This window comes from Equus quagga, chromosome 13 (genome assembly GCF_021613505.1).
Source record: "Equus quagga isolate Etosha38 chromosome 13, UCLA_HA_Equagga_1.0, whole genome shotgun sequence".
NCBI classification, from domain to species: domain Eukaryota; kingdom Metazoa; phylum Chordata; class Mammalia; order Perissodactyla; family Equidae; genus Equus; species Equus quagga.
Window position 1 is genome coordinate 31,364,747 of NC_060279.1, and position 72,089 is coordinate 31,436,835.

Consider the following 72,089-nt stretch of genomic DNA (forward strand, 5'->3'; position numbering starts at 1 on the left):
ATAGATTGTCCTAGGGTATGAAGGGAACTGCTGGAAGATCCTCATTTTTATATTCCCCTGAGTTATTATTTTCCTTTTCCCTCATGCTTCCCAATTCCCATAATAGAACAACCTTGTGTTTTGACTATATGAGACAAGTATGATAAAATAGTACATTAAAAACTTTTATTTTAGCCCTTCCTGGCCAATGTTTACCCTCATGTCCAGATTACTAAAAACATGTATCTAGAAACATGGTAAAACAAAACAGATCTCTCGTTGTAGATGAAATAGCTAAAATTTTGGCCTCTTTATTGATTTTGGGTCATATATTTGGCTTGAAGAAAAACACACAACAAATAGTTCCAATTAAGAGTTACATAAACAAATTTTTCCTCCAGATCTCTAAATACTCATGGAGAACCAACTTCCACGGTACATGGCACACAGCAAACTTGAGAGTCAGTCCCACAGAAAATATTCATGTAAGCAAAGCAAGAAAGATGCTATTTGTTTCTCATTACATAAATATCAGCTGAACTTATCTAATCAAGACACTTATTTAATAAAAATTAATCTGTGACCCAAAGCACTGTCATGTTTGTTGGGTACCATCCTTATTTGAATCATACCAAAAAAGTCTAGAAATAACTCAAAATTAGAAGGTTGCCCATGTGCTAAGGCTGCCTATGGCTCTTGCTACCAAATAGTTGCCAGTCTGATTTGAATGTCTAAAAAGAATGACAAGAATTATACGGTTCTTCTTGATTTCAAGAGAACTTTCCAGAAGGTGGTGGTGGACCAAGAAATCCACCTGCCTGCTTGGTGGCTGCTCGTGAAGGGGCAAGGCCAAGAATCTTCTGGATATTCTGTGAAATAAACAGAATAAGAGTTGGGTTTTAATATGAGATATAGGGAAGAGTATTTTAGAGCAATCTCATATGAAGAAAAGCCATACAAATTAAAATGAACAAAACAGAATGATTACTACTGTGTTATTTTTTAAAAGGCCTAAAACATTACAGAGACCACAGAGCAGTAGAATCCCTCTTGCTGTCCTCTGATGGGACATTGGTCTATTAACCAAAGAAGCTAATTTTGTACAGTGGAGAATCATAATAACAAAAACATATAAAGTACATTCAGCAGCTATTTCTTGTAGCAGGGCCTTTTCTTTGAGTATGGGTCTTCTGGCTGGACTTAGTCATTACGGAACCATCTAAAGCTGAAACTGAAATATTCAGTTTCAATGTCTTCAAAGTGGTGAGAGAACTTAGGCTCTTACAAAGCAATCTGAGTCCAAAATCCTAGATTTTTAATACGTCTCCTCATCTTTTTCAATTGTCTCACATCTAATTCAATAGTTTTTTTTTTTAGAAACTTACTTTTATTAAACTAGTTTTCAGAAAACTATTTTTATAGTCAGATTTCATCAGTAACTATAAATTAAATTAAATTACATAAATACAACAACAAATAGAACTAGCATAAACATTTTAGGGATAAACACAAGCGGCTCTTGGAAGGCAATGACTCAACTGGCGGAAGCAGACAGGTGTAGGCGTACTAAAGAACAGTCATGAGGGGACAGTGTGATGTAGGGATTCATTGGCATCCTTTAAAGAGGGAAGGGAAAGGTTTATGAACGTGGAGAGGTTAAGTAAAGGTCAGTTGTTAAGATTTTGTACAGCATTTACAAGAGGGAAAACCCTTAAAGATCATCTAATTAGTCTTGCTCAATTCTTCCATTTTATATTTGAGAATTCCAATTAAAACTTGGAAAAGTATGATGGCTTGTCCGAAATTAAACAGTTAAATGGAAAGCAGAGTTAGAATTAAAACCTATGTGTTTTGATTCTTAATCTAATGGGTTGTCTTACACAGTACTTCCTACATTAAAGTTATGGTCTTCAGAACAAACTCCCCCCCCACAGTAGGAAGATGAGCATGCATGCATTCATTCATTCAATAGTTATTGAGTACCTATTGTACCTAAAGCACTATGAAAATACTCATATTCAGGCTTCTCTGAAGTATACACTCCCCCGATCCTTCATCATTAAGAATGATGAGTGTTATAGATGTGAGTGTTCATACTTCTGAGATATACTCTGTCAGAATACAACCAAATATTTAAATATGAAGATACAACTTTAAGAACTCATTTAAATTATATTTATTTACATTTATTTATTCATTCAATGAATAATATGAGCTACAATACTATAGCTCATGCCTTACATTAAAAAGAAATCTGAAAACAAGGTAAGAAGGCAAATCAATCATTAGTAGATCAGGCTACTTCTCCTTAGTAAAGCTGAAGATGTCTGTATTACTTTTATAATAAAAATAGCTCCTTTATGCTCACCTCTAAAAATCCATTGCACAAAGAAAGCAAAAAGAAGACCAAATAATATAATGTCACTGATTTCCAATTTCTTTTATATAATCAGTACATATTTACCAACCACATACAATGGTATCCAGCATTAAGCAAGGCATTATGGGAAATTGCTTTAAAGATAACATTTTAAATAATAAGACATTACAGATAGCTGCTGATAAATACATTTGTCTAGTTAACAAACACAATAACACAGTCTAGACAAAATATACAAGGGATCATTGCTCCATTATTCTGTAGAGACGGGGTCAATTAAATGAGCCCTTATCATTTTAGAGATAAAGACCCGTGTAAAAACCTCTGATGCCCTTTAAATTACAGGTTTACTGTGATTTAAAGACAACTGAAAGAAAAACAGGAAATGTTTTGAAGGGCAGACTGAAAGGGCAGACTGTTGCTAGTCTGAGTTATGAATTAAAAACAGATAAATGACTACTGAACACTAGCCACTGCTCTAGATGGGAAACAGCTCTAACAGCAACAACCACAGCAGCAACATAAATGTTAAAACGAAGGCATTTTAGTTAGCCGAGGCCGAATTTCATGGAAATTCAAGCAGCTCTATACTTTGTTCTCCTTGTCACAGGCTCCCTTTGGAAACACTAAATTAAGTTTAACAAAGTTACATCACTCAAGTATTTGTACTTTAATACAAATGCTCTGCCTTTGCTGCATGCAATCTTATCCTTTAGTGAAATTCTAAACAGTTTAAATTCCTATAGTATCACAAATAAACCTAGGTCTTATGATAGTTTTTCTTAGATAAAATTTCCCCTGCTTCTCTGTCAGTGAAGTCTTTTCCTCTAAAATACATGGAGGAACTAACTGATGGTCTCAAGATGCAAAAGACCTAGGTAAAAGCCTGGAGGTCACTATTCTGTCCACAGTAGTAATAACATCATACATTTCTATGCACTTTAAAGTTTGCAAATAGGACTAGATATCTCCTTAGTTATCCTTGCTTTTGAGATGAGAAGGTTGAGGCAGAGAGAGGTTACAAGGCAGAACGTGAACCGACATAAGTCAAAGTACAGTTTCCCTCTGTTAAACCCCCTCTCTCACAGATCTTTATCTCAGGAGTAAAAAATCTTGTAGCAGGTCTGGCTTATAAAAAGAATTACTATTATGAAGACTGTGTGTGAGTACACCATAGAAAAATACACAAGTTATATTGTTAAGTGAATAAATGTATATAAATCAAAACCCATAGAATGTACAACCCCAAGAGCGAACCCTAATGTAAATTACGGACTTTGGATGATAATGATGTGTCAAGGTAGGTCCACTGACTGTAAAAAACGTACCACTCTGGTGCAGGGTGTTGATAGTTGGGGAGGCTGTGGATATCTAGGGCATAGGGGATAGGTGGGTGATAGGAGGTAAGTGGAGGATAGGGGATATGTGGCAAAGCTCTGTACCTCCATTCAACTTTGCTGTGAACCTAAAACTGCTCTAAAAAATAAAGTAGACAAAAAGTGCTTATAAAGACTGTAAGAATATATGGAAAAATAATAGTTGTATTAATAATAGTTGTATACTCCTTTCTCATTCCCTGTCTCTAACTTTTTGAAATACTGCTAAACAGGATAATTCAAAATAAAGACAAATATTTTTGCCAGTGGTATCTCAAGTGCTAGGCATTGTTCTAAGCACTTTACATGTATGTTCTCATTTAATCCTCACAACAACTCAATGAAGCAAGTTTATTATTATTCTTATATGCAGAAAAGGAAAAGGAGATCCAACTGTCAGGCTGTAATTCAATAAATACTTGCTGAGCATCGCACCGTGTAGCAAGTACTTTTATATATATTATCTCCTTTATCGCCTTCAACAACCTCATCCATTGAACCTGACCTGACTACTTTCCAATACTCTCTTAATTCTCCTCCAATTTTCCAGTCCTAATTAATTAGCAAGATTTAGTTTATTGTGCTTCATAGATACTGTGTTTTTTTACAAAAGACCCTCCACCAGCAAAAAGACTAGGACTCACTGAAGGCTCAGGTGACGGTTAGCATTTTTTAGCAATAAATCATTTTTTAATTAAGGTGTGCACATTGTATTTTTAGACATAATGCCATTGCACACTTAATAGACTTACAGTATAGTGCAAATGTAACTTTTATATGCACTGGGAAACCAAAAAATTCATGTGACTTGCTTTAAGGCAATATTTACTTTATTGCAGTGGTCTGGAACTGAACCCACAATATCTCCAAGGTATGCCTGTGTGTATTTTGCTAAAAGACAGGAGTTTTAATATATTATAAAGATGATATGGAAGAACACAATATAAATGCAAAATATAGTAAGATGTGTAAGGTTTTGGAAAAATATAAAACACTGATTTTAAATTTCTGTTCAGTCCTGTCTAATAGGGTAAAAACTGAAGAGTGTATGTCAGAAGGGAAAAACAAAGGAAAACCATTTTCCCGTAATCATGCCTTCTATTGGCAGGAAACCCAGAAAAATACCACTACAGGATTTGCGTTCCTTCCTCTTTGTGAAGGTTAAGAACCGGTGATCAAGAAAAGGAAGTTGTTGGTTGCTAACTAGATATTTTGGGAAGACCCAGGTCACTGGTAATAAATACATTCTACTAAATTTTATTTCTTAGTCATTTAGCTGAAATAACTCAGCCATGGCAATCCTCAGTTCACTCTGTTAGTTTCTCTGGCATCTGGCAGCCAGCCCTTGCTTCCAATTGATTACAACTTCTCATCAAGTTCTCAAAACATAATCTTTACTGTATCCATAAAGCTGTGTACAAAATCCAATCGCCTCAAATGGCCCCATCCAGGAGCCCCAGAGTTTTCACATTATATCTCAACAGGCTGTTTGGCAGAATGACGTAGATATTAAATATTTACTGAAAAAAAAAAACGATAGTGCAACACTGGTGTAGCTGAAATATGACTGGATTAGCAGTCAGAAGACTTGAGTTCCAGTACAAGTAGGCAAAAGAACAACAGGCAATGTTTCACTTTGCCAAATCTCACTTTCCTTACACTTAAAAGGGGGCTGATTAGATCATTTTCAGACCTTTAAGCCAAAGAATCCTTTCTTTAAACAAAATCTCATGTAAAAACCCAATATAGAAAACAGATAAAATAGAGTTGGGGTCCTGAAGTCCCCTGCTGGCCCCTTCAAGTTTCCCCACCAAACGCCTTCAAGGGGCCACAGTGTCCTGTGGCTCTAACATTTTAGAATGTGTCTAGGTTGTAACAAATTATATTGCAGACTTCAACACATATCTCCAAAGTGGAAATCAAGGATGAGCATATCAAATCTACACCAGAGTAATGTCATTTTTTTCTGCCCTAGGTTGTCCAAAGGCCTCTTTTGTAATGAAGGTGTATTTTTGGGGGGGGGGGGGGGGGGAAATGTCAGGGGATCAAGAGACAATCTCAATATCTCTGTCTCTGTCTCAACCACCTTTCCAAAGAAAATTTCCCTAGATCTCTTGTTTAGCCCCTTATCTGACTATTAGTCAAGGAGAATGTTCTGAATTTTAGTTTAGCGTAGGAAGACAAAAAGTCTTATTTTATTTTTTAAATCTCATAATGGATCATAGGACCCATTTGGCACTGTGTGGCGTATCTAAAACTCAGAATAAAACTGTAGTCTTATGGGTTTTAAGAACCAAAGAACAAGGTTTAGGGCAATCAAAGCAGCTGAAAATTGAGGGAAAGATTCCTGGAAAAAAATAGAGAGCTAACAGAAGGGGATTTCAAAATTCTACATCTAAACTCTGCCCAAATTTCTGGCTGATTCAAACTATACTTCAAGCAGCCCAGCTAAGACTAAAATAACAAGATTTCAAGTGCTGTGCACTATAAAGGAACAGAGTTTAGAGTTGAGGCCCAAGTTAATTGCCTGCTTAGACCAAAAAAATCAATATTCTTCCAAAGAATAACAGAACCCAGAGTCTCTACAGCTTATCATTAACAATGTCCAAGATACAATCCAAAATTACTAGACATACCAAGACCAGGAAAATATGACCCTTGTTTAAGAAAACAGGCAAAAGATAGAGTCCATCCTTGAGATAATCCAAATGTTGGAAGTAGTCGACAAGGAAGGTTTTTAAAGCAGCTAAATAAGTATGTCTAAGGACATAAAAGAAAATGTGTTTATAATAAACAAACAAAGGAAATCTCAGCAGGAAAAAAAGGATAGCCCAAAAAAAAAAAAAAAAAAGAACCAAATGGTAATTCTGAAACTAAAAAATATTATATCAAAATTTAAAAATCATTGGATGGGCTTAAGCTTAACTCAGATTAGAGACAACAGAGGAGTTGGTGAACTTGATGACAGATTGACAGAAATTATCCTCTCTAAAGCACAGAGAGAAAAAGATTTTAAAAAATCGAACAGAGCCTCAGGGTCCTACTGGACAATACTGAAAAGACTAATGTATAAGTAAGTGAAATCACAAAAGAGAAAGAGAGGAAGAACGAGGAAAAAAACAAAGTTTGAAGAAATAATTGCTGAGGGCTGACCTGGTGATGTAGTGGTTAAGTTTGGGCACTCTGCTTCAGTGGCCCAGGGTTCATGGGTTTGGATCCCAGCATGAACCTACACACCACTCATCAAGCCATGCTGTGGCAGCATCCCACATAAAAAGTAGAGGAAGATGGGCACATATGTTAGCTCAGGGCCACTCTTCCTCACCAATAGAAAAAAATTGCTGGGGCCGGCTCCGTGGCCAAGTGGTTAAGTTCGTGCACTCCGCTGCGGTGGCCCAGGGTTTGGATCCTGGGCGCGGACATGGCACCACTTGTCAGGCCACATTGAGGCGGCGTCCTACATCCCACAACTAGAAGGACCTGCAACTAAGATATACAACTATGTACGGGGGGGGTTGGGGAGATAAAGCAGGAAAAAAAAAAAAAAAAGATTGGCAACAGTTGTTAGCCCAACTGCGAATCTTTGAAAAAAAAAAAGAAAAAGAAAAAAATTGCTGAAATTTCTCAGATTTAATGAAAACCGCAAAGTCTAGCAGGATAATTTTTTTTTTTTAATTCCCTAGCCACATCATAGTCAAATTGCTGAAAATGAAATTTAAAAGAGAAAATCTAAAAGAGGCTAGAGAAAAGTGACACATTATCTACAGGGATACAAAGAGATGGAGAACTTCTCATCAGAAACAACGGAGGCTAGAGATAGTGGAAAGGCATTTTAAAATGATAAAAGGATTAAAACAAACAAAAACAGCCAACCCATAATTCTGTACCCAGTGAAAATATCTTTTAAGAATAAAGACAAGTAAAGATGTTTTCAGATAAAGATTAAAGAGAGTATGTCACCAGCAGACTTGCGTGAAGAAACACACAAGAAAAGAAAAAGAAAAAGAAATCACTTAATGCTGTACTGCGCGGTACCCACCTTAAGCAGTGACATGCTTCATCTCCTGTTACATCCCATCGACAACTCTGGACCCAGTGCTCTCTATATTCACTATACACTTTCAGGCCTCTATGTTTTCAAGCCTCCAAGTTTCCTATGCCAAGAACACTCTGATAAGATTGGAAAACCCTACTCATTCTTCAAGATACAACTCAAATGCCCTCTCGTATAAATCTTAGTTTCATAGAACCCATCCCTGTAGCCATTATGCTTCCAAAGCATGTTTTTTTTTCCTCCTATAGCATTTTGTACATGCACACAGATACACACAAAGAGAATCAATCATATTCTACCGATTCTTACGGGTTTGTCTTTCCAAGTAGACTGTGCGTTCCACAACGGCAGAGATCATCACTTTTACCCTTATATTCTCAGCATCAGAGATGAATTCTGGGCATACTAAAAGGATTTGAATCAATCTTCAGCAATGACAGGGATTATTCTAACTAAAGTCTTGAATTTATGCACTGAAACAATTCACAAAGGGAACAGATTAAGATGATGCCTCAATAATCTGTTCTTCTCAATTAGTAGTTAGCTGTCATTTTCTGAACCACAAGCACTCTCTTAACTGATCTGAAATTAAATACTACAATACCTTGCTTGTGGATACCCTGATTGTAGATGAGCTATACTGACATTAATGAATTAGGTTCTAAACCTTAAATAAAGTGACATAAATTAATGATGAGGCGCAGGAGATGGCAGGCATCTAATTCTTTTATCATTCTGATGACTTTAAGATATACTGACATGACATAATTAGAAGCTATTTTGATACATATACAAGGCATATCAAAATACTTTGCCCTCAGAAAGCTGAAAGTGTGAGAGAAAATAAAATTTACCTATTTTTATCACTGTCCTGAGCACATATACCTGTTGAAGGAGACAATGACAAATTCTCACTGATACTTTTTCAGACTTTGGTCATACATACATGAAGTTATATATTAAGATGTAGGTGATGAAAGAAAAAAAGATAAGAAACTCTGTCTTCCACTTTTCCTCAGAATCACTAATCGATTTGCTGTCAAAGAAAGGAAAATTCTGTTCATAGCTTTTACACGCATATAAATTTCTAAGAATAGACCATTTTTCACTTAGCTTTAGAGCACTTTATATAGAGGAGACTATCATTTACTCAATCTACCGACTCATAATAATAAGAAGAAAAAAAAGAAAAAAACCTTAATTTTAGGAGTTAAAGAAATTTCCTTTTATTCTTGAATTCCATCACTACTGGACTAGCTTAATGCCTCCAATGGAAGCTGGCAGATCTGCCATTTCCGTTGCTACAAATTCATACAAAGGAAACAGTTGTGATGTGAAGGTCAAGGCAGCTAATCATTTATCACTAAACATTAAGGAAGTAAACAAAAGGAGAAAGATAAAAATAAGAAAAGGTAATTAGATTTATTTTCAGTTGATATGACATATCATCATGTGCTAATCTGTAAAAAGAAACTTTGTTCTATCTTGGGTTGGGAAACGAATATTAATTTTAAAAAATACTCCAAAGAGGCAGGGTTAACAGATTTTTTAAAAAGTGTCACCTGAAGAACAACTGCTAACATTCTATATTATTGTCATCTGATTATCATAAGATGGTGAGGTTGTACACTAAACCCCATTTCACCTTTGTGAAAACTGAGACTCAGAGGTTATATGATTTTCCCAAGGACACTAATCCAGTAAGTGGCAACAAGATTCAAACGTCAATGTTTTACCTCCTAATACTATATTTGCTCAATCTTACTATGCCTTCCTTCTCTATCCCCAACATTTAAAGTTTCTGAAGGAGGAATGTCTTCAAATCTATAATATGATCAGTATAGTACTATTTCTGCTTTTCCTTGAAAGCTCTTAGTCAACAGTGAATCAAATAATCAATAACATCCTAGAATGGAAAAAAAATGTGTAATAGTTGAAAACCAGACTCACAAATACTTATGTGAATTAGTAATATGTCATAAAACTGCCTTAGTTTACATTTAATTCTTGTTTGATATGCTTCTACTCTGAATGATCAGTACAATAGAAATAATTTTAAATGCACTTCTACACCTTCATATTTGATAACGAGTTTTTTTAAAGTGAAGCTAAAGGTGGGAAATTTTAACCTTTTTATTTCAAAAGAAACAAGTTTCATGAGGGCAAGGACCATTAGATGTCAGTTTTGTTTAGAACTGTATATAAACCCACAGCACAGAGCCTGATACATATACTTGCTCAATTTTGTTGAATGAAGAAATGAATGAACAAATGAGTCTATCAAGGAATTATTAATAATGTGATAATCAGTTCTCTTAAGGATGGGGAAACAAATGGCTGGAACAGATACCCTTAACTCAATCTAATATTAAATCTCCATCATAATAAGGGGGTTATCATTGTCATGAAAGGACTAGAGCTAGTTGGTTTAATTACACCATCACTCACATTTAGTAAAAGAAATGGATTATGGTAAATACTATAGAAATGTTTTTATTAACACTCACATATGTACATGTAGTCATAATCTTTCACAAATAAAAGACTGTAAAAACATAAACTCAGGAAACCAGGTGGTAAAATACCTAACCACTGCAGCAATTCACTGGTGAGACTTTAAAGACATCAATAACAGAAATGTTTCTCTTTCTCCTAGACGCTATATTCTGGTTTACTATATGAAGACTTCCCCAATAAAACAAACAAGGCCACCCTCATTGCTAGAGGTAAACTGCATAAAATGTACATTCCTTTTATACATCTAGTGTAAACAGTAACCCCCCAGTGAATGAAATAATGATTTTTAGTCACTGAAACAAAAATATAAGAAATTACTTGGATCCTTTAAAAAATGATCTCAAGCTGGTAGTGAATTGAAGCCTCAAGGTTAACAGTATTGGGTAAAGCGGTGCAGTTGTTGTGGAAAATGGTATGGTGATTCCTCAAAAAATTAAGCACAGAATTACCATATGATCCAGCAATTCTACTTCTGGGTATACAATCCAAAAAAGTGAAAACAGGAACTCGAACAGATATTTATACACTCATGTTCACAGCAGCATTATTCACAATAGCCAAAACGTGAAGGCAACCCAAGTGTCCATCAATGGATGAATGTATAAAAGAATGTGGCATATACATATGTTGAAATATTATTCGGTCTTAAAAAAGGAAGGAAATTCAGACACATGCTACAACCTGGATGAACCTTGAAGACATTATGCTAAGTAAAACGGGTCAGTCACAGAAGAACAAATATTATATGATTCTTCTTATATGAGGTCAAATTCACAAACATGAATAGTCAAATTCATAGATACAGAAAGTAGAATGGTTGTCAGGGACTAAGGGGAGGGGAAAATAGAGAGTTAGTATTTAATGGGTACAGATGTTCAGTTTGGGAATATAAAAAAGTTCTAGAGATGGACAGTGGTGATAGATGCACAACAATGTGAATGTACTTAATGTCGCAGAACTGTACTGTTAAAAATAGTTAAAATAGTAAATTCTATGTTATGTCTATTTTACTATAATAATAATTAAAAAAAAGATTAACAGCACTGGAATTACTGAATATAGGAAACCAGAAAGTAGCCTTTGGATATAAGAGAGGATTGACTTGAGAGCACCTCAGGAGAATTCCTGCTACAATGGGCAGTCACACTGACAAGTTTAAACCTTTGAGACTGTCTAGGTACAACATATATGTTTTGACCCACTCCTCCATATTCTTTTACGCTAGGGCTTCAGATCACACTGCTTAGCCCATACTACAACACCAGCACATGCCAAAACACCTGATTATCTAAACAAGGCGTAAAGAAAGGAGAAGTCGCACCCTATGAAACCTTTGTCACTGGGATCTGAACAGACTTGCAAATTTCAAAGATGAATTTAGGTAGGCACTCCAGAGAAAATAGTAATACTAGGTTTCTGACAGGGTTTCATCATATTCAAACACACACCAGACTCAAGAATAATCATTCAGCTCACTGCATTCTTTCAACTCTCTCGAAAGAATGGCTTCTTAGTCTTTGAAAATAGTGGTAGGCAACCTGTGATCTCAAATGAATCCATGTTTTCTCTGAAAAAATGACATAATAGTTGGCAAAGTACAGGAAGGCAAAAAATGAGTAAATAAGGTACACAGTAATAAACTCCAAGTGAACTGACCTGTGATTAAAATATAAAGAATGAAACCACAAAAGTACTAGAAGAAAGCAAGGATGAATCTCTTCATAATTTAGGAGTGGAGAAGATACTTCTCATCATAATTCAAAATCCAAAAACCATAAAAGGCTGCTAAATTTGAGGGGAAAAGAATCCCCAGTAAATAAATAAAATTTTGCACAGCAAAAACCATTGTAAGTAAATCTGAAACACAAATGACAAGTTGGAAAAATTATTTGAAACTTATAGCCCACAAAGAGGGCTAATCTCCCTACATAAGGGCTAAAAAATAAGAAAAAGACTAACAACCCAATAGAAAAATAGGCAAAAGTGTACACAATCTCTCATTTACCAACAAAAGAAAAAGATATATAAATAGCTCTTAGACAAATAGAGATGCCCAATCTAAATGCAAATCAAAATCTTACTTATCAGATTGATAAACATTCAAAAGACTGACAATTTCTACTGGTGAGGCTGGGAGAAACATGCACTTTCATACATTGCTCTTAGGAGCAAAAAATGGTATAACCCTGGAGTGAAGTCAGCATCACAGTGGAGTGAGCTCTTCCCTTAGACTCTCCTCCCTAAGATACAACATAAAAGATGCTCATAAACCAACAGAGGACATTCACACAACACAAGAGACGTCTGAGAGATCCACACAGCGGAGGGTGTGGAGGTGCTGGACCCCTCAGGAGGCAGGGAAGGAGGTAAGGGTATCTCCCCTCCCTCCCCAAATGGCAGTGATCCAGGGCATGGGACCACATGCAGCTCTGAGCAGCCCTCTGCAGGGATGCCTTCACTCTCAGAGTTGCCTCCCAGTCCATGGCAAAGCTCTACACCAAGGAGGCTAAGAAATCATGGGAGAGTATTCACCAAGCCAAACAGCCCAGGAGGGCAGACAGTGAGGGCAGAGTAGGAGCACCCGTGGGATTGTACACACGAAAGAAAGAACCCCCCCCATCACCACGTGGTGCACCAGCTCAGTTGGTCAGACACAGCAAAGGACCCCTGACAGAGTGCCTGTGCATACGTGTGTAAAGCAGTGGCTGCCAACAGGCAAAAGGAGATGGGCCCTGTCAACACTGCTTCCCAAGAACAGGCACAGCTGCCAGTGATTGTGGTGGGCTCAGAATACACAGCTCCTGACCCACTGCCAGTGGCAGCAGATGGAATCTGCAAGCAGATACTACCACTGCACGATGGCACAATTCCACCCAATCAAATAGTATGAAGAGGTATATTAACACTCCAGATCAGAAGGAAAATGACAAGCACTCAGATATCAATCCTGAAGTCATACAATTTTACAATATAAATGACAGAGAATTCAAAATAGCTTTCATAAAACGTTACAAAAAACTCAGAAAGACAGTTCAATGAAATCAGGCATAAAATTAATGAACAGAGCATATTCTTCACAAAAGAGCTTGAAACTACAAAAAAATCAGAAATGTTGGAGATTAAAAACACAATGAATGAGGTGAAGAAAAATCTGGAGTCCTTAAATAGAGCTGATTTATGGAGGATAGAATCCGCAATTTAGATGACAGAAATATAGAAATGCTTCAGGTGGAGGAGGAAAGAGAAGACTAAAAAGAAATGAAGAAATTCTCCTAGAAATATCCTATTCAATTAGGAAATGCAACATAAGGATTATAGGTATTGCAAGAGGGAGGAGAGAAGGGGAAAGGAGCAAAGAGCTTGTTCAAAGAAATAATAGATGAGAACTGCTAAAAGAACTCATTACTACGTCAATGTAAAATAAAACCTTCTCCGAGGCATATATTAGTAAAACTGGCAAAAGTCAATGAGAAAGAAAAGATATTAAGGGCAGCAAGGCAGAAGAAAATAACCTACAAAGGAACTCCTATTGGGCTGTCAGCAGATTTCTCAGCAGAGAGTTTACAGGCTAGAAGAGTGTGGAATGATAGATTTAAAATTCTAGGGTCTGGCCCCGTAGCCAAGTGGTTAAGTTCACACTCTCCGCTGCAGGCGGCCCAGTGTTTCATTGGTTCGAATCCTGGGTGCAGACATGGCACTGCTCATCAAACCTCACTGAGGCAGCGTCCCACATGCCACAACTAGAAGTACCCACAACGAAGAATATACAACTATGTACTGGGGGGCTTTAGGGAGAAAAAGGAAAAAAATACAATCTTTAAAAATAAAAAATAAATAAAATTCTAAAAGATAAACACTTTCAGCCAAGAATACTCTATCCAGCAAAAATATCCTTCAGATATGATGGAGAAATAAAAACTTTCCCAGATAAACAAAAGCTGAGGGAGTTCATTGACACAAAACACCTCCCACAGGAAATGATCAAGGTCCTTATACCTGAAAAAAAAGAAAGCGTTTACAAAGCCTTGAGCAAGGAGATAAATAGGCAGACAAAATCAGAAAACTGCAGTTCTCTATCAGAACAGGTTAGCAAACACATACTTATGACATTAAAGATAAAAGGAAGAAAAACATCAAAAATAACTATAATCACTTCATTTTAACAACAAACTCACAACACAAAATGGAATAAGTTGTAACAACAACTCAGACGGAGAAGAGGAAAGGGATGGAACCTGCCAACTAAGGAAATGAGTTCATCAGAAAATAGACTACCTCATCTATGAGATCTTTTATACAAACCTCATGATAACGACTAAACAAAAAACTGGAACAGAGACACAAATGTTAAACAATGAGAAAACCATCATAGAGAACCACCAAACTGAATTGGCAGTTGGGGAAACACACAGGATGAGAAAGAAGGGAAATACAGAACAACTGGAAAACAAGTGATAAAATGGCAGTAGTAAACCCTCATATATCAATAATCACTCTAAATGTAAATGGATTGTTCAATCAAAAGACACAGAATGGCTGGATGAATTAAAAAACAAGACCCAAAAATATGCCACCTCCACGAAACATATCTCAGCTCTAAAGACAAACACAGGCTCAGAGTGAAGGGATGGAAGATGATACTCCAAGCTAATGGCAAACAAAAGAAAGTAGGCGTTGCCATACTTATATCACAAAAAGTAGACTTCAAGACAAAAAAAGCAAAGAGAGACAAAGAGGGGCAGTATATAATGACAAAGGGGACACTCCACCAACGGGACATAACTCTTATAAACATATATGCACCTAACACAGGAGCACCAAAGTACACAAAGCAACTATTAATAGGCCTAAAAGGAGATATTAACAGCAACATAATAACAGTAGGAGATCTCAACACCCCATTTACATGAACGGATAGATCATCCAGAGGAAAGTCAACAAGGAAATAGTGAAATTAAGAGAAAAGCTAGACCAGATAGATGTAATAGATATATATAGAATACTCCATGCAAAAACAGTAAAACACACCTTCTTCTCACATGCACATGGAACATTCTCAAAGACAGACCATATGTTGGGAAATAACACAAGCCTCAATAAATTTACAAAGACTGAAATCACCTCAAGGATCTTTTCCAACCATAATGCTATGGAACTAGAAATTAACTACAAGAGGGGCTGGCCCAGTGGTGCAGCAGTTAAGTTCGCACGTTCTGCTTTGGTGGCCTGGGGTTGGCAGGTTTGGATCCCAGGTGCGTACCTACCCCTTGCTTATCAAGCCATGCCATGGCAGGCATCCCACATATAAAGTAGAGGAAGATGGGCATGCATGTTAGCTCAGGGCTGATCTTCCTCAGCAAAAAAAGGAGGATTGGCAGCAGATGTTAGCTCAGGGCTGATCTTCCTCAAAACAAAACAAAACAAAACAAAACAAAACAAAAGAAACAAAGAAATTAACTACAAGAAGAAAGCTAGGAAAGTGACAAATATGTGAAGACTAAACAACATGCTCCTGAACAACCAATGGACCACTGAAGAAATTAAAAAAGAAATCTGACTAAAAAAGAAAGACAAATGAAGATGAAAACACACCGTATCAACTCATATGGGATGCAGCAAAAGTGGTCCTGAGAGGGAAATTCATAACAATACAGGCTCACCTTAACAAATGAGAAAAATCTCAAATAAGCAATCTCAAACTACACCAAACAGAAATAGAAAGAGAAGAACAAACAAAGCCCAAAGTCAGCAGAAGGAGGGAAATAATAAAAATTAGAACAGAAATAAATGAAATTGAAAGAAAAAGAAAAGACAGTAGAAAGGACCAATGAAACTAAGAGCTGGTTCTTCTAGAAGATAAACAAAATTGACAAACCCTTAGCCAGACTCACTGAGAAAAAAAGAAAAGACTCAAATAAATAAAATGAGAAATGAAAGAGGAGAAATTACAATGGATACCAAAGAAATACAAAGGATTATAAGAGAACACTATGAAAAACTATATGCCAAGAAATTGGACAATCTAGAAGAAAAGAAATGGACAAATTCTTAGACTCATACAACCTCCCACAACTAAATCAAGAAGAAATAGAGAATCTGAATAGACCAATCACAAGCAAGGAGATTGAAAACAGTAATCAAAAACCAACCAAAAAATAAAAGTCCAGGACCAGACGGCTTCTCTGGAGAATTCTGCCAAACACTCAAAGATTTAATACCCATTCTTCTCAACCTATTCCAAAAAATTGAAGAAGACAGAACACTTTCTAACACATTCTATGAGGCCAACATCACTGATTCCAAGGCTAGACAAGGACAACACAAAGAAGGAAAATTACAGGCCAATATCGCTGTTGAACATAGTGACATATTTGTTGTTCAACAAAATACTGGAACTGAATACAGCAATACATTAAAAGGATTATACACCATGAGAAAGTGGGACTTATACCAGGGATGCAGGGATGGTTCAAGATCTGCAAATCTATCAATGTGATACACCACATTAACAAAATGAGGAACAAAAACCACATGATCATCTCAAAAGATGCAGAGAAAGCATATGACAAGATCCTACATCCATTTATGATAAAAACTCTGAATAAAATGGGCATAGAAGGAAGGTACATCAACATAATAAAGGCCATATATGACAAACCCACTGCCAACATCATACCCAATGGAAAAAAACTGAAAGCCATCCATCTGAGAACTGGAACAAGACAAAGGTGCCCACTCTCACCACTCTTACTCAACATAGTCCTGGAAGTTTTGGCCAGAGCAATTAGGCAAGAAAAAGAAATGAAAGGTATCCAAATTGGCAATGAAGAAATGAAGCTCTCATTATTTGCAGATGACATGATTTTATATACAGAAAACCCTAGAGAATCCATCAGAAAACTATTAGAAATAATCAACAACTACAGCAAAGTTGCAGGGTACAAAATCAACTTACGAAACTCAGTTGCATTTCTATACTCTAATAACAAACTAACAAAAAGAGAACTCAAGAATACAATCCAGGGGTCCGGCCTGGTGGCACAGCGGTTAAGTGTACACGTTCTGCTTCGGCAGCCCGGGGTTTGCTAGTTCAGATCCCAGGAGCAGACATGGCACCACCTGGCACACCATGCTGTGGTAGGCAGCCCACATATAAAGTAGAGGAAGATGGGCATGGATGTTAGCTCAGGGCCAGTCTTCCTCAGCAAAAAGAGGAGGATTGGCGGCAGTTGTTAGCTCAGGGCTAGTCTTCCTCAAAAAAAAAAAAAAAAAAAGAATACAATCCAACTTACAATCTCAACACAAAGAATAAAATATCTAGGAATAAACCTAAGTAAGGAGGTGAAAGACCTATACAATGAAAACTATAAGACATTGTTGAAAGAAATTGATGATGACATAAAGAAATGGAATGATATTCCATGCACATGGATTGGAAGAATAAACATAGTTAAAATGTCCAAACTACCTAAACCAACCCACAGATTCAATGCAATCCCAATCAGAATCCCAATGACATTCTTCATGGGAATAGAACAAAGAATCCTAAAATTCATGTGGGGCCAAAAAAGACCCCAAATAGCTAAAGCAATCCTGAGAAAAAAGAACAAAGCTGGAGGCATCACAATCCCTGACTTCAAAATATACTGCAAAGCTATAGTAATCAAAACAGCATGCTACTGGTACAAAAACAGACATACAGATCAATCGAACAGAATTGAAAGCCCAGAAATAAAACCACACATCTACAGACAGCTAATCTTCAACAAAGGAGCTAAGAACATACAATGCAGAAAGGAAAAACCTCTTTAATAAATGGTGTTGGGAAAACCGGACAGCCACATGCAAAAGAATGAAAGTAGACCATTATCTTTTGCCATACACAAAGATGAACTCAAAACGGATTAAAGACTTGAAGCTAAGACACGAAACTGCAAAACTCCTAGAAGAAAATATAGGCAAGCTACTCTTTGACATCAGTCTTAGAAGGATCTTTTTGAATATTAAGTCTAGCTGGGCAAGTGAAACAAAAGGAAAAAATAAACAAATGGGACTTGAGCAGAGTAAAGAGATTCTGCAATGTGAACAAAACCAGCAACAGAATATTAAGACAACCCACTAACTTGGAGAAAAGATTTCCAAATCATATATCCAACAAGGGGTTAGTCTCCAAAATATATAAAGAACTCATACAACTTAACAAGAAAAAGCAAACAACCTGATCACAAAGTGGGCAGAAGATATGAATGGACATTTTTCCAAAGAAAATATACAGATGGCCAATAGGCACATGAAAACATGCTTGACATCACTAATCATTAGGGAAATGAAAATCAAAACTGTAATGAGATATCACCTTATACCTGTTAGAATGGCTATACCTACCAAGACGAAAAACAATAAATGTTGGAGAGGTTGTGGAGGAAAGGGAACCCTCATACACCGCTGGTGGGAATGCAAACTGGTACAGCCACTATGGAAAACAGTATGGATATTTCTCAAAAAATTAAAAATAGAAATACCATACGACCCAGCTATCCCACTACTGGGTATTTATTCAAAGAACTTGAAATTAACAATTCAAAAAAGACTTATGCACCCCTATGTTCATTGCAGCATTATTCACAACAGCCAAGATGTGGAAGCAACCCAAGTGCCCACCGACTGATGAACGGATAAAGAAGAGATGGTTTATATATACAATGGAATACTACTCAGACATAAAAAAAGACAAAACTGTCCCATTCACAACAACACGGATGGATCTTGAGGGTATTAGGTTAAGTGAAATATGCCAGACAGAGAAAGACAAACACTATATGATTTCACTCATATGTGGAAGATAAAAAAAACACATGGACAAAGACAACAGATTAGTGGTTACCAGAGGGGAAAGGAGCTGGCGGTAGGCATAAGGGGTCAAGGGGCATATATATATGGTGACTGACCAATAATAATGTACAACTGAAACTTAATGTTATAAACTATTATGACTTCAATAAAAAAATGATATAACCCCAATTTGCCAAGTTTATAAGTTTATATTTCAGTCTATCATCTACCACTTGTGTAACATATAGCTTTCAGGTGCATAGTATATACTAATACAAAGGTACTTTAAAGTATACAAAGACAAGCCCGGTGGAGCAGTGGTTAAGTTCCCACGTGCCACTTTGGTGGTCCAGGGTTCACCGGTTCGGATCCCAGGTGCAGACATGGCACCGCTTGGCAAGCCATGCTGTGATAGGCATCCTACATATAAAGTAGAGGAAGATAGGCACGGATGTTAGCTCAGGGCCAGTCTTCCTCAGCAAAGAGAGGAGGATTGGCAACAGATGTTAGCTCAGGGCTAATCTTCCTCTAAAAAAAAAAAGATAAGGCTGGCTTTATGGCATACTGGTTAAGTTTACAACCCTTAGCTCTCACTCTTTTTTACTGTGAATGTCTGATTATCATGTTGGTCAAATGTAAATCCTATAACCCAGATTTTATCTCAGTTGTGAATAACTTAAAATCACCAAATTATTACGCCTATTTGTTTTCCTTAAGTGCCACAAAGGCACAGATGTGTAATAAAGAAGAAATGATACTTGGAAAATCAAACTCACTCTTTACTTTAGTACCTTTAGATAGCTGTAATGAAAAAGGAACCTGAGAGCTCTAAGAATGGGATGTGGAAACCATGTTTGGTTTTATGGCTATTTCCATCCCCAAGGATTAGTAATCTAGATCTTTACACATTTGAAACAGCTTTAGATGATATAAGGGAATTCTAAAACAACCAACTGAAAGATCTCAGTAGCAACAGCAGACACAGTATTACAGAAGTCAATGCTAATTTAGGGTATGAGAGTAAGGAAGGACATACATATTCAATAGCAGATGTGGTCACTCACCTGTCGAATCGACATGGTGCAGAGAATATACAGGAAGATGAAGGAACAGTCTGTGGTGTCATCCCCCAACAGATTTCGATGAGACAGCCCTTGGATGTAGGAAAGGGGGGTGAAAGGAAGCTTTGCCACCACTCTACCATCAAATCTACAAAGGAAAAAACAAAGAATTGTTATTTTTGGAAGATTGACAAGCTACTTAGTTCCCGAGATGAATCTGGGACAGAAATAGAACATTAAGTCCCTTGATCTCTAAAAAACAAAGAAAGGGTGATATTCTAAAAAGAGACCTGAAGTACAAGGATGTACGGAAAGGCCTAGATTTTTCCCATCAATCTTTTTCTAAACAGGTGATTTTTAATTTTTTCAGTATCAGGACCCCTTAACACTCTGAAAAATTACTGAGGAACCCAGTAAGGTTTTATTTAGAGGTCATATCTATCAATATTTACTGTTTTATAAACTAAAACTGAGAAATGTTAAAATATTTGTTAAATCATTTAAAAGGTAAAATCATAAAAAGGTAAATAATCATTATAGTTAACATAAATATTTTATGAAAAATAAGTATATTTTCTAAAACAAAAAAGAAATTAGTGAGAAGAAAGGCTTTTTTTTTCTTTTAAATCTCTTTAATGTTTTATTTAACAGAATACTGCTGGATTCCCATAGCTCCTTCAGCATTCAAGCTGTTGCAATATTACACATCATGGAGCCTCTGGAAAATTCCACTGTTCATTCATGAGAGAATGAGAGTGAAAAAGGCAAATGATGTCCTAGAACTATTACGACAATAATTTTGACCTCAAGGACCTCCTCAGAGTCTCAGAGAGCCCCCCACTGTCCTAAACCATGACACCAATAATATATTATAAACCCTCTTTTCCAAGACTCAAAGATTCCCAATATACACACTAACAGGACAAACATTTCTGAACAGAAATTCATGGAAAACATAGTAGTGAATGAAAAAAGTAGATTATTAAATTGTATATACAGTATACTGAGATAACTTTTAACATACTTTGTGTCTGAAAGTAATTCCTTTTTTTCCAAAATAAAAAAGAGAAATATTTCTAAAAGAGAAAAGCTTAGAAAAAAGCTAGAAAAAAATACCTACCAGTATATATACATTGAGATGCTGGGGATATAACCTTCTTTCATACTTTTCTATGAATAAGTTGTATAATCAGACAACAATAAAAATTATAAAAATTAATGTGATTATGGACAGTGATAAATTATCCAAATAAAGTATTTGGTTCCAGTTAAAGTGGGTAGAAAATTCCCTCTTAGAAAAACACTTGGTGTTTAGAATGTTTCTATGGAAAGAGAGGAAAAAGAGAGGTAGCAATACCATCTTTGTCTTTGGGAAAAAAATTCCTAAATATTCAAACTATTATGGTTCTAAAGAGCTTCTTACACAACTGTACTCCAAAGAATACAGAATAGAATGAACTATCTTCTACATGTATGATTACCCACTTACTACTTCCAATTGCCTTCCTAGTTTATATTTATACAGGAAAAGTGCTCAATCATGAAGTGACTTTACCTGTATATGACAAAAATATTTAAAGATCTGCTTGAAGTAATCATTGTCATTCTTTTCTACTACGCTAACAAAAGCAAAACAAAAGTAGTAATGTTTCCAGGAGAAGATACTTCCATTGACTCATAAGAAGTATTAAATGCAGTTGTTCCAATATTTTCTGGTTATATGCCCTATACAGCATGCTGCTCTGGTATGCCACTCTGACTATCCTTCTGTGGAGTTAAGCTGTGAGAAGAAGGGATGGAACAGATACAGTCCAAGATGAGGTAGCATTACACATGCCACAACTAGAAGGACCCACAACTAAAATATACAACTATGTTCTGGGGGATTTGAGGAGGAAAAAGCCAAAAAAAGATTGGAGACAGTTGTTAGCTCAAGTGCCAATCTTTAAAAAAAAAGAAATGAATACAGCACTAGAATACATACTAAAACACTTATATTATGTGAACCTCCACCAGTACTGTAAAACAAAACAAGCAAAAATCTGCTGATTGCCAGTGTTCTGAATAAGAAGAAAATAGTCTACTTAAGAACAAGAACAGCCTTCCTTTTTGCCAACAGCAACCTTTTACAAGAAGAATGATTATAACGAAGCTTTTCAAATCATTTCCTCCTGAAGATAGTGTATTTGATTTCTTCGATTTCTATAGCTTGGAAAACCTATACTATAAGAAAAAGCATCTAATACCATTTCATCTTGTACTGATGAACTGCATAAATAGTCAGGCATTTCAATATTGGTCTACGGCCGAATAACTTAATCACCAAATATTTGCTGAGTACTTAATTATATGGTACATGCTTTTAAGAAAATGGCCCTTGACTCGAGAGCTTTAAGAATTGAAAAATAAATGAAAATACATAAGACATTCAATGCTAGATGGTTTATGTAAGTGACAATGCTACGAAAACTCAGCAGAGAAAACATTTGGGGGCTCTGCTGACTAGGAAAGTAATTCTGTTCCTCATATTTTCTTGTATATATTTTTGAAAACCTCAGTCCTCTAAAAATTTCATAAATATCAAAGTAGCAATATAGGCATTCTCTTCATCTTGTTCCCATCTTTATTAGATTATCTTTAGTATTTCAATATTAAGTACTTAGCCCTCTTCTGATTGTTCTAATTCAATTCAGGTTAGAACTAGAGGCAAGTGGGAGAAGAAGGGAGGGAGACAGGGAGGAAGGGTGGAAATTTGGAAAGAATGAGACAAATTATTTGTCTCATCACATGATTATCTAGAAAACCAGAGAATCAACTTAAAACCCACTACAAAGGTGCCAAGAACATACGATGGAGAAAAGATAGTCTCTTCAATAAATGGTGTTGGGAAAACTGGACAGCATATGCAAAAGAATGAAGGTAGACCACTATCTCACACCATACACAAAAATAAACTCAAAATTGATCAAAGACTTGAAGATACATCCTGAAACCATAAAACTCCTGGAAAGTAATATTGGTAGTACACTCTTTGACATCTAACGAAAAAGGATCTTTTCAAACACCATGTCCTCTCAGACAAGGGAAACAAGAGAAAAAATAAACAAGTGGGAATTCATCAGGCTAAAGAGCTTCTGCAACACAAAAGAAACTAGGATCAAAACAAAGAGACAATCCACCAACTGGGAGAAAATATTTGCAAATCATATATCTGACAAGAGGTTAATCTCCATCATATATAAGGAACTCACACAAATGAACAATAAGAAAGCAAACAACCTGATCAAAAAGTGGGCAGAAGAGATGAACAGACATTTTTCCAAAGAAGATATACAGATGGCCAATAAACACATGAAAAGATGTTCAACATCACTAATCATCAGGGAAATGCAAATCAAAACTACACTAAGATACTACCTTACGCCTGTTAAAATGGCTATAATCACTAAGACTAAAAATAACAAACGTTGGAGAGGGTGTGGAGAGAAGGGAACCTTCACACACTGCTGGTGGGAATGCCAACTGGTGCAACCACTATAGAAAACTGTATGGAGAGTCCTCAAAAAACTAAAGATAGAACTACCATATGACCCAGCTATACCACTACTGGGTATCTACCCAAACAATTTGAAATCAACAATCCAAAGTAACATATGCATCCCTATGTTCATTGCACCACTATTCACAATAGCCAAGACATGGAAGCAACCCAAGCACCCATCGACTGATGATTGGATAAAGAAGATGCAGTATATATATACAATGGAATACTACTCAGCCAGAAAAAAAGCCAAATTCATCCCTTTTGCAATAACATGGAAGGACCCAGAGGGAATTATGCTAAGCTAAATAAGCCAGTCTGAGAAAGACAAACACCAGATTATTTCCCTCATATGTGGAATATAAATAAGCACTGGGACAATGAAAACAGTTCAGTGGTTACCAGGTGGAGGGGGGCACAGTGGGTGAAGAGGAGCACTTATGTGGTGGCAGTCAAGAAATAATGTACAATCGAAATCTCACACTGATGTAAACTATTATGAACTCAATAAAAAAACCCAAAAAAACCAAAAAACACCCACTATAACCTCTTAGAGTTCGGGAAGATGATCACTTAGAAAACAAAATCACAAAATTTGGTAACCTATTTATATACCAGTAGCAATGAGCTAGAAAATATAAGATCTATGCAACACTTATTTGAAAGGAAACTACAAACAGTAGGTAAAATAGACTAGCAGAAATATCATATTCCCAGATGGGAATATTAAAAATTATAAAGGTGTCTAATATTTCAAAATTAATGTATAAATTTAGTAAAATTTCAATCAAAACTTGAAAGGACTTATTTTAGAGGAACTTGACAAATGAGTGATACCAAAATTCATTTGAAAGAATAAGTATCTCAGGAACAGTGAACAGTGCAGTTAGAACAGAACAACCCGTAGACAGCAATACAAAATAAAGTTTAAAAAACAGGCTGGGCCAAAGCATGGAGTGCCATGAAAGCCAAGTTAAGGGGTTTGGACTTCAATCAGTAGTCAGAGTGGCACGATGAGAAGTATGGACTTTAGAGTTAGACAAGGGTTAAATCCCAGCTGAAAATTTACTAGCTTTCAGACTTTGGGCAAGTTAAGTAACTTGGAGTCTCATAGCCTCATCAGTAAAATAAAGATTATAATCCTTATCTCAGAAGGCTAAGACTAAAAGAGTAACATATGTAAAGCGTTTAGTGTAGCGCCCAACACACAGTTACTAGTCAATCAGTAGCAGACATTGTTATTAGGCAATGAATAACATGCTTTTGAGGCTGGTTAACTTAACCATGTTGTTGTGACAGGAGATGCCTGAAGGAGGGAGAGCTGTTAGGAAGCTACTGTGATACCCAAGGTTAAGAAGCAATAGAAGAGGGGAAAAAAGGAAATAAGCTGAAACTAGAATGGAAGCTGGTGCTAGGATGGATGACAAGAGGAGAGGGAAGAGGTGGGAAGAGAGGCAAGGCAGCCAGGCAGGCAGGCTGGCTGGGTGACTAGACAAAGAGAGGTAAACAGGAACTGTTTACTGATGGAACAGAGTGTTGATAGCATTAGAGATAACTCAGTCTCTAGCATTAAATGTGGGACACAGTGGATATACTATAAATGTCTGCTGAGAGGAAGAAAGGAGGGTGGGATTTCAATTCCAGATGACAAGAATTGAGTACCACTGAAAGACACACAAATATCAGGAGGAGTGCTGCTCTGGCAGAGAACACAATGGGTTCCAAGTAAGTCTCAAAAGTACTGTAAAGAGAAATAAGCCTCTCCAAGGTCCAAAGACAGGCTGCTCTATAACCCAAGAAAAAGGCAAAATATAGCTGGGGTACAGTGTTATTGTTACAGAATGTCTCCCTTTCTCTCTCTCCTTTTTAAGAAATCTCTAGAATGGCCCCTATATAGAAAAGAACAGTAAAATTTTAACTGGTAAATCAATACTTCCTATATAGATATCTATTCTATTCTAAGGCAGCTTGAAGGCTTAGACTGGGCGATTTTCTTTTACCTCCCACACAGTGTGAGGCACCAAATAATGGCATACAGCTTTTTGAACTGAATAAATATTTTTAAAAAATATTCACAGAAAATTAAAAACTGGAGGGAGAAAATCAAAGAAAGGCAAATCAGAATTATTAACTCAAGGGGTAAAAAAATACATGAGATATATTATACTTTGTGGTTGTGTGATTCCATGATTATAATCAAATATATTAGTTTTGTTTAGTAATTAAACCAACTAGGAATTCAAATCAAAATTATATGCCAAGGTCTAGTTTTAACCACAGAAAAGTATCAAAGAGCTGGCAAATTCTTCTAAAAAGATGACCTAACTACCTCCTAGTATAAATAATGAACATAAGCCAAGATGATTCACTTCCATGTTTCACAACTTAGTTTACAAGTCAAGACCTCTCCTTACTTAAAGGTAATGTCAGCACTCTCTTATATTAAGGACATCATAGTCTTTGAAAATTAGATTCACATCACTGACCTGTCAAAAGGATATATGTAATTTTGCATTATTTTTTCCAAATAATGTCAATAGGTTAACACTGAAATATCCAGACTCTCAATATTTATTTCTGGGATGAGCCTGTCTTTAAGACTCTCTGAGCTATCATGGGCTAAAATAAATAAACTACAACTTAAGAGTCTTTAGAAGACATTTTCATCAATAACACTCAGACTCTCATAGTTTGAAACTTTGGTTTCACTGCAAATGATTCACTAGTATTTTCATAAATGAACCATTGGCATTTTAGAAATCAGTAATTATCATTTTAAATTTTTTCATTCATGTTTAAACTTGATCAAATTCTTACTTCAGAATAGTACAGATATCACAACAGAAGGAAGAGGGTCGTGTGTTTACAAGTATTTTTTATTTACTCAATAAATTTCTGTATAAGTGCTGAACCCTAAGGATATAAAAACTATTACATGTAAGTACTATGAGGAATCTATAGTGTATTAGAGGGAGACAGACATAAGTTTGGCAAAAGAAGAATTGGGAAAAGTTTCATAAGGAAGTAACCTTTGACTTGAGTTTTGGAAGATAATCAAGTATTTGCAAGGTGTGGGGAGAAACACACATTTTGTGTCACAGATAAAAAAGTGTGAAATAACTTGGGCTTGGAGTCAAAAAGGACTTTTCAGCAAGAAATAAACCAGAAAATATAGATAGGACAAAAACAGGTAAAGTTGAGACTTACTCCTATTGGTCACTGGTTTTCAAATAGATTTGGGCATCAGAATGAACTGTGAGGGTTTTATTAAAAAGCAGAAGCCTTGGCCACAACCTAATCTTACAGAGTCAGAATCTTTAAGCATGGGGTCTGGGCCTTAATATTACGTTCTTAATTGTGGTAAAAAGAAAACTAACACAAACTTTTCAATTTTAACCATTTTTAAGTGTACAGTACAGTAGTGTTAACTATACGCACACCTTGTTGTGCAACAGATCTCTAGAACTTTCATCTTGCAAAAATGAAACTCTATACCCATTGAGCAACAACTCCCCTTGTGCCCCTGAGTTCTTTTTTAAAGCTACAGAATGGTGGGAAAAAATAAATAAATAAAAGAAATCTATATATTCATCAATAGGAAAACAGTTAAATAAAATATGGTAATCCATACCATGGGACACTATACACCAGCTAAAAACAACGGAAGAGATCTGGAAGTACTGATAAAGATTTCTAAACCCAAAGTTAAGTAAAAAGCAAGATGCAGAACAAGACATGGAGTATGAAACTGTTTAGGTAAAAAAAATAAAACTTAGAAGAAGGACACACTATCTATTAACATTTGTTTCTTTTTTTATAAAAAGAGGAATATTAGAGTTTGGAGAAAGGCAAAAGGTCACTATCACTTTTTTTTCTTTTTATATGCATCTTTAATTGATCAAAATTGTTGGGTAATAAGATTCCCATTTTACAGCTGAGAAATTAGGTTATGCTTTAAATAATTTGTAGAAGGTTATACATTTAGTAAATGGGAAAGAAGCCTGAATTTTAACCCTTGTCATCTTAAGGTCCATTCTTTCTTTTTTAATAGATTTTACATTTTAGAGTAGTTTTAGGGTTACAGCAAAATTGAACTGAAAGTACAGAGTTCTCATACACCCCACACTCCTAAACAGTCTCCTAAACAATCAATATCCCCCACCAGAGAGGTACTTCAATCACAACTGACGAACCTACATTGACAAATCAATATTACCCGAAGTCCCTGGTTTACATTAGGGTTCACACTTGGTGTTGTACATTCTGTGGGTTTTAATAAATGTATGACATGTATCACCATGAAGTATCATACAGAATAGTTTTACACCTCTAAAAATTCTTTGTGCTCTGCTTATTCCCTTCTCCCTCACCCCTCTCCCTAACCCTGACAACCGCTGATCTTTTTACTCTCTCTCCAGTTTTGCCTTTTCCAGAATGTTACCTAGTTTGAATGATACAGTATGTAGCCTTTCCAGATTGGCTTCTTTCACTCAGTAATATGCATTTAAGGTTCTTCAATGTCTTTTCATGGCCAATAGCCCAATTCTTCTTTTTTCCTTTTTTTTTTTAGGAAGATTAGCCCTTAGCTAACATCTGCTGCCAATCCTCCTCTTTTTCTGGCTGAGGAAGACTGGCCCTGAGCTAACATCCGTGCCCATCTTCCTCTACTTTATATGTGGAACGCCTGCCACAGCACGGCTTATCAAGCTGTGCGTAGGTCCACACCTGGGATCCAAACTGGTGAACCTGGGCCACCGAAGTGGAATGTGCAAACTTAACTGCTGCGCCACCTGGCCGGCCCCAATAGCCCACTTCTTTTAGCACTGAATAACATTTTATTGTCTGGATGTACCGCAGTTTATTTATCCATTTACATCTCAGTTGCTTCCAAATTTTGGCAATTATGAATAAAGCTGCTACAAACATGTGTGTGCAGGTTTTTGTGTGAACATACGTCTTCAACCCATTTGGGTTTACTTTCACTTTTTATTCTCTAGTATTCTATATTGTTTGAATTTTTTAGAAGCCTTTGTGTATTACTAGTATAACAAAACTATTCTTAAAAGCTCCATATTTGGTTCTGATACACACTCGGTTGAGATTTACTGCATAAACTTTGGGAAGCTACCGACATATGATAAACAGGTCATTTCAAATCATCAGGGAAAATACGGTTTATTCACTATCTGGTATTGACAATGGCTAAGAACTTGATAAAATTGGAAACTAAACACCAAAATAATTATAGATGAAATGATCTAAATATAAAAAGCAGAAAATAGAAAAAAATCTATAATCTGGTATGAGGAAGGCATTGTTTATATAACAGAAAAGAAAAAATGTTAACAGATTTGACATAAAAATTTATATTTTCCATATATTTCCAAAAAGAGAGTTTAATAGCCTCAACAGATAAAGAATTCTTGAAAATAAGAAAATAAAAACGGAGGGAGAAGGAAGACATTAATTAGAAATTTAGAAATGGAAAAACATAATAAGTGTATGAAAAGATGCTAAACCACACAAGTAATCAAAGAAATGCAAATTTTAAAAAGAAATAGTCTCCAACTATTAGACTGGCAAATACTAAAGATACATAATTACTAGTGAGGACAAATACATGGAGAAGACCACTCGTAAGTACTGATGGCAATAACATAAAAATATAAACTAATGACACCGTTCTAGAGAACAATTTGTATCAAAATTTTACCCAAGCCATACTTCTGGATATACTCTGAGGAAAAAACAAGTATACGCTGGTGTACATACTATCTGTGAATATTCTATACGAAGATTAATAGAAGATTGGTTAAAAAATTAGGGTACATTCATTCAATGGAATACTTACAGACATTAAAAAAGAACATGTTAGAGCTATATGTACTGTATTTTAAAAATTATCGCAGGGAAATATAGCAGGTTACAAAACAACTGTCATTGTGTATAAAGATTTATATTTACAAAAATCTAAATGTTCATATACATATAGAAAAAGTACAAATCTTGAAGAATATGCACTATACTTGAGGAAAGTAGAGTGATTTTTACTTTACATTTTATACATTTAAGTATTTTTGGAATTTTCCAGTGAGAACGTATTACTTTAATAATTAGAGAAGAAAATATAATAAAGGAGGTTCCACCTTGGGGGAAAAAGATGACATTGGGAGAAAAATTATATGTGAAGCAGATACTCTTCCACTAGAGCAGCCTTTCAGACCTACTGTGTGTGTGTGTGGGGGGGGGGGGTGGTTGTGTGTATGCTGGAGGAGATTAGAAGATTATTTACCCTAATATGTTCATAAACAATATTAAGAAAGAGAATCACATGAATATAAAGCAGAATTACTACTGCCAAAAACAGCCAGTTATTTCTTAGGCTATTTCATTAGAACTCATTTGTACATAAGACTAAGTAATAAAATAAAATGCTGAACTTTAGGCAAAGCAGGACTCAAATCTGTCACAGTAATCACACAATAAAGCCAAAGCCAATCAGAACAGCCACACACACACTCACACACACACACATACACACACACACACAGAGGACTAACCTATAAAATATAATTTAAAAAATAAGAAGTATGAGAAAAGTAAGTAGAAGTTAAGTACCAAACTAAAAAAGTAAAGAGGAGTACTCAGACAGCTCTATACTGTCCAGAATGTGACAATTTTAAGAATACTTCAGTATTTGAGTTGTAGCAAGGAAGCTTACGAGTTAATTATAAAACCTTTCAGTGTTTGGTTTGCCTGGTAATTCATAGTGATATGTACCCCAAAAATGAGAGAAGTCATGGTAGAAGTAAAAAGAGTATTGAGTTTAAAATTATAAGACAGAAATCATGAGACGTCTAGAAAACTTGAGCAAGTTATTTAATCCTCCAAAAGTCCCTGTAGTAATCGTTAGTTAGGTGGAAATTTTATGTTAAAACCATTTTGGACATGTCCTCCAGTCCCTCACCTAAGTAAAAATAATCACTCACTTCTTTCCCCCATTGTACCTCATATACACAGATTTCTATTATAACACCCATCAATGCATTTATTTATCTGTATTTTCTTCGTGTCACTTTCTTTATAAAATCTTGATATTACTAAGGGCAGAGGCCACATCTTATTTGTTACATTCCAATACCTAGCACAATGCCTGGCACAAAGTAAGCAATGAACAGGTGGGGAGGGAAGAGTTGACTGGAGGTAGAGGGGAGGTTCAGAGAGAGGGAGAGGCAGACAGACAGAAACGAAGCAGGGGAAGAAGAGTAGGAGAAAGAGAAGGAAAAGAAGAAATGAGGGAAATCCTAATTCGTGTAGGATGGCTCAGGTTAGCTTTGACAAAGAATAAAGGAATGTTTGTCATCTCTGGACATTTTCCCAGCTTCTGTCAAAAGCAGTTCCACAATTACTCAGGCCTGTTACAGGCTAGTTTAGACAACAGTAACTTACCTTATCATTAAACAAGATTATAGCTGCTAAGACTCTATTTTAAGAGTCAAAACATCTCTATATAACTACCTTCGTTTTGAAGCAGAATGCTAGTAAGCAACTTAAAAACACAGGGGACATATTAAATTCTTTTCAGAGGCCCCATAATACCTTAGTCTTTGCCTTGTACATAAAAATATCCTCAATATTAAGAGGGTGAAAAAGTTATATAATTATATTTTTTCAAAATTGAATTTCTTGATTTTGATAATTGGATTGAGGTTATGTAAAAGAATGTCCATGTTCTAAGGAAATAACACATTTTAGTATTTATAGGTAAAGGGGCATAAAGCCCACAGTAGACTTTCAAATGATTGAGAAAAATACATAAATTATGTAGGTACAAGTACTTATATGATATGGAGAGACTCAGAAAAAGAGAAAGCAAATGGGGCAAACTGTTAACAATTGTGAATCTGGATAATGGACATACTATTCTTGTAACTTTTCTGTAAATTTGAAATATCAAAATAAAATATTACCAAAAAAGTTAATTGACCACATATACACTCACATAGAGCAATACTTAGGCAAAACCATATAAAAGGATACTCACATGGAATTGAACATTCCCATTAAGGCAGTAAAACAAAAGCCAATTGCAAACATGGATTTCATCCGAACCTGTAAGGAGACCAACAAATTGTCATTTCACACTAAAGAAAAACCACCACTAACACACACCCCAAAAGTTTTGGTTTCATGTCATTTTTAACAGGCGCTCCTTAGCAAAAAGCTGTTTCTTGGCTAAGCCACCCTCGACCTCCAAGCCCACTTCTCTTGCCACCTTCTGATGAATAGTATTGGGGTGGCCATGTAACCCAATTCTGGCCAATGACTTATAAGTCTAAGTACTGAATGGACTTCCAAGAGGGACAAACTTGGCTATACTGCCCACTCTTCTTGCCTGAAGGTAGTGTCATCAAACAACCAAAAACCTTAAACTAAGGATGACTAACCTAAAACCTTGATGACATTACTGAGCTCACACACCAGCCCTGGACTACTAACCTCTGGACTTCTTTAGCAAGGGAAAAAAACTTTATCTGTTTAAGCCATTGTTAGTTAGGTGTTCTGTTACTTGCAGCTAACTTCTTTCTTAATTACATAGGCCATAAAAGTGTAAATAAACAAAAGATTATAAAGATATAAGATTAACAGATGTCATATCTGGATAATAGATTTAGGCCAATTTTTATCTTCTCTTCTTTCTATAGTTTCCAAATTTGCTACAGTGAATATGTAATAATTGTATCAACAGAAAAGAAAAGCTATTTTTTAAAAAAGGCACTTCTAAATTACAATCTTTCTTTTTTTTGTTTTTTTGAGGAAGATTAACCCTGAGCTAACTACTGCCAATCCTCCTCTTTTTGCTGAGGAAGACTGGCCCTGAGCTAACATCCATGCCCATCTTCCTCAACTTTCTATGTGGAACACCTACCACAGCATGGCGTGCCAAGAGGTGCCATGTCCTTACCGGGGATCCAAACCGGCAAACCCCGGGCCACCGAGAAGCAGAACATGCGAACTTAACTGCTGGCCCCCTTTTTTTTTTTTGAGGAAGATCAGCCCTGAGCTAACTACTGCCAATCTTCCTCTTTTTGCTGAGGAAGACTGGCCCTGAGCTAACATCCATGTCCATCTTCCTCTACTTTATATGTGGGACGCCTACCACAGTGTGGCTTTTGCCAAGCAATGCCATGTCCGCACCGGGGATCTGAACCGGGGAACCCTGGGCCGCTGAGAAGCAGAACATGCGCACTTAACCACTGTGCCACCAGGCCAGCCCCATAATCTTTCTTACTTAATAAGACTTTCAAGAAATAGGAGATAAAGAAATACAGCAAAGGTCTCTTGGTAAGCAAAAGACAATGGTTGCACAGTTCAGGTGTCTTGTGAAATATACAGAAATTAAGTAGAAAAATTAGTCAAGCCTTATAAGTAGCCTATCTATGCCTTAGAAAGACATTCTTGAACAAACTCTACTCTTTATAAATAATGAGTAAATGGGTAATGAAATCACTTTTCCTTACACTTTATGGTGTGCCTGACACTCAGAACAAAAGGCCTCTTAAAGAAAAAAATGCAACAATAAAGGTCATCCATAACGCTCCAACTTCTATATTGGGATTACCCAGGTCACTATAAAACCAAAGATTCAGGCTTAACATAAGGAAGAAAAGAAAATCAACATAAAGGAGAAGCTAATCAAGAGCTATGTGAAAAGGACAAATTACGACCTCCGAGACAGCCTAAAAAAGCTATTCATATTACTAAAAGGAAGTTTAAGCCTAGTAGCATATTTTCACTTCCATCTGGTCCAGGAACATTCATGATATTATTTATAGCCTGCATAAACTAAAAATTTCTGAAAAGGTAAGTGTAATCTACTTTATGCAAATCAGGATCTTTTGCTAAAAATATTACGTGGTTTATCACAAAGCTATATTTAGGACTCTCACCATTGATAGATCTCTGTTGTTATTCTTCAGTTTCTCTTCTTGCCTCTCTGAAAAGAATTAACAAAATGGTTAATACACACAGTGCCAAGTACAAAGCAGATGTTAAACTGTCACTGATTGTTGACTATAACAGCATCCTGTCTCGATATCACTTAAGACAAGCTGATTACCTGACATATTGCACACACGTACTAACAGAAAATTCACATGCAGCAGAGCACCAAAATATTTCAATTTAAATAAATAAAAATCTTTAAACTTTAACTTAAAAAAAAATTACCTCTGGTATTGTCTTAACTCTATACATTAAGATATACTCTTATATTACATCGATGGGAATTGTCAATCAGTTGATTCATAGGTGTAAATGTAATGATTACACTTAGGTTTCAGTTTCTTTAAGAGAGCACACAGTCTAAAAATTAAAAGTCAATTAAGATGAATTTAAAATTCAGGTTCTTTCATATTACAGACTAATCAATCTAAAAACAAGCATAATTTTATAGTTGTCACTTTGAAAGCTGGGAAATTTGGCAAATATTTCAAGAAAACTGTTATACAAACAGAACTCAAATTGCTTAAGAAGCCTCAACTGTCTATTAAAGCCCTATTTACTGTATTTCACCAACATAAGGGACTTCATTGGTGCACCTATGAAGCTGAGGCCCAGCAAAGGGGAAGTGGCTTGTCAGAGACCACATAAATATTTTATGGCAAAGCCAGGACTGGAACCCAAGTTTCCCAACTCCCAACCCAATGATCTCTATATATACTATGCTACTGTTTTCTTTGATCATGTATTTTATCACCAAGATTAATTTATTCAACAAATACTTACTGGTTATCTACTATGTGCCAGGCACTCTTCTGAGAACTAGGGGTAAGTGAAAGAACAAAACATACAAAAATCCCCACCCTCATAGGAAGATTATGAAATAAAAATACAATATCCTCTAAAATAAAAAATATACCTTTGGAATATATTAAATATATTAAACTGGTATGTGGGCTGGCAAAATCAGGCAGGTAAAGAAAAGGAACAAGAGTAGGCCTACAGGAAGCCTGGCGTGCAGACTGGACTGCAGTTTCCAAACAGTACATGGCAGGATGAATATATGATCCCTCGCCTTGAACTCTTCCTATTTAGTTTGTTCTCCCTAGGAGGAAAGGACACAGGCAGGAGAGAATGGGGATGCTGAAGACATGTGGAAGAAAATGAACAAAAAGGAATGGACCTATGGTCTATCTCAGGGGCTAGAGATTCTTTTCTACCTGTGCAGTCCTCTTACAATATAACAAGACTTTCTTAAATTGGAGGGTGGAGGATTGGGGTAAGAGATGACTAGAAGGTAAACAGGCATAAAACAACTAGAGGGGAAAGGACTCCCACTAAGAAATGAAAAGAAAGGTATAGAAAATCATCTATGCTAGACACGTCAGCATATACTTAATTCCCTATTCTTTCATCCAATCAAACAGCAAGTCCTATTAATTATACCTCATGAATACTTACGAAATCCAACACCTCTCCTCCTCCTTACTACCATTTCCTTAGTTAGGATCTGACACCTCTCATCTGTGTTATCTCAAATCTCCTAACAGGTCTCACTGCCTCCAAACTTGTTCTCTCAAATCCATTTTCCACATAGCTGCCTGTCAGAGATACCTAAAAAGCAAAACTGGGGACCGGCCCAGTGGCGCAGCGGTTGAGTTTGCACGTTCTGCTTCTTGGTTGCCCAGGGTTCACTGGTTCGGATCCTGGGTGTGGACATGGCACTGCTTGGCAAAAGCCATGCTGTGGTAGGTGTCCCACATATAAAGCAGAGGAAGATGGGCACGATGTTAGCTTAGGGCCAGTCTTCCTCAGCAAAAAGAGGAGGATTGGCAGTAGTTAGCTCAGGGCTAATCTTCCTCAAAAAAACAACTGACCAATATTATGATACTCCCCAGCTTAAAATTCCTAAAAGATGATGTTCCAACATCACTTAAGTCCTATATCTGGTCCCTGCTTACTTCTGCAGCTTCATCTCCGACCACTCCCATGAATTTTTATGTCCCTGCAACACCAAACAACTTTAAGTTCCTTTATTTATGATGCTTTTCTATTGATTCACTGTCTTTGTTCATAAAGTCCTTTCTACTTTGGGTGACCAACTGTCCCAGTTTTCCCTAGACTGTTCCAGTTTTAGTTCTGAAAATCTCAGATCTCAAGAAACTCCTCAGTCCCAGATAAATTGGGATGATTGGTTACTCTATTTCTACATGGCAAATTTTATAACATCTTTATCCAAACCTTTCCTGGCTAACCAGTACTCAACTTTTAAGCCTCAGCTCTCGTGTTATCTCTTTTTGAAAATCTTGATTCCTAGGCAATATCATTCTACAGAACTTTCTATAATTATGGAAATATTCTATATTTGTGCTGTCAATATAGTAGTCACTAGCTACCTGTGGCTACTGAGTGATTAAAATGTGGCCAGTGTGATCGAGGAACTAAATTTTTAACTTCATTTAATTTTAATCAATTTAAAATTTAAATGTAAACAGCCAAACGTAGGTAGGGGCTGCTACACTGGACAATGCAGTCATAGACACCAGATTCACAAGATTAGAAGTCTTCCCTTTATGTGTGCGGAATATGCCAAGCACAACTCTATCAGTATACTCACTGAGTTTAGACATTCTGTTACAATGATCTGTTTATGTCCCCATCAACCCAACTAGATGGCAGATTCCTGGAGGGCAAGGACAACTATGCCTTCTTCATCTTTGTATCCTCAGTAACTACCATGTAGTTAGTTGTTCAACATTATGGTATGTGCTCAATATTGTTTCATGAATGAATCAGCAACATAATAAAAGCTGATCTGAAGATACAGTACACCAAACTTGTTTCCAGGGAGAGTAGTCCTTTATTATAAAGCTGGGAGCCTGAAGAGGCAGAAGAGGCACAGAAAGGCTGAGAGCAAACTAAAGTGACACAGTTTTTCTGAAGTTCCATTCCATTTTTTTAAAAATTCTGTCTCAACAGAAACTGTAACCATAAGTACTGTCAAGGTAGACTGTAGGCATACACGGCTTAACAAGAACACAGCAGCACAGGTTTATGATACATACCCACACTACTTGTGCACGATTCTTGAAGATCTTTCAATTCAAATTGTTATTAAGTGCCTGCCATATACAAATAAAGTAGGTTTAATTGGTTTCAAATAATTCAGAAATAAGTTAATGTTCACTTGGTTTTGGAGGGGATGAAAGAAACAGACTCAAGTTTCTTAGATATTTGCCTTCACTTCTGCCTAGCTCTGACAAACTTAATGGCACAGCACTATGAGCTATACAAGATCTAGCTAGACGGAATAGCAGAAGAAGCTAAGACTGATTCTCAGCATAGGTGTTTTACTCAAGGGTAATTAACAGCTGCTTATGTCTGAGGCTACTTAAAAAGTGTATATTATATACTCCAGTGATTACACTTTTTACTAGGCATCATTCCCAATAGAATACAACAAAAAGGACAGTAGTATATAAAAAGGTAAAGTTGGGAAAAAATCTCTCTCTAAAGAAAAAGGACAAAAAGCAGAATAGAATAAAGGAGCAACAAGCTAAACAGATATATTTAACAGGGAAACACATGCAAAGTTTCATCTGAAATAAACTTCATCTGTCTAATTGGTAGAAAATGCTAAGATGCCTCAAGAAGCACAAACATGATAAAAACAAAGAACTTAATATTAAAAAGTCCTAGACAATGTAAGAGTTAGAAATCCAAAAACGCCCATAAGGGAAAGAGCAAATCTGATTTAATGGAAATTTTGCCAATAGGAAACAATTTCAGGTACTCCCCAATTATGAACAATAAACTTGTAAATATCCCCATAAAGCCACAGTTAGGTTTATATACCTCGCCTTCTCCCCACTAACCCCTAACTGATGATCCCTTTAAATGGCTGCTGGGAGAAACGCCTAATCTAAAGTCTTTCCATTTTCATTTTTCTCCATGCTCTGCTCAGTTAATTGCATCTCAGATGCTCCTATTATGTCTCTCTCTCAATACTCACATCCTCTTTTACCCCCTCTTTTTTTAATTTCAACTCTTAGAAAAGTATTAAACTACTTCTCTCTCTCTCTCCTCCATTATGACTACCAAACCCTGACTCTAATAATTTCTAGGCAAAGATTTGTTCTAATTATTCATTCTCATTATTTTAAAATATAAGATTCAAGTTCTACAAGGATATTGTTAGACACAATAAGAAGTGAAACGTTTAAGTCCTTAAAAGTACTTAAGACACCCTTTTAAAGTTTCTATCTCTCATCTTCTGATTAAATCTACTTTTCTTTCAGCCTTAATGACTTAAATAAATTTTTAAATGTCATTTCATATCCAATTTTTCTTTTAATTATCAGCATTACAAAAAAAGAACAAAAAGAAACTATTGTTCCTAAAAATAAAGTTTTTACATCATATTATCGGTTAAATAAGTTTATGAAGACTTGCTTTTCAATATAAGCATCATGTGATACACAGTTTATACGAGAATAATCTAAGTTCTAATAAACTGTATTGAAAAAGTATCTTTGTTTTTTGTAAAGAAGTTGCTTTTCCCTTAACACAAGACTTTGTTTCCCCAGGTGAATAATTTCTAGGAAAGTCATATTAGTAACTAAAATAAGTGCAAACAATTTATTTTGAAATGATTTAAATGTTTATTAGCAGAATCGAATACTTCTGAGAATAACAATTCATGTAATTATGAGACTGGTTTTGGCTGAGATGGTGCAATAAATACTAGATAGTCTACTGCTTGAAATGCATAACTTCAACTACCCCAAACAGTTAAGAGTATATTGAAATAAGTGAAAGTGATTGGCTCTCTCCATAGCCCTGGGTGTAACTTAGGCCTTTACTGCTATCAGTTAACTAGCACAAATCTTCTCAGAATGTTGTCCCTTGCCCCAGTAAGGTAGGGAAGTCACTGTCTCCGTCTTGTGTTATTTGCATCTTGGCAGTGTGTTACCTAAAGAACTACAGCTAGGGAACCTCTCTCCTAAAGTAGAGAGACAACTCAGCATCTAGGAGCCCAAGACTTCCAAGATGGTTGTGCTTCCCAATCTCTTTCAACTGTTATGTTGGCATCCGGAGGGTGAAAACGTGTGTCTAAAACCTTCTATACCTCCCTTGAAGATGTAGAATTTAAAGGTGCCAAGTGCTGGAAATAAACAGTATACATCATTTAGTGTTCACTTGTCCTGTGTAAACTATTCTTGACTTTACGCCGTTCAGAACCACGGAATTTAATACAGGGGAGAATCATGCCTCAATCCCTCCGTTTGAAGGAAATTTTATGCACCCTCTTATTACTGAACTTTTGGAATACAACTCTATGAAATTTGAGGAAATTTCAAGGAGAGAAAAAACTGGAAATATGAAGAAGACACATTTATATTCTAGAATGATTTACTATCCAAGATGACAGACGGAAGGAAAAATTAAAATTCTAAAAGCGAATACTCCAATTAAAAAGAGGCTATATTTCCTGTAGCTATTGGAATAAGCTAGCAGCAATGATGACATCCATTCTGACCAGAGAATGAACAAACCTCAAGCCAATCTATTATACATTTTTATTTGACAGCATTAGGCTTTGTACCACAAGATAATTGACTTATCTACAAAAGGAATATTTCACCATTTACCTTATTCAATAACCAGTGTCTTTTCTGTCAAAGAATGTAAATCAATTAAAGCACAAGGAGGCAACTGGGGGCTCTGATCCAACCAATAGTTTGGGAGATGGAAAACATTTTCAAATAAGGCAAAGATGATCAAAATAACAGATGCCTCTCTATAGATGAAAAGAATTAGGTAACCTATGACAGTTCTACAGTCTGAGTTGTCTTGAATGGGAAGACCAATTAATAATATACCCTTGAAATTTCATGTAGATTTGGAAATGGAAAAGAAGCAAAATTTAAGCCAAATGTCTAATGCAGCCTTTTTTTTTAAGGAAAATCCAAATAGCATAGACAAAAGCCCTAGAACGAATATATAAATTCAGGGCCCCAAATAAATTAAATTTCAAAAAGTCCTCCCATTATTTCCAAGGCACTAAGAAAGGAGATACCCACTCCACTGGGTCAAGCTTCAGAATGGTGCCCTCCCTTCCGTAGCCACCTTCTGGGGATATCTGCCTCTCACCACAGTCTAGGATGAGGGTCAGCCTCATGAAGATTCCTAACATCCCCTGCCCTGCCACCACTGACCCAAAAGGCAGCCAATCCATAGGCTTCCCCATGACCTATGGTGCAAAAAGATGCGCTGAGCCAATCGGATTCCTTCTTTCAGAAATTTAAACCAGGAAATCCTGGGAAAGTCAATCAATTAACAGTGGAAGCTGAAACAAAATTTACAATATAGTAGTGGCTCTCAAACTTTAGTGTGTCTAAGAATGATCTGGGCAGCTTGTTAAAAAAAAGCAGACTCCTGGGTACCATGTCCAGAGATTCTGATTCAGTAAAGTCTGGGAGTAAGACTCAGAACCCTTCATTTTTAACAAGTATGTCAAGCAATTCTGATATAAGTGGCCTACAAAGCACAAGAAGAATAACACTGATATAGAAAGAACCCCAGGACACAAGCCAAAGTTAGGCAAAGGCAAAAATTAAATGCTAGAAAAACACTATAGAGGAAGTGGGGAAGCTGAACAACAGAAGTGACAGAAGTCTATATTAATAGCGGAGCTTTAAAGACAGTGGAGCCCACTGGCTGGCTTTACCTCAGGGCTTGCTCTGCTTGCAGGCCTTGCTTTAACACAGTTCCTGCCTTCCTATAACCAGCTGGTTCAGCTTGTCCTGAGTTTTGGATCACATATCTCCTTAAAATAAATCCTTCATCACTTGAAGTAACTTGAATGCAGCCAAAAGAGTTAAATAACATTCATGTATCAAAAGTAAATTAGTTTCTCTTCTGTAAGAGGGCAATGTAAAATAGGCAAAAAATCCACTCCTGAAATTCAGAATGGTAAACATTAAAACTTTCAGTTCAAATGCAAAAAACATTTCAGCTTCAAATTAATGGCTCTATCCAAGACCATTGTCAAAGAGCTTCACCTAATGAAATCAATGACATTTAGCTTCTCTGAAACAGTGAACATCACTGACCCCTTCCATCTTACTGAAAATTCCCTTCTTTCAGTGCAGCAGTATCATTCTTTGTAGTCACCCCATCACCATACATATTTTTATAAAGAAGCTCAGGTGGGGAACCTGAGCAAAGGGAAAGTAAGGGTGGCATAATGACAAAACTGTAGATAGGGTCAATACACAGAAATACATTTAATTGGTCCGATAAAGTTGCTGGAGATGAACAGCAAATGCTCATCAGCAGTTGCTTCAAACGGGGGAAAAACACCTGTTCAAGCACAGCATCCATAAAATAAAAATAAATCAATTATTTAAGAGAATTACTGTTTATCTTGACATTGAAAACTAACAGAAAGTTTCCATAATTTCTCATCAAAAGAGCATTGTGTGCTGTTGTAGACGATGTCCTCAAAAACCTTCCATAGTGGTACTACAATAAAGTGTATCTGGCTGGGTTTTTCATGACACGCCTAATAGTGCAAATGTCAAGGTGGAACAGAGTAGAAGCAATTTTATGAAGTCCAAAATAATGCAGTTTAGGTTTACAGATTTCTGATAGTCTGGCTTAATCTACAGGAAAATTTACAAATGTACAGAATGGATAGGTTGCTTGCATTTTAAGCAACTCCTAATAAATATTATGTCTTGTGCCTCCTGACAAGATTTTGATAAGCAATTGCTCATAAATATTATTTCTTTCAATGTCTGATTTTTTTTTTGGTGAGCAAACAATTCAAGGTTCCATTCCATGTTAAGATAATTTTTAATTTTGATACTTTGTGTTGTCAATTTAAGGGCAGAGGGTAATCTGCCTTCCATTTTTATATCTTTCCTATCCTTTATAGCAAAGCTACTTGAAGGAAATGTCCATGTTCAATAGCTTTACTTCCTCACCACCCATTATCTCCCTAATTTATACAATCTGGTTCCTGTCCCCCATCATACCACTGAAATCACTCTTGCTAAATCGCTAATAACCTCCATTTTGCCTCTTAGACATTTAATAACACGCATGTTCAAATCCTTCCTGCCCCTGAAACTCTCCCCTCAACTTCTGTGTGACACAACTCCTTTCCAACATCTTGGGCAATATTTTTTCAGAGCTCCACTTCTGCTCCTTTCCTTAAATCTCTCTGTTTCCTCAAGACTCTCTCCATCCTCAGCCCTTCGCTTTTCCACTTTTCTTACTCTATATGGTCTCCCTATGTGATCTCATTTACCTTGTGGACTCAATTACTACTTATAAGCATGATTCTAAAGTCTATTTGTAGCTGTTCTCTCTCTCCCAGCTCCAAAACCATACATCCAACTGTGTACCAAATATTTCCACTCTTCTGTCAAACAGGCACTTCAAATCCAACATGTTCAAACCTGAATCATCTCTTTCTTCCTCATCCCAATCTGCTACTTCAATATTTCCTCTCCAAATCAGGAGTGTGGGCTTCTTCCCAGACTCCTCTCTCTCCATACCCTACAACTAAACAGTCATCAAGTCCTGTTACCTCTACCTCCTCTATATCCATTGAATCTGTACCATCTACTCCATTTCCACTGCCACTGCCTAAGTTCAGATTCTTGCCATTTTTATGCCTGGGATACTTAAAAGCTTCATGATTTCCCTACCTCCAAAATGATCCCCTCTCCAATTTATCCTTCAAACTATTGCCAGAGGTGTCTTCCTTAAAAATGGGTGTCAGGGCTGGCCTGGTGGTGCAGCGGTTAAGTTCGCACATTCCACTTCTTGGCGGACCAGGGTTTGCCGGTTCGGATCCCCGGTGCAGACATGGCACTGCTTGGCAAAAGCCATGCTGTGGTAGGCATCCCACGTATAAAACAGAGGAAGATGGGCATGGATGTTAGCTCAGGGCCAGGCTTCCTCAGCAAAAAGAGGAAGATTGGCAGTAGTTAGCTCAGAGCTGATTTTCCTCAAAAAAAAAAAAAGGGGGCCAGCCCGGTGGGGCAGCGGTTAAGTTCGCACGTTCCGCTTCTCGGCAGCCCGGGGTTCGCCGGTTTGGATCCCGGGTAAGGACATGTCACTGCTTGGCACGCCATGCTGTGGTAGGTGTCCCACATATAAAGTAGAGGAAGATGGGCATGGGTGTTAGCTCAGGGCCAGTCTTCCTCAGCACAAACAGGAGGACTGGCAGTAGTTAGCTCAGGGCTAATCTTCCTCAAAACAAAAACAAAAACAAAAACACCCTGGATGTCAAGCCTCTGTTCAAATCCCTTAATGCTTATGGGAAGCCCTCTGGATACAAGTTAAACTTATTACCTTAGTTTAATTTGTAAAGATCTTTATGCACTAGCCTCTACTTATTTCTCTAGCCTCGTCTGCCCAGACATTACACATACCTTCTTTTATTTGTTATATTATTTATAGTTCAAGGTATATACCTTGCTATTTGATCCCTCTATGCCTTTGCACATGTCTATCCTTCTGCCTAGAATGCACAGGGCTTAAAAATGTAGATTCTAAAGTTATAAATGAGCAGGCTCAAACCCCTTCTCTACCACTGACTTAATCCCATCACACCACCGAATGAGCAAGAGCAAATTATTTAACCTCAATTTTCTCATCTATAAAAATGAGGTAACATGGCTCACTACCACATATAATTGTTAAGAGAATTAAAAAATCTGTAAAGTGCTTCTCTTAGTGTGTTACAGATGGTAAGTGCTCAATAAATACTGACTAGTATTTTATTTATTTATGTTTTGATTTAGCTAATTCACACTAAAGCCTCAAGATTCAGCTAAAGCATTATCTCTTCAAGAAAACCTGACCCTGAGGTTGATTTGGATATCCCTTCTCTTTAGTTTCATAACATTCAGAACATACCTCTACAAAACTATTTGCCATACTATATTTGTCTGTTTTCCCTCTCTCAACAGACCTCCTAAAAGACAGATTTTTTTCTACTTTGTTTCTCTAGTGCCTACCAGAGTGAGTGACACATACAAAGTAGATGTATAGTAGTATCTTGCCACAGAACTAAATGAATAGGTCACTCAGAAAACATCTGATACCCCTATACTAAATTGAAAAGCTTTAATCAGCATAGGACATTGGCATAGTCCAGTCTGGTAGAATTCTCTCCTGAGATATAAGAGCAGTGACCTAGGTACAGAGACACAGCTTCTGAATCAAATGCATAATTTCACAACAATTTTTTCCTGATTTCAGAGTCAGGAAGCACCATAAAGTATAAATACAAATCACAGCTAATCATTTATAAATTGCCTTTTTGGAACAGCATTATATTCTATAATTAAATTCTAAATTACACTGAAAAACCAAAAACATCACTATTTTTCAGACTAGATAAAAATCATTAAGCAGAACATTTCCTACCCCTTGGTAGATTTCCATCACTAGTGAATTCCCAGTAAGGAAGCCATGGCAACAATAAATACAAGTAACTCAGATTTAACTGGAAATAATCATCTCAGATGTGAAAAACAATACGCCTTTACCAACTATGCCAAGAACTCTCAGCCAAGTTTAAAAGCCACAACTGTCAATAGCATTTTACTAAAACTGAAATTTCAAAGCTAAGAGCAAAAAGGAGCAACTGCTTGAACTTGTCCTATAAAATGGTCGAGAGAATCAAGTAAGACAACATACACAAGCGTTTTGTAAACCATAAAATTATACAAACATGAGTTACTACTATTAACAACTTTATTGTATTTTCATCATCTAAGAATTTATTTTTTCCAAGAAAATTTAAATTTTGTATACACCAATAACTCATCTTACCTATTTTCTTTTTTTGTTGTCGACCAGCTGACTCTGTTATTGTTTCCTTCTTCTTTTCCACTGTAAACATAGTAACACATTAAAAATTAATAATGCATTATGCTATAGAAACCAAAGGTGCTTTATCAAAGCTGAACCAAGGAAAGAAGCTTATAAGAAAGTTAAACATTGACTTTGATTATGATCATGATTAAGTCAGCTGGTGTGCTCCCAAACCTGCTGACAGTAAAAAGTAGACACAACATTCTAAGACTAAAACAGCAATAGTCTAAGCATCATTAATCAAATACCCATAAAGGACTGTAAAAGGACACAATCATAATCAAAACTGACATGCTTTTCAGACCATCAGCTGAGGGTGATTGCCTTAGATACAGTCTAAGCACAATTTTCAAATTCTGCTCTCTCAGATAACTATGTAAATTGTAGTTCTAGTCTCATATTCACTATAGGAGATAGGAAGTTATTCATTCAGTTATTGGCTGCCTAAGTAACAGGCACTGTTCTAGGTAGAGAAAAGGATAAACATGATCCTCGCCCTCCCCAAAGGGCAATCTAGTGAGAGCACATAATTGAATAACAATTATAGTATAGAAAATTGGCAAGGTAGATATATGCACAGGGTAGGAAGATCAGGAGAGCCAAAAAGGCTAAGACCAACTTTTTTTGATGCATTTCAATTAATATGATGATAGACTAACAGTAAGCTTTAGAAGAGGAATAGTGTAACATATTGATATTTTATATGTACTATCTTTAATCACCTATGAATGGACTAGGAACAAACATGTCAAAAATTACCTTTACTTAGTTTATTTATATTATCTGTTCTGTATATTATCTTAGTATACTTCATTTACTAACAAAGAGTACACTACATGTATTATTTCTAAAAGTTACATTAAAGAATACTGGCAGATAGGAGTCTTCCCATTAGTATACTGCCTGAATTCTAAAGCGAAATTGGTATTACTGCTTTATCAAATAGATGTAAAATTCAATTTGATTCCAATATTGCAAATGAAATGATAAAGTGCTTACAGAAATAAAACGTGTCTGTGTGAATATATAAATTGAATGTTTACTGTTCTAGGTAGGTAAAAAGACAAAACACGACATATATACATGGTGGGGGGAGAAAGAGAGAGATTTAGAACGAACCTGCTAGTACGAAATAAAAGGAAATTAAGTCAATAGAAGATGTTACAGAAACAACATTTTAAAAGGCAAAATGGACAGAAAACATTGACTGTTTTACTCTTTGTCACTATTATTAACTAAAGAAACAAAAAATATTTCTCTCCCACTCCAGAAGGACTACAACATAACTACTTGGCATTACCCATGACTACATAAAAAACAAGGGGGGAAAAAAAAGATAGAAGGCTAGAAAATAGAAACATGAGATGATATTACGAACATTAACCTGGCCTTCGAGCAGACTGGATTGAGACTAGATAAATCTTTTCTAGGGATAAGATAAATTAATATAATGCTTTTCTAATCTCATCAGGTTGCAAAGAAACTCTTTTGTGTTGATATTTATTCACCAGAACCTCCACCTGTAAGAAATAGAAATGTCAGAGTTCAAACAGATGTTCAAACAGCCACATAGGGGTTCTGCTCCACCTTCCAATGCCTTAAACAGTTGTGTTCTACCACCCCTGGGACTGGCCCCATCCAGCTGCACTCCTGAGAGAGCTGACAACAGTCTTGGGAGGGCTACATCAATTGTGAGCCCCTGAACCTAACAACCAGCCACACTGGGAGCTTGCTACTCACTTAACACAAACAGCAGCAGGTGTGTGACATTAGACCTTGCAGCCAACTATGCTGGGGCTTCTCCCACCCAATAAGGTGACTAAAGGAACCATAGCTGAGCCTTACAACTAGCCAGCCAGGGGTACAGCCTAGCTTTCCTATGCAACTGCAGTAAGAGTAATCCTTCCACAACAGGAGACACTCCTGGAACATTTGGAACTGGTGACAAGAGGGAAGCACATTGCCAGGCCTCGTATGGCATCTCTTACATAAGGCCACTTCCCCAAGATGGGGAGACATAGCTGATCTACTTAATACATAGACATAAGCATAGAGAAAGAGGTAAAATGGGGAGACAAAGTAATCTGCTCTGAATAAGGGAATAGGACAAATCCTCAGAAAAAGAGCTAAATGAGACAGAGATAAAAAATCTACCTGATAAAGAGTACAAACTAATAGTCATAAGGATGATCACTGACGTTGGGAGAAAAACAGATGAACACAGTGAGAACTTCAACAAAGAATTGGAAAATATAAAAAAGAACCAATCAGAACTGAAGAATACAATAATGGAAATGAAAAATTCATTAGATGGAATCAGTAGCAGGGTAGACAATACAGAAGAACAGATCATTGAGCTAGACAAAAGACTAGAGGAAATCACCTAAGCTGACAGAAAGAAGAATTAAAAAGAATGAGGACAATATAAGGGACCTCTGGGACAACAAGCACACTAACATCCATAGTATCGGTGTTTCAGAAGGAGAAGAGAGAGACACAGGGGCAGATAATCTATTCAAAGAAATAATAGCTGACAACCTTCCTAACCTAAGGAAGGAAATGGACATAGAGGTACAGGAAGCAGAGAGAACAACAAATAAGATGAACCCAAAGAGGCCCACATCGAAAGACATTATAATTAAAATGTCAAGAATTAAAGAAAGAATCCTAAAAGCTGCAAGAGAAAGGCAACAAAGGAAACCCCATAAGGCTATCAGCTGACTTCTCAGCAGAAACCTCACAGGCTAGAACGCAGTGGCATGATATATTTAAAGTGCTGAAAGAAAAAACCTATAGCCAACAATACTCTACCCAGCAAGGTTATCATTCAGAATGGAAGGAGAGAGAAAGAGTTTTCCAGACAAGAAAAAATTTAAGGAGTTTATCACCAATAAACCAGCCTTACAAGAAATGTTAAAGGGACTTATTTAAGTGAAAAAGAAAGACCACAAATAGGAATAAGAAAATTATCAGAAAAAGTTAAATCACTGGCAAAGACAAATATACAGTAAAGGTAGCAGATCAACCACCTATGCAACTAATATGAAGGTCAAAAGACAAAAGTACTAAAATTATCTATTTCCATGATAAGAGGTTAATGGATACATACACATATGCAAAAAAGAGGTTAAACATGATATCAAAAACATAAAAAGTGGGGGGAGAGGAGTAAAACAGTAGAGCTTCAGGCCCAGTCCTGGTGGCCTAGTGGTTAAGCTCAGCGTGTTCTGCTTTGGCAACTGGGGTTCAGTTCCTGAGTGTGGACCTACATCCCTCTGCTAGTGGCCATGCTGTGCTGGCAGCCCACATACTAAAAAACACAGGAAGACTGACATGGATGTCAGCTCAGGGCAAATCTTCGTCACCAAAAAAAAAAGAGTTGAGCTTTCACCAAGAAGTCAAACTTAAAGAGACCATCAACCTAATATAGACTGCTATATAGGTTATTACACATGAACCTCATGATAATCACAAACCAGAAACCTATAAAAAATTCACAAAAAATTGAGAGAAAGGAACCCAAACATAATACTAAAGAAAGCCATCAAACCACAAGAGAAGAGAGAGCAGGAGAAGAAAGGAACTGAGAAGTACTAAAACACCCAGAAAAAAAGTAATAAAATGGGGCCGGCCTGGTGGTCCTTAAGTTCACACATTCTGCTTTGGCGGCCCAGGGTTTGCCTGTTCAGATCCTGGGTGCAGACATGGCACCGCATGGCAAGCCATGCTGTGGTAGGCATCTTACATATAAAGTAGAGGAAGATGGGCACGGATGTTGGCTCAGGGCCAGTCTTCCTCAGCAAAAAAAAAAAAGTAATAAAATGGCAATATGTACATACTTATGAACAGCTACTTTTAATGTCAACAGGCTAAATGCTCCAATCAGAAGACACAGGGTGGCCAACTGGATAAAAAAATAAGACCCATATATATGCTGCACACAAGAGACACAATTCAGACCTAAAGACGCTCACAAACTGAAAGTGAAGGAATGAAAAAAGATACTCCATGCAAAAGGCAATGAAAACAAGGCTGGGGTAGCAATACTTATATCAGACAAAATAGACTTTAAAACATAAACGGTAACAAGAGACAAAGACGGGCACCACATAATGATAAAGGGAGCAACCCAACAAGAGAATATAATACTTGTAAATATCTATGCATCCAACAAGGGGAACCTAAATATATAAAGCAATTATTAACGGACATAAAAGGAGAAATAGGCAGTAACACAATAATAGTAGGGAACTTTAACACTCCATTTACATCAATGGATAGATCAGCCAAACACAACATCAATAAGAAAACACTGGCCTTAAATAACACATTAATCTAGATGGCCTTGTAGATACATACAGAGCATTCCATCCAAAAACCACAGAATACACATTCTTTTCGAATGCATATGCAACATTCTCCAGGATAGATCACATATTTGGCCACAAAACAAGTCTCCATAAATTTAGGAAGACTGAAATAATACCAAGCATCTTTTCTGACCACAATGGTATGTAGAAATCAACTACGGAAAGAAACCTGGAAAAGTCACAAATATGTGGAGATTAGACAAAATGCTACTGAACAACTCTTGGGTCAATAAAGATATCAAAGGAAAAATCAAAAAATACCTGGAGACAAATGAAAATGAAAATATGATACACCAAAATTTATGAGACACAGCAAACGTGGTACTAAAAGGGAAGTTTACAGCAATACAGGCCTACTTCAACAAACAAGAAAAATCTCAAATAAACAATGTAACAGGGGCCAGCCCGGTGATGCAGCAGTTAAGTGTGCACATTCCGCTTTGGCAGCCTGGGGTCTTCTGGTTCAGATCCCAGGTACAGACATGGCACCACTTGTCAAGCCATGCTGTGGCAGGCGTCCCACATATAAAGTAGAGGAAGATGGGCACAGATGTTAGCTCAGGGCCAGTCTTCCTCAGCAAAAAGAGGAGGATTGGCAGCAGTTAGCTCAGGGCTGATTTCCGCCCCCCCAAAAAAAAACACAATGTAACAGTGCACCTAAAGGAAGTAGAAAAAGAAGAACAAACAAAGCCCCAAATGAGCAGAAGGAAGGAAATAATAAAAATCAGAGCAGAAATAAATGAAATAGAGACTAAAAAACAATAGAAAAAACTAATGAAATTAAGAGTTGGTTCTTTGAAAAGATAAACAAAATCGACAAACCTTTAGCTAGACTCACCAAGAGAAAAAGAGAGAAGGTTCAAATAAATAAAATCAGAAACAAAAGAAGAGAACACAACAGACATCTCAGAAAGACAAAAGATTATAAGAGAATACTACGAAAAGCTATACGCCAACAAATTGGATAAGCTAGAAGAATGGATAAATTCTTAGAATCATACAACCTCCCAAAACTGAATCAAGAAGTAATAGAGGATTTGAATAGACAAATCACCAGTAAGGAGATCAAAACAGTAATCAAAAACATCCCAAAGATTAGAAGTCCAGGACCAGACGGCTTCCCTGGTGAATTCTACCAAACATTCAAAGAAGACATAATACCTATTCTTCTCAAACTCTTCCAAAAAATTGAAGAGGAGGCAAAGATTCCTAACTCATTCTATGAAGACAACATTACCCAGATAACAAAACCAGACAAGGAAAACACACACAAAAAAAATTACAGGCCAGTATCACTGATGAATATTGAGGCAAATATCCTCAACAAAATACTAGCAAATCAAATAAAACAATACATTAAAAAGATCATACACACGATCAAGTGGGATTTATTCCAGGGATGGTTCAACATCTACAAATCGATCAACATGATACACATTAACAAAATGAAGAATAAAAATCACACGATCATCTCAACAGATGCAAAGAAAGCATTTGACAAAAAACAGCATTCATTTCTGACAAAAACTCTGCACACAATGGGTATAGAAGAAAAGTACCTCAATATAAGAAAGGCCATATATTATAAACCCACAACTGATATCGTACTCAACAGAGAAAAACTGAAAGCTATCCATCTAAGAACAGGAACCAGACAACGATGCCTACTTTTGCCAGTCTTATTTAGCAAAAGTATTGCAAGTCCTAGCCAGAGCAATAGCTGACAAAAATTAAAGCGATCCAAACTGGAAAGGAAGAAGTAAAACTGTCACTATTTGCAAATTACATGATTTTACAAATAGAAAACCTTAAAGAATCCATCAAGAAGTTATTAGAAATAGTAAATGAATACAGTAAAGTTGCAGGATACAAAATCAACATACAAAACTCAGCTGCATTTCTATACGCTAACAATGAAGTAGGAGAAAGAGAAATTAAGAATACAATCCCATTTACAATTGCAACGAAAAGAATAAAATATCTAGGAATAAATTTATCCAAAGAACTGAAAGAACTCTACACTGAAAACTATAAAACACTGTCAAAAGAAATTGAAGAAGACATAAAGAAATGGAAAGATATTCCATGCTCTTGGACTGGAAGAATTAACATAGTTAAAATGTCCATACTTCCTACAGCAATCAACAGATTCAATGCAATCCCTATCAAAGTTCCAATGAGAGCTGTCCCAGTGGCATAGTGGTTAAGTTTGCCTGCTCTGCTTCAGCAGCCCAGGGTTCATAGGTTTGGATCCTGGGTATGGACCTAGTACTGCTTGTCAAGCCACACTGTGGTGGTGGCATCTTACATAAAATAGAAGACTGGCACAAATGTTAACTCAGCAACACTCTTCCTCAAGCAAAAAGAGGAAGATTGGCAATGTATGTTAGCTTAGGGCCAATCTTCCTCACCAAAAAAGAAAAACAAAAAAAACTTCCAACAATATTTTTCACAGAAATAGACCAAAGAATCCTAAAATTTATATGGCACAGCAAAAGACCTCAAATACCCAAAGGAACCCTGAGAAAAAAGAACAAAGCTGGAGGCATCACACTCCCTGATTTCAAAATACACTACAAAGCTTTAGTAATCAAACAGTATGGCACTGGCACAAAAAGAGACATATAGATCAATGGAACAGAACCAAGAGCCCAGAAGTAAACCCACACACATATGGACAGCTAATTTTCAACAAGGGAGCCAAGAACATACAATGGAGAAAGGAAAGTCTCTTCAACAAATGGTGCTGGGAAAACTGGACAGCCACATGCAAAAGAATGAAAGTAGGCCATTATCTTACGCTATACAGAAAAATTTAACTCAAAATGGATTAAAGACTTGAATGTAAGACCTGAAACCATAAAACTTCTAGAAGAAAACACAGGCAATACACTCTTCACCATGGGTCTCAGTAGCATATTTTCAAATACCATGTCTGAAAACAAGGGCATCCAAAGAAAAAATATACAAATTGGACTACATCAAACTAAAAAGCTTTTGCAGAGCAAAGGAAACCACCAACAAAAAGAAAACATAACCTAACAATTGGAAGAAGATATTTGCAAACCATCTATCTGATAAGGGATTAATATCCAAAATATATAAAGAACTCATACATCTCAACAACAAAAAAACAAACAACCCAATTAAAAAGTGGGCAAAAGATCCAAACAGACATTTTTCCAAAGAAGATATACAGATGGCCATCAGGCACATGAAAAGATGTTCAACATCACTAATTATTAGGGTAATGAAAATCAAAACTACAATGAGATATTGCCTCATGCCCATCAGAATGGCTATAATTAACAAAACAAGAAATAATAAGTGTTGGAGAGGAAGTGGGGAAAAGGGAACCCTCACACACTCCTGGTGGGAATGTAAACTGGTATACCTACGATGGAAAACAGTATGGAGATTCCTCAAAAAATTAAGACCAGAACTACCATATGATCCAGCTATTCCACTACTGGGCATTTATCCAAAGAACATGAAAACACAAATGAGTAAAGATATACGCACCCCTACATTCACTGCAGCATTATTCACAATAGCCAAGACTTGGAAGTAACCTACGTGCCCATCAAGGAATGAATGGATAAAGATGTGGTATATATACACAATGGAATACTACTTAGCTATAAAAAAAGACGAAATCTTGCCATTTGTGACAACATGGATGGACCTTGAGGGTATTATGCTAAGTGAAATGTCAGAAAGTCAAATACTGTATGATCTCACTCATAAATAGAAGATAAAAACAACAACAATCACATAGATACAGAGATCAGATTGGTGGTTACGAGGGGCGGGGAGGGTGAAAGGAATGACTGGGTACGTGTGTACAGTGATGGATGGTAACTAGTCTCTGGGTGGTGAGCCTCATGTAATCTACACAGAAATCGAAATATAATGATATACACCTGAAACTTACATAATGTTATAAACCAATGTTACCTCAATTAAAAAATAAATACAACTATAGAAGCTTCTCTGGCAACTATATTATTTTGCATTTAGGTGTAAACTGAAGACTACATTTATTTCCACAATGCAGATAATCAGGGACAAAACAATTAGTGTGGATACTAAAGAAGCACCAAATTCACAGAGCAAATTCATATTTACATAAATATTTGAGGTATGAGAATATTCATCCAAACAAATTTGAAGATAAGAGTGTTTTGTATTTCATAAGACTACTAAATGATATATGTGACATGAAGAAATCTGTATATAGATGCCATTGCATGCTGGCTAACTAGTTTATGCTCACAGCAGAACAATTTGTCACAAAGAATATATGTGATATTATGCTATAGAGATAATTTACTCTTTAATCTATTCAACACACTTTTATCAAATGCCAGGCACTGTGTTAAGTGCCAGAAATACAACAGCCTTTGCCATCACAGAAATTACAGTTTAGTTGGGGAGTGGATATTATTTCAATAATCATAATCATACAGGGGTAAAATTGTAATTATGACAAATTCTCTAAGGAGAGGTATATGGATAAACTGGAGCCCATGATAGGAAGATCTGACCCTGTCTGGGAGACTAAACGAAGTTTTGACACCTGAAGAATGTACAGTAGTTTGCCAGAAAAATGATAGGGAAAATCATCCCAGGTAGAAGGAACAGCAAACACAAAGGCCCAGCCCCATAGTAGGAAACATCAAGACTAGTTCAGAGGATAGAATAAAGGCCTGAATGGCTAGAATTAGAGAACAAGGAAAAACACAAGATGTGGTTGGAGGGGAAGATTGGGAAGCACCAGATCATGCTGACTTTGTAGGCCACACCTTTATCCTAAAAGCAACGGGAAGAAACTGAATGTTTTAAGAAGTGAAGGAACATAATCAGATTTGCGTTTTAAAAATTACTCTGGATGTACTGTAGAGAATAAACTTGATTGGCTGCATGCAGACCAATGAGGAGGCTATTGCAGTAAATCAAATGAAACATGACAGACATTTGGACCAGGTAGTGGTGGCAGAAACGGAGAGATGTGGAAAGACTGAAAACCATCCAGGAGGACAACAATATTAGGGCTTGACAGTGCACTGCACAATCAGGGGGAAAGAAGAAAGCATTCAAATCAACAAATATTTATTAAACATTTACTCATGTAGTCACCACTCTAGGCACAAGAGATACATTAGTGAACAACAACAACAACAAAGCACCTGCCCTGGTGAAGCTTCCATTCCAGCAGGTGGAGATTAATACGATAAATAAGTAAATCATATAGTGTATTAGAAGGTGATAAGAGCCATGGGGAAAAACAACAGAGCAGGATCAGGGTGATCAGGAGCAGCAGTGGGACAGGAGGTGGGCAGGCTGCAGTTTTTAAAAAGGGTGCTCAAGTTAAGACTCACTGACGTGAGCTTTGAACAAAGATTTGAAGAAGATCTGAGGGTTGACTAAGCAGCTAACCTAGAGTAGAACATTTTAGACAGAGGGAAGAGCCATTAGAAAGGTCCCAGCACATGAGTGTGGTTAATGTGTAGTGAGGAATCGCAAGCAGGTCAGTGTGGGTACAGCAGAGTGAGGGCGAGGGAAAGAGTGTTGGAGCGGTAACAGGGGAAGCCCTGTGGCCCACTGTAAGGACTTCGGCTTTTCTTCTGAGTTAAAATGGGACACCATGACAGGGCTATGAGCAGAGGAGGGACATGATCTAATAGCCTTTTGAAAGAGTTTTTCTGGCCGTTATCTTGGGAACAGACTACAGGGAGACAGGAACACTCGCTGGAGGCTATTGCAATAATCATGCAAAAGATGACAGTGGCTTGGACTATGGTAGTTATCAGTGGAGGTGATGAAGAGTGGTCAGCTTCTGGATATACCTGAAAGCAGCCCAACAGCACTGGATGTGGCTTGTGAGAGAGGAGTCAAAGAACCATACAAGGATTACGGCCTGAGCAACCGCAAGGACAGAACTGCCAGTGACCAACATCATGAAGGCTACAAATGAAGCAGCCTTGGAAGTGAAAAACAAGTGTTCGATTTGGACATATTGGGTTTGAGATGTATATTACACATTCCAGTGGAATTGACAAATTGATAGCTGGATATGAATCTTGCATTAAGGAGAGAGGGCTAGGGATATAAATTTGGGGGTTATGGGCATATAGAGAAGCGCAATAAATGAGTTCAACAAGGGAGTGAGTGTAAAGAAAAAAACAAATTTTGGGTCACCCTCAAAAACAGGAAGTCTAAAAGAGGAACCAACAAGAAAAGTACAAAAGAATGACAAGCAAGATAAAAGCAAAACTGAGAGAGTGTGGTGTCCTGGAAGCCAAATGAAGAAAGTGTATTAAGGGTTCTGGCTCCACTATTGGAAACATGGAGGTACCATTCACCAAACAGGGAAACCCTGGAGGATCACATTTGTGAGGGTAAAGCTAATAAGCTTAGTTTTAAATATGTTGAGTACATTATCAACATTGAATAAGTGAAGGAACAGTTACTGTAGTTTACAAAGCCTGAGTTTGGTTTCCACTTCTCTGTCTGCTCTGTGATGTTAGTATGTCGCTTAACCTTTCTAAGTCTCCACCTCCTCTTCCATAAAGGGAGGATAATATTTATACAACTGACCACAATGGTTGTTTTGTAGACCAAATGAGATACTGTAAGAAAGAAAACTTCAAAATCTTACAAAGACATAAAGAAAAGTCAGAACACAGAAAATCATAGGATTTTCCTTTCTTTTTGGTGAGGAAGATTGTCACTGAGCTAACATCCATGCCAATCTTCCTCTATTTTGTATGTGGGACAGTGCCACAGCATGGTTTGACAAGCAGCGTATAGGTCCGTGCCTAGGATCCGAACCTGCAAACCCTGGGGCCTCAGAAGCAGAGTGAGCGAACTTAACCACTATGCCACTAGGCTGGCCCCCAAATCGTGGGAATTTTAAAATGCAATAGTTAGATTTAATCTTTATAAGGTAGAAAAGAACACTGGAAGACAAATGAAGTCTATAAGGAACCGTTCACATTATACCTCTGGTTTCCCTCTCAGTTGTGTCCTGTGGAATCCTCTTTTAAAGAAAACAAACTCTACTTCTTCTTAACCTTTTCCTCAAATACTCCTTCAACCTCCTCACCCAACCAAAACTTGGCTTATCCCTGAAGATACCACTTGCCTTGATACCAATGATAATGACTTCTTGTTCTCCCAACACACCTTACTCGTTACAATTTCCATAGTTGTGCTCATATGCTATTTCCTTTGCCTGGAATTCCTTCCCCCATCTCATTCTCTATCCAAATTCTAACCATCCATGAGGGACCGCAAGGCCATCTGCAACACAAAGGCTCCCGATGCTCCTCACAACTGAATGAGCTCTCTTCTTTAGAACCACCACAGCACATAACATGTACCTCTCGCTGTAGTTTGTACTATACATTTTGCATAAATGTCTTACATTTCTAAACAGACTTCAAGTCGGATTCATCCTTCCTATAAAGTTTTTGCATCAGTTGATGCTCCTAAAATATTTACTGTGAACATGCACTCAGTGAGCTCGATATGTTGAAAGTATTTCTAAAGGATGTCGCCATACTCACATTTTTTACTCTGCTTTTCCACTTCCGCCTTCAGTCGCTTGTACTTGTCTGTCCTGTAAACCAGGACCCAGGTTATACCTGAAACATTAAAAGCAACACGCTAGTAGAGAAAGGTTTGAAATGGTCACAACAAACAGTTATTAGTGGTTACTGTTGGGTAAGGAGAGATTTCAACTTTCTGCTTTATATTTACCAGTAGTTAACATTTTTCAAATGTTAAGACAACTGACTCTTCAACCAAAACAACTGTGACATGATGTGAAGGCGTCTACACAAATACCCGCTCCTGTTCAAGAGTAGCCCCGAGATTCCCTGGAGCAGATGAGCCCCTAAGCAAGCAAGGCTCGCGACCTCTCCCTTGGTAGCGCGAGGGACCCCAGGCCTAGGATCCTTCAGCTCGGGGACTGGTCAAACGCCAGAGAAGCAGCCGCTCTCACCCTCAGCGAGAAGAGCCGTGCACACGGAGATAAAAACGATGAGCAGCGTGTCTGCGAACATGGTGCTCATCTCGCACTTCCGTCTCTGCACTCCCACCTGCCAGGCAGGGAAGCGCTCCAGAGTCAGGAAAAATGAAGCGAAAACGAGTTCCCTAGCTTTCAGGACCACCGAGTAACACCCCGACTCTGACAGCTAGGAAGTCACTTCCGTTTCCGGGGCACGGCGCCGGAAGTGCTCGTTCCCTAGAGTCGCGTGGCCGCGTGAATCTAGCCGAAACCAAGCCTGAAGTCTGCGCAGATGAGCTGACGCTCAGGCCGAATCTCGCGAGAGCTGGAACTTCGGCTGCTGAGACAGAATTGCGGCGCCCGACGTCATCCGGCAGCGTTTACTCGCTGGGGTGCTGGGGTGCGCGCTCTTCTCGGCTAGAATCCAGGTGTTTGCACGCGTCTGCGCTTGCTGCCTCCGCCCCACATCTAAGGCCGATTAGATCGTTTAGCCTAGGTTTGTCGGAAAGTGGGAAGACTGACTTCCGCAAACACGTACAACACGTACTGAACGGCTGTGTTTAGGTGCAAGGCCACGATTTGGAGCTGGGGACGCGAAAATCAACCAGTCGTGGGCCGCTGGCTTCAATGAACTCACGTCCTAGCGGAGGAGGCAGACTTGTACACACGCTGTGATTAGGGTTTTAATAGAGGTATGACCAGAATGCTGCGGTGACCCAGTTGAGGGGGAGGTCAGAGAAAGCTAGTGAAAGGAACTGAAGCCGTGGCGTGGAGTAGGAGTGCTTCTGGAGATAGCAAAGACCTTTCTAGGCAAAGCGAAAGGAAGAGACACGCATGCTTGAAAATACGTGGTGTGTAATAGAGCAGTGAGTGGTGTGTCGAGAGAAGGGGTCATAAACCCAGACGCCTACGGTGGTCAGATATAAATGATCTTATGCAGGCTGGGCATAAGAACACGATGGGAGGTGGTACGATGAATAAGGGGGCACTAACTTTATCTGAAAGGGACAATTGATACGTCCAACCAGTTTCCCTGTGAGAAGGGGGGACCCCATTTCCAATATCTTCCCATTTTTCAAGAAAATCCAGAAATCCCGATTTTATTTGAAAGTTCAATTTATAAATGTTGGCAACTCATGAAAATTAAAAAATGCTGTGTAAGTTCAAGAAAATGTCTCAGCAGCTTGGTGTGAGCCAGAGTATGCGTGTGTGAGTGTGTATGAAACTCTGCAAGCTGCTGAACTGTCTCCCCTTGACTTGTGCTTTCTATCCTTGGTTCTTTTCTCTTAGATGCCAATGCACTTTATTTATAGCTCTCCTATAACTACTTTTGGCCTTTGTTAGTTGTATGTGCATTTCTTGTCCCCTCTTTAGATTTGACAGCAGAGACCCTGGCTCCTTTTAACAGACATTGAGCTGCTACTATGTGTCAGGAACAATGGTAGGCACTGTAGGGTCAGAGAGGGTGATTAAGATACTATTCCTGACTTCCAAGCTGCTCTTTGGAATTTATACATTATGATAAGGTACAATAGAGGTGTTCATAAAATGTTATGGGAGCAGAGATGAGGGCGAGATTGGTTCTTCCTGGAGGAGTTGGGAAGGCTACACTGTTGACCTAGACCTTGATTTGAGTAGAAGTTCAGATAGCCTAGGGTTTTATTCAACTCTTTATCACCTCTGGTAAATGTTGAGGTGCAGTAAGAGCATAACCTTTGAAGTCTGACCTGGTTTTCAATTCTGGCTTTGCCACTTAATTGACAGCAGTCCTTGAGCATAATGGTTTAACATCTTTGAACCTCAATTTCCTCATCTGTAAAATGGTGATAAAAACACCAGCTGCATAAAACTGTTACGAAGATTAAATGAGAAAGAGTGTATTATAAAGCATTTAAAGCTGTGCCTGGCACACATAATTCATTAAATCCAACAGGCTGCTGATTGTAAAATGCACTGTTATTTTATATACTACTAAGAAAGAGAATAAACAATTTATTAAACCATGACACACTATCGCTTGTAAGATGCATCCCATTCAGAGGTGTTAAAATGTGGAAAAAAAAGAAGTCTTACAATCAATGAAACAGTAATAAAAAGCATTTCAGTTATGCCTGTATAAATGTTTACTTTAGAACCATGGACTGCTAGCATAACATTTCCTTCTCTAGAGCAACGATATCATGACCCGATGCCCCTTGTTGAAGAGCAGTGCTAGAGGCAAGTCCAATATAACACCTTTACTACATTCTACCGGATTCCTTTATCATACTTCCAGGTTTTCTAAGCTCTCTCTTGTAGTCATTTTTATATTTCAGAGTTTTTCCCATGAAGACCACCCTCCCAATTGTCCTGCTCCAATTTCTCTGACCACTACATGGCTTTTGTCCTGGGACTTCCTTTTACTGTTTACAAATCTTCTGCCTTAGTTTATACTTTCTTTATGTTGTGGTACAACCTTAAGTAACTTCCTGTCAAGGGTAAATGGGAGGTAAACTTTCAATGTTCTTACATTATTATTATTAGTAGTAGTAGTAAGAATACTGTTCTTTAAACAAATGTTTAGCACTAGGCTAGGCACTGTAAAAGATTATGAGAGAAATCCCTACTTATAACCGAGGTATGAAAGGATGTGTATGGGCTTTAGGTTTGAATCTTAACCCCACGACATGTAAGCTGTATTACTTTAGCAAGTTATTTAATTTCTCTGAGCCTCTTTTTTTTTTTTTTTTTTTATCTGTAGAAGGAAAAATACTACGTTCCAGAAGTACCGTGTGGTTTATATAGATTGACAGCAAAGTTCTGGAGTCAGACTACCTGCATTCAAATCTTGGCTTCACCACTCAACCACATAGACAATTTTAGGCAAATTATTTCACTGTGCTTTGCTTTGGTTTCCTTAAGTGTAAAATGGCATAATAATAATAGTACCTAGCTCCAAAGGGTTTTAGTTATTTTTTTAAAGATTATGTGAGTAAAGTCTTTAGAACAATACCTGACTCATAGAAAGGGCACAATAAGTGTTTATTATTATTTATTCTATTAAACCACCTAGCACATAATCTCTGAACTAATTTTTTTCTCATTCTATTCATTTCCCCTGTGATCTTATTCTCTTCAATAGCTTCAGTTGCCATCTATCCACTGATGATTCGTAAAATAGTATCTATAGCCCAAGTCTCTTTCCTGATTCTCAGACCTAGTATCTAACTGCCAACTGGACATTTCCATTTGGATATCCCAGACTGAACCTATTCAATTCTTTTACCCAAACTCCAATCTTTTCTTCTTCCCTTATTCTCTTAATGAGTAGTACTATCATCTGCCTAGTTTTTCAAGCCAGAAATATAGGAACTATCCTCAATAACTCCTTTATCCTACACATCTAATCATCAAGTTTGATAAATTCTCCCTCCTTCATATCTCTTCTTTTCCACATCTTTCAATCCCCTTTACTACACTTTAGTTCAGGTCTTCCTGAACCATTATCTTCCTTTGTATTCCAGCTCTAACTGGTTGATTTCTAGTTATACACCAACCTACTGTCCCCTCCAGGACATTCTTTTCATGTAGCCAATAGTGATCTTTCTCAAATACAAAGATCATTGGATATGGAGAATTTAGAAGAGGAAGGAGTTGAAGGCAGCTCTCAGATTTTCTTCTTGGACACATGCATATATTCAAATCAGAGAAAACAGGAGAGGTATCAGGGTTTTAGGGGAAGATGATTTTTTTTTTTCCTACTAGGCTCGCAGGACTAGATTAAAACCTTTGGACACCCTAAGCCCTGAAAAGATTATGAAGTCCCTTCCCAAAATAGAATTAAAAATAAAACTAATACTAAAATGAAAATGAGTTTATTACTTTTTGAAAAATTTTTTAAAATAATTTTCTCTCTGTGAGTCTATGTGTGTGTCCTAAGTACATGTTTAATCTGCCTTTTGGGTAACGGAACACTGTTTTTGAGGACAGAGACTGTGTCTTATTCATTGTTGTATCCCTAGCTTTTGGAATATGGCCTGGCACAGAGAAGCTACTCAATATGTATTTATTGAATGAATGAATGATACTGTTGGAAGAGAGGATGACAGGTTGGACAGATATCTTGGAAGAATTGGGAATTTTAGTTGGACCTTGAAGATAAAGTAAAATTTAATTAGGATGTGGGAGAAGCAGTGATCAAAAGCATTGAGTTAGGAACGAGAAAGAGGCAGAACATCAGAGCTGGTGTGTAGTTGAAATAAACAAATGTCTGAAGAGGCTGTGTTCAGTAGAAATAGGATTGACTATGTAAGGTGAATAAGGATTACATCTGTAAGAGGTCCATGGTTGAACTTCAGGAGATCCACAAATCTCCTGATACTCTATGCAGAACTTTGGATGTGCACTTTTTTCTGAATTGAGGATTCGTAGTTTTCATCAAATTATCAAAGTTTATAAACCAATAAATGTTAGGAATTATTTATGTTGTACATTTGAGAGACTGATAAAAAGTGTTAAGCTCGATGCTGTAGCCAGTCCAAACATTTTTGACTACAGTACTCCTTAGGAGCAGAAGGGTAGGAATGAGTGCCTAAGATCTGGAGGTAGAACCTGAAGATTGGGATTTTATATTTATCCTAATATTATTTGTGATTTTGCATTAAGCACCTGGTATTAATGCTTCCATATCAAAAGACATTCAGTCTCATTAGTGACTAGGGGAACTGTAATTCAGGCCCATTCTGTTGAGTTGGCAAAAAGGTGGGCCATTGGAAATTGGAAAGGAACAATTAAAATTAATCTTTGTTTGCCGATGACATGATCTTATATGTAGAAAACCCTAACGATTCTACACAGAAAAACAACGGTTAGAACTACTATACAAATTTCAGCAGAGCTAGAGAATACAAAATCAACACAAAAATCAGTTGTGTTCTATAACAAAAAACAATCCAAAAAGGAAATTGGAACAATTCTTTTTACAATAGCAACAAAAATAAAATACTTAGGAATAAACTTAATTAAGGAGGTGAATGATTTGTACACTGAAAATTACAAAACATTAATGAAAGGAATTAGAGAAGACACAAATAAATAGAAAGACATCTTGCATTCATGGATTGAAAGACTTAATGTCGTTAAGATGGCAATACTACTCTAAGAGCACTACAGATTCAATGCAATCCCTGTCAAAGTTCTGACAGGTTTTGCAGAAATAGAAAAAGTCATCCGAAAATTCATGTGGAACTTCAAAGGACCCTGAATAGCCAAAACAATCTTGAATAGGAAGAAAAAAGTTGAAGGTCTAGTACTTCCTGTCTTTAAGAATTACAAAGCTACAGGAATGAAAAAAGTGTGATACTGACATAAAGACAGACATGGAATAGAATAGAGAGCCCAAAAATAAACCTTGCGTATTTGGTCACATGTTTTTCAATAAGGGCACCAAGACCATTCAATAGGGAAAGGACAGTCTTTTTAATAAATGGTGTTGAGAAAACTGGACATCCACATGCAAAAGAATGAAGTTGGATCCTTACCATACACCATATACAATTAACTCAAAATCAAAGACTTAAACATAAGAGCTAAAACTATAAAACTCTTAGAAGAAAACATAGGGGAAAAGCTGAATGACGTTGGATTTGGCAATGATTTATTGGATATGACATCAAAAGCATAGGCAACAACAACAAAAATAGATAAATAGGACCTCATCAAAATTAAAAGCTTTTGTGCATGAAAGGACATAACGAACAAAGAGAAAAGGCAACTCATGGAATTGGAGAAAATATTTGCAAATCATATATCTGATAAGGGATTAAAATTCAGAATATATAAAGAACTCATAACTCAACCACACCAACAAAAAAAACAATTCAAAAATGGGCAAAGGGCTTAAAACAGGCATTTCTCCTAAGAAGACATACAAATGGCCAATAAGTACATGAGTGAATGTTCAACATCACTAATCATAGGAATGCAAATCAAAACTATGAGATAGCACTTCACACCCAGTAAGATGGCAATTATCAAAAAAAAAAAAAAACCCCAAAAAACATGTTGGTGAAGATGTGGAGAAATTGGAACACTTATGCATTGCTGGAGGGAATGTAAAATGGTGCAAACACTGTGAAAAACAGTATGGCAATTCCTCAAAAAGTTAAACATAGAATTACATATGATCAGCAATTCTACTTCTTTCTACTTCTGAGTATACATATATCCAAAAGAAAACAGGAACTTGAACAGATATTTGTACACTCATATTCAAAGCAGCATTATTCACAATAGCCAAAAGGTGGAAGCAACCCAAGTGTCCATTGATGGATAAAATGGATAACCAAAATGTGTTTGTGTATAGTACATACATACACACAATGGAATATCATTCAGCCTTAAAAAGGAGGAAATTCTGACACATGTAACAACATGGATGAGCCTTGAAGACATTATACTAAGTGAAATAAGCCAGTCACAAAAGGACAAATATGGTATGATTCCACTTATAGGAGGTACCTAGAGTAGTCAAATCCATAGAGACAGAAAGTAGAATGGTATTTGCTAGGAACTGGGAAGAGAGGAGACTGGAGAGTTATTGTTTAATGGGTATGGAGTTTCAGTTTGGGAAGATGAAAAAGGTCTGGAGGTGGGTGATCATTGTATAACAATGTGAATGTACTTAAAACCACTGAACTGTACCCTCAGACAGGGTTAGAATGGTAAACTTGATGTTAGGTATATGTTACCATAATTCAAAAAAAAATTTTTTTAAGTTGGCCATATCTAGAGGTCTCCTGAGTGTAAACTGGTGCAGCCCCCTTGGAAAGTCTGTCATTACCCTGTAAAGATAAACATTTGCATATCATATGACCTACCATTTTGCTCCTAGGTATACACCCCAAAGAAACTTTTGAACAGGTACTAGGACACGTGCAAGATTGTTCATGTGGGCACTCTCCTTAATACTAAAATCTGAAAACAACCCAAATGCCGCATCTATAGGTGGAGGAATAGATAAATAAATTAGGATATATTTATGCAGGACTCCAAGTGAATTTACTACAGTTATATGCCACAATATGGATTAATCCTAGCAATATAATATTGAGTGAAAAGAGTAAGTCTTTAAGAATTATATACAGCATACAGTAGACTTTTTATAAAGTTAATAACATCTAACCCCCCCCCCCACCAACACTGTTTAGGAATATATTTACCTATAATTAAAAAGAAAAGCAAGAGAATGATTTAGATAGTGTTACCTTGAATGGGAAGAGGTTGGGTGATGCAATAGAGGATCAAAGAGGTGAAGGTAAATGTAAATTCATGTCTTAGTTTTCATGTTGGTGGTGGTTTCACGGGTATTTGTTGTATTATTTTAAATGAAATGATGAATGCACCAATGACCAGAATGTGTCATGAGCCAAAAATAATGATGAATCTAATTCTCTGCCTCTGAACTCAAAAAAAGCTTTTTCTTTTTGCATTCAACTCTGCTTGTTTGAGATAAGTAAGGAGAGGAAAGGGGAGAAAAGTAACCTTTTAAATTACTTGCCATCAAGTGAAAATGATACTCTAGGAAAATGTGTCACATCTCTCTTGTGGCTTCAAATATCCTCTGATTGATTGCCACTTTTGCCTGGGCATTTAAGCACCCCAGTTTTAGAAGATCAGTGATAGCCGAAAGTCTCCAAAATATCTTGAGCTTAGACGGGAATTTTGCAAAATAACCAGTGTTTTCTTTTTTTAAAAAAAATTGCTCTGGCAGCTTTATATAGGATAGAGTCATTTGGGAGAGAGATTGCAGTCAGGAAAACCAACTGTCAGACTATAATCATGATGCAGTTTTCAAGTGAGGAAGCCCTGAACTAAAGAAGTAGTATCAGCAGAAATTGAGAAGAAAGAGTAAATCCAAGAGAATTTTGAAGGATGAGATAGTAATTCTTAGAATTAAATATGAAGAGGTGAATAAGAAGAATACTACAATAATTCTAAGGTTTCTACCAGGGACATTTCTAGGTTGTATGTGACCTGAAGTTTATACATTATTGGGACTCTTAAAGAAAAAGAATATGGAATTACTTGTCAAAATTAAGTACAAAAGTGAGTACTTATTTGGAAAGGGCCAGTGCAGATGAGGATCTCAGATGCTTGAGTTTCATTAATTTCATGGTAAATCTGTGTTTGGATTTTAACCTATATGGTCACAAACCTGACACAGAGTGGCTGGGAAGGATAGCCTTTTAAGAGAGGAAAATATAAAACTTCAGTTTTGACCATAGACTTCTATAACACTAGACTTAGAAAGACCCTCTGAAAATACATAAATACCTAAACAAATCCACATTCCTTTTCTCATGCATGAGTCTGGGTCATCTTAATAGAAGCCCAAAGTCTGAGGAACAAATACATACTGTCGTGCTTACTCAGTATTCCTATGATATACTGTTGCCTAATAATCCACATTTACTCACTATTTAGACTCATACCCTTTACCTGAGTAATTCACTTTGCTGCCAAAAAGACATTGATTTTATTCACAGAGAAACATAAATACCATAAGTAATAGTATTGAATGTCCATGCTTCACTTCTCTGACTCTAGGCCTTTTCCGGAGCTCAGTCTCAAATTGACCTATACATCAAGCACAAGGCCTCTTAGTGGATACTCAAAAATATTTGTGAAAGGGATGAAATGCATGTTCTACATATAAAAGCACTCCACCAAGGCACAGGGAGTTTTTAACGTTCCATTCATGTGATACAGATCACTTACCTTTCCCAGGCAGAGGGAAATTGCTCTCTACAGCTCTAGTTAGACTGCTTTCATTCACTTCAATATGATTCTCACTTATTGTTCAGTGGTCTGTTCTCAGTACTCTCTCTTGAACCCTATGGAAATAAGTCATTCATGGGTTCTGAACATGGAGAGAGGCCAGTTGGCTATTTCAGGTAAAACTTCCTGAAGTCACTGAACCATAGGGATTTTACCTCTATCTGAGGTCTGATGTACAACTTTGAAAGTTCAGGAACTTGATTATTATGGATTCATATGAAGGTGATCAGATCTCCACTAAATTAGATTGAGTGAAAGTGACTTTATCCCTGGTTTTTAGACTAATGCCACATAGTAGGTGCTCAGTAAGTATTTGTTGAGTTAATGATTAAGTAAGAGGCAATGAAGTGAAAGTTTGTTGGAGATAACACATAATTAGTACAGATATGTCATAAGACTTAAAAAGCTAGAAAAACAGGTAAGACTTTGAATTGCAGGTAAAACACAGTCCAAACTTTATTCTGAAGACAGTGGGGCCTTTGAAGATTTTAGAACAAAAAAAGTGATGTGATCAAAGTGGTACCCTAGGAAAATGAATTTGGCACCGCAATTCAGGTTGGATGGCAGATCAATTAGAAAACTATTGAAGTCTAGACATAAAGAAAAAAGAGCCAGAACTAGAGTGTCATTGAAAAGAAAGATGAATTCTAGAGAAACCAGGAGGTAATTCATGGGACTAATTTAGCATGGCTTGGAGTATAGAGAAAGGAGAAGTGGAGAAAATTACTCTGGTGTTTCTGGTGTAGCTGATGGGAAAATGGATCCATAACAAAAACCATATAATACAAACTCAGTTTGGTCTTGTATGCTCTTTGTTGATCTTTTTATTGATCTCCTTTGCTAAAGCCTTATCCCATCTCCCATTTAGAATCTTTCCCACCTCTCTCACATCTTTTACCACATTGGAGCTCATCTCATTTTTATTCGGTAACCTCATTTCTTTCTTCTCAGAAATTTAAGGTAATCTGTGGTAAATTTCCTCTCTCCATGTTTCCTATGGGATGGTTTCTGGTGCTTTATCTTCAAATTCACTGATGATTTTTCTGCAATGTCGAATATGCTGTTACTTCTATCCAGTGTATTTTTCATCTACGACATTACGGTCTTCTTTTCTAAGAGTTCAATTTGTAACTTTTTTATATCTTTCATGTTTCTACTTAACATATTCAGTCTTTCCTTTAGCTTCTTGACCATATGGAATACAGAGATATATAACACTGGTTTATACTGCTTTTAACTACCTCCCTGGGTCCAAGAATCTCAAGTAAACCCAAATAGGACACATGTAAAAAGAAAAGCACATTGGGGCCAGCCTGGTGGCACAGCAGTTAAGTTCACATGTTCTGCTTCTCAGCGGCCAGGGGTTCGCTGGTTTGGATCCCGGGTGCAGACATGGCGCCACTTGGTATGCCATGCTGTGGTAGGCATCCCACATATAAAGTAGAGGAAGATGAGCACGGATGTTAGCTCAGGGCTAGTCTTCCTCAGCAAAAGGAGGAGGATCGGCAGCAGTTAGCTCAGGGCTAATCTTTCTCAAAAAAAAAAAAAAAAAAAAGAAAAAGAAAAGCACATCAAGGCACATTATAATCATATTGCTGAAAACCTCTAATAAAGGGAAAATTGAAAAGCAAACAGAGGAAAAAAAACACAGAGAAACAAAGATTAAAACAACAACAACATTCTCATTAGAACCTATGCAAGTCGGGGCCAACCCCATGGCTTAGTAGTTAAGTTCAGTGTGCTGTGCTTCAGCAGCCCAGGTTCACAGGTTTAGATCCCAGGAGCAGACCTAAACCACTCATCAGCCATGCTGTGGCAGCAACCCACATACAAAATAGAGGAAGACTGGCACAGATGTTAGCTCAAGGCTAATCTTCCTCAAGAAAAAAAAAAAGAGGAAGATTGGCTGGCAACAGATATTAGCTCAGGGCAAATCTTCCTCAGGAAAAAAAATCTAGGGGCCAGCCTGGTGGAATAGTGGTCAAGTTCATATGCTCCACTTTGGCAGCCCAGGTTTCACAAGTTCGGATCCCAGGCACAGACATACAGACCACTCATCAAGCCATACTGTGGTGATGTCCCATATAGAAAATAAAGGAAGATTGGCACAGATGTTAGCTCAGTGACAATCTTCCTCACACACACACACGAAAAGAACCTATGCAATAAGAAGACCATTTTTAATGTGCTGAAAGAAAAAAAACTGTCTGAACTCTTTGTGCAACAAAAATATCCTTCAAAAATCAAGGTAAAATAAAGATATTTTCAGAAAATCTGACAGAGTTTTTCACTAAAAGATTTTATGACACTAAAAGAAATATTGACGTTCTCCAGGCTGAAGGCAAATGATACAAGATGGAAACTTGGATTTACGCAAAGGAATGAAAATCCCAGGAATAACAAATATGGTAAATATAATGGTTCTCATAAAGAAACTATAACGTTTTTAAAAGAAATATTTTAAATTTTTAAAAAATATCTGTTTAAAGCAAAAGTACTAGCTGTATAATGGGTTAATAACATATGTAAAAGTAAAATGTATGACAACGATAGCATAAAAGATGGATGGGAGAAATAGAAGAATACTCTTGCATGATTTTTACAATTTATGATGTGGTATAATAATATTTGAAGGTAGAGTATAAGTTAAAAATACACAGTGTAAACTCTAGATCAAGCACTAAAAAGTCAATATAAAAACGTAGCTAATAAGCCAGCAGTGGAAATTAAATAGAATAATAAAAAGATAATAAAGCCAAAAAAGACAGGAAAAGATAAAGAAGAACAATGAATAGATCAGAAAAATAGAAAACAAACAACAAGATAGTAAATTTAAACCTAATCATATGGAAAATTACATTAGATATAAATGGTCTAAAAACTAAAAAGGCATTTTCATACTGAATTAAAAAATCCAATTATGTCATTACACAAGAACACAACAATATATGTATGCAAGAATATAGTATATTCTTAAATATTAAAACACATGTAAGTTAAAAGAAATAGCTTGCAAATATTACTCATAAGAATGCTGAATGACTATATTAACATGAGACAAAGTAAACTTCAAGACAAGTATATTCCCAGGAATAAAGGGATCTTTCATAACAATAAAAGGGTCAGTTCAACATAAAGACAACAATCTTCGATGTTATATGCACCTAATTCAGAACTTCAAAATACATGAAGTAAAAACAGTCTGGAAAGGAAAAAATAAATAAATACATAATTATAGCTTGATACAAGTAGACAGAAAATCAGTCAAGATATAAAATACTTGAAAAACATTATTAGCAAAATAGATTTGAGATCTAAATGTAAAAAACATGAAACTATACAAGCCCTAGAAGAAACCAGCATAAATTCATTTAAAACTAGAAGAGGGGAAATCTTAACTACTACCCAAAATCAGAAGAAATGATAGTAAAGGCTGATAAGTTTAAATACTTAAGGATTAAAAAAAAATTTTTAAAGCATAGCAAAAGACAAATGAAAATCTGAGAGAAGATAATTGCAACTTGTACCACAGACCAAAGGCTGGTTTACATAAAATACTGAAATGATGAGAACAAAAGCATGATAGGACAATGGACAAAATTCACAAACAGTTCACAAAAAAGACAGAAGAATGTCCCTTAAACAAATGAAAAGATAGTTGAGCTCACTCATAGTAAGAGAAAGTCAGTTTAAAACAACACCATTTCTCAACTATCATCTCATCTCAACGATCAAACTGCTAGAAATAAAAAAATTTGACAACACACTCTGTTAGCATGGCTTGAATTATCAGAAACTCTCATACATTACTGATGGCAGTGCAAAATTGTACAACCTCGTTCAAGGGAATTTGGCATTATCTAATAAAATTACACACGCAAATCGATTTTTAGGAAATCATCTTGAAGAGACAATGTGAGGGAGAAAGAAAAAAACGACTAAATTCTAACCCAGAATATTCACTTTCATGGTACTGGCCTTTGTACATGTTCAGCCTGCCATTTTTTCCCATTTAGGAACTGACACACTGTTTTTTTTTCTCCCCCAGAGGTTTCTTAGCAATAATTATGTTAAGTTCTGGAATCCAACAACATCCTTCTTGCTACTATGGTATCTTTACAACTATGTTGGAGGAGGAAGACTTCAGCCCAAGTTTGCCATCATGTCCCTAGAGGGGACATTTTTTGAAATGGATCATTTTTGAAAGATGTTTTACTTTTTTTTTCATTTCAGTTTTATTGAAGTATAATTGACAAATGAAATTGTAAGACATTTAAAATGTACATCATGGTGATTTGATGTATGTATACACATTGTGAATGATTCCCCCCATTTAGATAATTAACACGTCCATCACCTCACATCCTGTGTATGTGTGTGTTGAGAAGATTTAAGTTCTACTCTCTTAGCAAATTTGAGTAGGACATTATCAACTATAGTCCCCATGTTTTATATTAGATCCTCAGATCTTATACATCTTATAGCTAAAATCTTGTACTCGTTTACTAACCTCTCCCTATTTTCCCCACCCCCAGCCCCTGGCAATAACTTTTCTTTTCAATGAGTTTGCCTTTCTTTTTTTAATATTCCACATATAAATGATACAATGCAGTATTTGTCTTTCTCTCTCTGGCTTATTTCACTTAGCAGAATAAACTGAAAATCCATCCATGTTGTCGCAAATGGCAGATCTCCTTCTTTATAAAGCTGCACAATATTTGTGCGTGTGTGTGTGTGTGTGTATCACCTCTTCTTTATCCTTTCATGCATTGATGGACACTTAGGTTGTTTCCATATCTTGGCTATTATAAATAATTCAGAAGTGGCATGGGAGTGCAGCTATCTTTCTGATATCCTGTTTTCATTTCCTTTGGATATATATCCAGAAGTGGGATTGCTAGATCATATGGTAGTTCTAGCTTTAGGTTTTTCTTTTAAAGATTGGCACCTGAGCTAAGATCTGTTGCCAATATTCTTTTTCTCTTCTTCTTCTTCTCCCCAAAGCCCCCCAGCACATAGTTGTATATTCTAGTTGTAGGTCCTTCTGGTTGTGCTGTTTGGGACGCCGCCTCAGCATGGCTTGATGAGTGGTGCTAGGTCTGCGCCCATGATCTGAACCGGAGAAACCCTGGGCAGCCGAAGAGAGGCAAACTTAACCACTCAGCCATGGGGGCCAGTCCCCCACGTTAATTTTTTGAAGAACCTCCATACTATTTTCCATAGTTGCTGCACCAGTTTACATTCCCACCAACAATGCACAAAGGTTCTCTTTTCTCCACATCCGCCAACACTTTGTAATCTGTCTTTCTATTGATAGCCATTCTAACAGGGGTGAGGTGATATCTCATTGTGTGGATTTTTTTAATTGAAGTCATATTGGCTTATAGCATTGTGTAAATTTCATTGTGGTTTTGATTTGCATTTCCCTGATGATTAGTTATGTTGGGCACCTTTTTATGTACCTGTTGTCCTTTTTTATGTCTTTAGAAAAGCATATATTCAATTCCTTTGCTCATTTTTTAATCAGACTGTTTGGGGTTTTTTTGCTATTGAGTTGTATGTGTTCCTTATATATTTTGGATGTTACCCCCTTATCAAATATATGATTTGCAAATATTTTCTCCCATTCAGTAGGTTGCCTTTTCATTTTGTTAATGATTTCTTTCCTGTGCAAAATCTTTTAGTTTGATGTTGTCTCACTTGTTTATTTTCGCTTTCATTGCCTTTGCTTTGGGTGACAAATCAAAAAAATCATTATTAAAACTGATGTCAGCAGCCTGCCTGGTGGTGTAGTGGTTAAGTTTGCATGCTCCACTTCAGTGGCCCAGGATTTGCCAGTTCAGATCCTGGGCACAGACCTATGCACCGCTTATCAAGCCATGCTGTGGTAGGCATCCCACATATAAAACAGAGGAAGATGGGCACAGATGTTACTTCAGGGCCAATCTTCCTCAGCAAAAAAAAAAAAGAAGAAGAAGAAAAGAAAAGGATTGGCAGCAGATGTTAGCTCAGGGCTGATCTTCCTCAAAAAACAAAAAAAGGAAAAAGACTGATGGCAAAGAGCTTACCCCCTATGCTTTCTTCCAGGAGTTTTATGATTTCAGGTCTCACATTCAAGTCTTTAATCCATTATGAATTGATTTTTGTGTATGATGTAAGATAGGGGTCCAGTTTCATTTTTGTGGCTGTCCAGTTTCCCCAACACCATTTATTGAAGAGAATGTTCTTTCCCATATGTATATTCATG

General features: G+C 36.8%; 1 protein-coding gene across 1 annotated transcript; it reads right to left on the reverse strand.

Annotated features, from left to right (window-relative positions):
• Nucleotides 1-270: 270 nt before the first annotated feature.
• Nucleotides 271-57,241, reverse strand: TMCO1 (transmembrane and coiled-coil domains 1). The gene is made up of 7 exons (XM_046683649.1): nt 57,020-57,241; nt 56,583-56,660; nt 44,600-44,659; nt 33,691-33,737; nt 31,785-31,852; nt 20,203-20,347; nt 271-848 (listed from the first exon to the last, which is right to left on the reverse strand). Exons 1-7 carry the CDS (start codon nt 57,087-57,089, stop codon nt 750-752), a joined length of 567 nt encoding a protein of 188 aa, XP_046539605.1. The 5' UTR covers nt 57,090-57,241; the 3' UTR covers nt 271-749.
• Between the last annotated feature and the right edge of the window lie 14,848 nt (nt 57,242-72,089).

Excerpts from the sequence above, each read along its gene's own strand:
- TMCO1 (XM_046683649.1), bottom strand. The coding sequence starts at position 57,089 with ATGAGCACCATGTTCGCAGACACGCTGCTCATCGTTTTTATCTCCGTG. Across the intron at positions 56,661-57,019 it reads CACGGCTCTTCTCGCTGAGG|GTATAACCTGGGTCCTGGTT; the intron begins GTGAGAGCGGCT and ends TTAATGTTTCAG. Across the intron at positions 44,660-56,582 it reads GGAAAAGCAGAGTAAAAAAT|TGGAAAAGAAGAAGGAAACA; the intron begins GTGAGTATGGCG and ends CTATGTTTACAG.